Here is a 72,089-nt window from a genome sequence, read left to right as displayed (position 1 = left end):
GAGATGTGGTGTGGGAAAATGAGTAATCCTAAAATTTCAACGGTCACGTGACCATTCTTTCCCCTCTTTTACAAAGCTCTGGAACTGCAGTCTAATAAGTTCTGTTTGCCTTTGCTTAAAGGTCAACCCTTGATATTCTAATATCTTGTTTCTTATTCTTGATTTTTTTGGGATTGGGTTTTGGTTTGGTCATAGCACCTAACTCATTCATTCTCTTCATGATTAGAAAGCACCAGTACTTAGGTCTAACAGAATTTAATGTTGCCCTTGACGTGGTAGCCAAAAGGCTTCAACAAATGATTAACCTGTTAATTAATTTTGAGTAAATTTGATTTGACTGGCATTTCACCAAGCTTAATTTTCCTTTCGAAGCAATGAAATCCGTTACAACTTATTATATATGTTTATAAGGTGCAGATAAAGCTTTCTGACAGTTCAGGATATAATTAAGCGATGAAAATGTTTTTGACAGTAAAGCAACAGGATGCACAAACTTTTTGTTCCTTCTTTTGGTGCTTTTCCTGTCAATCGTGAATATCTTAAGTAGGTCAATGCCAACCAAACCTACATATGAGAAGTGAAAGACGTTTTACATACACACACTGCACTGAAAGTAGTGTAGAGACCACGGGGCTGGATTGTTCTGACCTTATAGCCTAGGCCTATGTCTCACATCGGAATACCATGACTGAAACTGACATAGTCTCTTTGTCTTCAGCCCTCGAAAATTTAGGCCGAGGCCATAATTTATATAATGTATGTCATTGGTTTCGATACTAAATAGCCAGATTCTTCTGACCTTGGCCTAGGCCTACATCTTGAGCAAGACATTCATTGAATGACTCATTAACTTAGTCTAGGGTTCTATGTCCTCGATGATTTAATCTGAAGCCACAATATATTTGATGTGTTTTAATAGAGACTAAACACTTCTATGCATTGAAGTCTCCAGGTATATAGATAACTACTTACTGAAGAGCAAGCAGCATTGAAGTCTCTAGAAATATGGACAACTACGTAACCCTTATGAGACGCGTAAATATATCAATATGCAGCTAATCAAGCTGGGTAAACTTTGAGGTGGGCCAGACGAAACAGTGCATCAATGGAAACAGGAAGATATGCAGGAATATGGATAACTACTCACTAGGAGGTAGCATTCAAGTCTCCATGAATATAAATAACTACTTACTGGATAGAAGCATTGAAGTCTCCAGGAATATAGATAACTGCTTACTGGAGGGAAGCATTGAAGTCTCCATGAATATGGATAACTACTTACTGGAGAGCTGCATTGAAGTCTCCATGAATGTAGATAGCTACTTACGAGAGAAAAGCATTGAAGTCTCCATTATTGTAAATAACTACTTACAGGAGAGAAGCACTGAAGTCTCCAAAAATATGGATAACTACTTACTGGAGAGAAGCATTGTAGCCTCCCAAGGATATGGATAACTATTTACCAGAGGCACCATTGAAGGCTCCAGGAATATGGATAACTACTTACTGGAGACAGCATTGAAGTCTCCAGGGATATAGATAACTACTTACTGGAGACAGCATTGTAGTCTCCAGGAACACATAACTACTTACTGGAGGCGACATCGAAGTATCCAGGGATATAGATAACTACCTAGGCCCCATTGAAGTGTCCAGGAACACAGATAACTACTTACTGGAGACAGCATTGCATTCTCCAGGAATAGGGATAACTACTTACTGGAGACAGCATTGAAGTCCCCAGGGATGTAGATAACTACTTACTGGAGGAAGCATTGGAGTCTCCAGGAATATAGATAACTAATTACTGGAGGCAGCATTGAAGTCCCCAGAGATGTAGATAACTACTTACTGGAAGCAGCGTTGGAGTCTACATGGATGTAGAGAGCTACTTACTGGAGAGAAGCATTGAAGTCTCTAGGAATAAGGATAGCTACTTACTGGAGGCAGCATTGAAGTCTCCAGGAACATAGATAACTACTTACTGGAGACAGGATTGAATTCTCCAGGAACACAGACAACTACTTACTGGAGGCAGCATTGAAGTCTCCAGAAATTTGGATAAGTACTTACTGGAGGCAACATTGAAGTCTCCAGAAATTTGGATAAGTACTTACTGGAGGCAACATTGAAGTCTCCAGGATTATGGATAACTACTTACTGGAGACAGCATTAAAGTCTCCAGGACACAGGTAACTACTTAGTGGAGTCAGCATTGGAGTCTCCAGGAATATGGATAACTACTTACTGGAGACAGCATTTGAGTCTCCAGGAATAAGGATAACTACTTCCTGGAGGCAGCATTGGAGTCTCCAGAAATATGGATAACTACTTACTGGAGGCAGCATTGAAGTCTCCAGGAATATAAATAACTACTTACTGGAGGCCGCATTGAAGTCTCTGGGACTTAGATAACTACTTAGTGGAGTCAGCATTGGAGTCTCCAGGAATATGATGGATAACTACTTACTGGAGGCAGCATTGGAGTCTCCAGGACACAGATAACTACTTAGTGGAGTCAGCATTGGAGTCTCCAGGAATATGGCTAACTACTTACTGGAGGCAGCATTGGAGTCTCCAGGAATATGAATAACTACTTCTGGAGGCAGCATTAAAGTCTCCAGGAATATGGATAACTACTTCTGGAGGCAGCATTAAAGTCTCCAGGAATATGGATAACTACTTCTGGAGGCAGCTTTAAAGTCTCCAGGAATATTGATAACTACTTCTGGAGGCAGCATTAAAGTCTCCAGGAATATGTATAACTACCTCTGGAGGCAGCATTAAAGTCTCCAGGAATATGGATAACTACTTCTGGAAGCAGCATTGAAGTCTCCAGGAATATGGATAACTATTTACTGGAGGCTGCAATGGAGTCTCCAGGACACAGATAACTACTTACTGGAGTCGGCATTGGAGCCTCCAGGAATATGGATAACTACTTCTGGAGGCAGCTTTAAAGTCTCCAGGAATATTGATAACTACTTCTGGAGGCAGCATTAAAGTCTCCAGGAATATGTATAACTACCTCTGGAGGCAGCATTAAAGTCTCCAGGAATATGGATAACTACTTCTGGAAGCAGCATTGAAGTCTCCAGGAATATGGATAACTATTTACTGGAGGCTGCAATGGAGTCTCCAGGACACAGATAACTACTTACTGGAGTCGGCATTGGAGTCTCCAGGAATATGGATAACTACTTACTTTGAGACAGCATTGAAGTCTCCAGGGATGTAGATAACTACTTACTGGAGGCAGCACTGGAATCTCCAGGTCACAGATAACTACTTACTGGAGGCAGTATTGAAGTCTCCAGGGATGTAGATAATTACTTACTGGAGGCAGCATTGGAATCTCCAGGTCACAGATAACTACTTAGTGGAGGCAGCATTGGAGTCTCCAGGGATGTAGATAACTACTTACTGGAGGCAGTATTGAAGTCTCCAGGGATGTAGATAACTACTTACTGGAGGCAGCATTAAATTCTCCAGGTCTCAGATAACTACTTAGTGGAGGCAGCATTGAAGTCTCCAGGGATGTAGATAACTACTTAGTGGAGGCAGCATTGGAGTCTCCAGGTCACAGATAACTACCTACTAGAGGCAGCATTGAAGTCTCCAGGGATGTAGATAACTACTTACTGGAGTCAGCATTGGAGTCTCCATGGATAAAGATAACTACTTACTGAAGGAAGCATTAGAGTTTTGAGGGATATAGATAACTACTTACTGGATGCAGCATTGGAGTCTCCAGGTTACAGATAACTACTTACTAGAGGCAGCATTGGAGTCTCCAGGAATATGGATAACTACTTAGTGGAGGCAGCATTGGAGTCTCCAAGGATATAGATAACTACTTACTGAAGGCAGCATTGGAGTCTCCAGGATGTAGATAACTACGCACTAGAGGGAGAATTTGAGTCTCCAGATCACAGATAACTACTTAGTGGAGGCAGCATTGAAGTCTCCAGGTCACAGATAACTACTTACTGGATGCAGCATTGGAGTCTCCAGGTTACTGATAACTACTTAGTGGAGGCAGCATTTAATATGTCTCCAGGGATGTAGATAACTGCATACTAGAGGCAGAATTGCAGTCCCCAGGTCACAGATAACTACATAGTGGAGGCAGCATTGAAGTCTCCAGGGATGTAGATAACTACTTACTGGAAGCAGCATTAGAGTTTCGAGGGATATAGATAACTACTTACTGGATGCAGCATTGAAGTCTCCAGGGATGTAGATAACTACTTAGTGCAGGCAGCATTGGAGTCTCCAGGAATATGGATAACTACTTACTGGATGCAGCATTGAAGTCTCCAGGGATGTAGATAACTACTTAGTGGAGGCAGCATTGAAGTCTCCAGGGATGTAGATAACTACTTAGTGGAGCCAACATTGAAGTCTCCAGGGATGTAGATACCTACTTACTCGAGGCAGCATTGAATTCTCCAGGTCACAGATAACTACTTAGTGGAGGCAGCATTGAATTCTCCAGGTCACGGATAACTACTTAGTAGAAGCAGCATTGAAGTCTCCAGGGATGTAGATAACTACTTACTGGAGGCAGCATTGAATTCTCCAGGTCACAGATAACTACTTAGTGGAGGCAGCATTGAAGTCTCCAGGGATGTAGATAAACTACTTATGGAGGCAGCATTGAAGGTCTCCAGGGATTTGGATACCTACTTCCTCGAATGCAGCATTGAATTCTCCGGTCACAGATTAACTCCTTAGTGGAGGCAGCATTGGAATTCTCCAGGTCCACGGATAACTACTTTAGTAGAGAACAGGCATTGAAGTCTCCAGTGATGTAGATAACTACTTACTGGAAGGGCAGCCACTTGGGAAAATTCGCCAGTCACAGATAACTAAACTTAGTGGAGGCAGCATTGAAGTCTCCAGGGATGTAGAGGAACTACTTACCTGGAGGCGCATTTGGAAGTCTTTCCAGGTCACAGATAACTAACTTAGTGGAGGCAGGCTTGAAGTCCCATTGGGAAGATATATAACTACTTACTAGAGGCAGGAGCCATTGGGAATCTCTCAGGTTTCACAGGATAACTACTTAGGGAGGCAAGCATTGAAGTCTCCAGGAAGATTAGGATACCTACTTACTAGGAGGCAGCATTGGAATCCTCCAGGTCACAGATAAATACTTAGTGGAGGCTAATCATTGAATCTTCCAGGGATGTTAGATAACTCCTTGGTGGAGGCAGCATTGGAATCTCCAAGGTCACATATAACTATTATGGGAAGCCATTGGGAATCTCCAGGGATTAGATAACTACTTGGGTGGGAGGCAGCATTGGAATCTCCATGGTCACAGAATAACTACTTATGGGAGGCAAGCATTGAATGTTTCCAGTGGGATGTAGATAACTACTTGGTGGAAGGGCGCCATTGGAATCTCCAGGTTCCACCAGATAACTACCTTAGTGTAGGCAAGCATTGAAGTCTCCCAGGAGATGTGATAACTTACTTGGTGGAGGCAGCCTTGGAATCTTCCAGGTCACAATATAACTATTAGGGAGCAGCCATTGAAGGGTCGCCAGGGATGTAGATAACCTAACTTGGTGGAGGCAGCATTGGAATCTCCAGGTCATCAGATAACTGACTTAGTGGAGGCAGGAGGCATTGAATTTCCAGGATGTTAGATAACTAACTTGTGGAGGCATCCATTGGGAATCTCCAGGTCACCAGAATAACACTTAGGTTGGGAGGCAGCATTGAAGGTCTCCTTGTATTAGATAACTACTTGGTTGGAGGCAGGCATTGGAATCTCCAGGTCACAGATAAATCTACTTAGTGGAGGCAGCATTGTAAGTCTTTCCAAGGGTATTGTAGAGAACTACTTGTGGAAGGCCCAGCATTGGAAATCTCCAGGTCACAGATAACTACTTAGTGGAGGCCACATTGATTCTCCAAGTTGAGATAGATAACTACCTTACTAGAGGCAGCCATTGGAATTCTCCAGGTCCACAGATCAAACTACTTAGTGGAGGCAGCATTGGAAGTCTCCCAGGGATCACAGATAACTAACTTAGGTGGGTGCAGCATTGGGAATCTCCATCACAAGATAACTACTTAGTGGAGGCAGCCATTGGGAATTTCCAGTCACAGATAACTACTTTAGTGGAGGCAGCAATTTGGAATCGTCCAGGTCCAGATAACTACTTAGGGAGGAGCAATTGAGTTCCAGGCAAACCAGATAAAACTACTTAGTGGAGCAGCATTGAAGTCTCCATCAACAGATAACTACTAGTGGAGGCAGGCATGAAGTCTCCAGGGATGTAGATAACTACTTACTGGAGCAGCACTGGAATCTCCAGGATCACAGATAACTACTTAAGTTGGGAGGTTAGCATTTGAAGTCTCCAGGGATTTGTAAGATAACAACCTTACTGGAGCAGCAATTGGAATCTCCAGCGTCACAGATAACTACTTAGTGGAGGCAGGCATTGAAGTTTCCAGGGATGTAGATAACTTACTGTGGAGGCAGCATTGGAATCTTCCAGGTCACAAGATAACTACTTAGTGGAGCCAGGGCATTGAAGTCTCCAGGGATTGTAGGAAAATAAACTACTCTTGGTGGAGGCAGCCCATTGGAATCTTCCAGGTCACAGATAAACTACTTTAGTGGAAGGCAGCATTGAAGTTCTCCAGGGATGCCTAGATAACTACTTGGTGGGAGGCAGCATTGGAATCTGCCACGGTCCCACAGAAAGATAAACTACTTAGTGGAGGCAGCATTGAAGTCTCCAGGGAGATAGATAAACCTACTTTACTAGAGGTCAGGCCATTGGAATCTCCAGGTCACCAGAATAACTACTTAGTGGAGGCAGCATTGAAGTCTTCCAGGGATGCCTAGATTAACTACTTTGGTTGGGGAGGCAGCATTGGAATCCTCCAGGTCACAGATAACTACTTAGTGGAGGCCAGCCATTGAAGTTTGCCAGGTCACAGATAACTACCTTAGTTGGAGGTCAGCATTGGAATCTTTCCAGGTCACAGATAACGAACTTAGTGGAGGCAGCATTGATAAGTCACCAGGGATGTTAGATAAACTACTTACCTAGAGGCAGCCATTGAGGTCTCCAGGTCACAGAATTAACTTACTTAACTGGACGGCAGCCATTGAAGTCTCCAGGGATGTAGATAACTAACTAGTTGGAGGCCAGCATTGAAAGTCTCCGCCGGGGTCACAGATAACTACTTAGTGGAGGCAGCATTAAAGTCTCCAGGGATATAGATAACTACTTAGTGGAGGCAGCATTGAAGTCTCCAGGGATGTAGATAACTACTAGTGGATGGCAGCATTGAATCTCCAGGTCACAGTCACAGTAACTACTTAGTGGAGGCAGCATGAATCTCCAGGTCACAGATAACTACTTAGTGGAGGCAGCATTGAAGTCTCCAGGGATGTAGATAACTACTTACTGGAGGCAGCATTGGAATCTCCAGGTCACAGATAACTACTTACTAGAGGCAGCATTGGAGTCTCCAGGTCACAGATAACTACTTAGTGGAGGCAGCATTGGAGTCTCCTGTTGGAGACTCCAATGCTGCCTGCAGTAAGTAGTTATCTACGTTTGTGTAGACACTAATTTTTCTCTCTAGTAAGGTGTTATCCACATTCCTTAAGTGTGGGCCACAATTAAGGCCTGAAAGTTCTTAAGTTTGAGTAAAATACTATATTAATACTCACAAGTAAACAATTTATACTCAGTAATATTGTGGGTTTCTTTTTTTCAATGTAAGGAATTTTACGAGAATGGAAATTTGACCAAAAAAAAGGACATATAGCTTCAATTAATCTGTATTTCTTGAGTCCGATAACAAAGGCTAATACGAAATTATGGTTGTGAAAAACACTGAAACTGACAATTGTGTATTACTACTTAGTTTTTAGATAGGTGCTATAAGTTCATTTATGAAACCACCTGGTTTTAATAAAGAAAGCTCATAATTATATAATTACAAAAAGCCTGGGTGTTTTACTTTTTAGCAATGATTATGACCAAGGACCAGCTCAAGTGAGGGGAGAAATTGAGTCATTTAAGTTAAATGTAAAGAAATGAAATAAAAACCTGACGAATACTGAAAGCAAAAGCAATTCAATCCAGCTCTTATTTCTATGTATCTACCCATTTAAGGTGCATCTGGTTGCAAGGTCAAATTGCTAATTGTATACATATAAATATTCAGTATTAAAAGTGAAATGCCTTACAAAGCACTTAATTACATTACACGGTAATTCCATTGTCAAGTGGGTCTTTAACAACCGATGAATTCTCGAACTACCACCATAGTTGTCATGAACTCGTATGAACCTCACTCTTCTGCGAATGATCATCGTGGAGTTTACTTTCATAAAAATGAAAATGCAATTGATGATTTCTTCTTGATGCTTTGTTAGGTCACATGTGGAGGGAAATTTTAAATATTGAACGAGATATTTGAAACAATTAGTTTGACTTCAATAACTTTTTTTCACACCCTCACTAATATCGCTGTGTCGCCGTCCATGAAGACAGCAATATTGGTGAGGGTGTGAAATTAGCACTAAATAATGATCTACCATGAACAAAAGTAGGATCCCAGCAAATGCCTGCAGCAGCCACACCTGAATGGAACAAAGGTTGACGATTATGGTTAGTAAGCACTGAATATGATTTTCACCATTGCTATTTTTATTATTCTGTTATTATACGATTTTTCTATATATTTTAACAACTTAATTCACTGGTAATGTAAACTATTATTCTTATATCATTAATATCATTAACACATTGTCTACAGTAGTGATTAGAAAATATGAGCATTGGCATCCAATATCTCGACCATTCACATCCATCGTTACAAGACAAACAGGTTTCATTGCTGTGTTACCAGACCCTTTTCATGAAACATAAGGGGATGGGGTAAAGGAACACTTTAAGGCAACTGTATGTAGTACATACGCTCACAATGGTCCAGTTAGAGAGTTAATAAAGAGGAATGGAGTGATCTTCGGACAGCTTATAAACTTTCTGAAAAACATATCAATGTTATTATAGGTATGCAACGAATGAAAGTTAAACTTGCCGTGCAACTGCTGTCCAAAAGTACTTATAAATCTTTTGATCACTTCGACAACCAAGGATACTTGAAGAGAAGGGCTGGAAAATTACAAGCCATTTCATTTGGCTTGTTGATAGATAGTTTGATCCGTTTTATTCTCGACTGCCAACGGGTAGAAAATCATCAAGAAATGCTTACGTGACTAAACCTGTAAATGCAAGACAAAATCTTTCAAGACATGAATAGAACCGCTAGAGAACTGAAAGTAAAGAAAAGTACAATGCTCTATTCTTTGTCTAACTTGCTGAAAATGGCAAAATAAAAACTTGGCATGTCGGATACTCTAAATTACAGACTAAATCAGGCTGAGTTGGGGCACTTTTTTGGTTACAAAAGTCAAATGGGAGCGTACGGTCAGTACCCATCACCAGTTGCATTTAAACATCGTCTCAGAGCCCACTTTTTAGGAAAAGACAGCACACACTCAAAGAACAACGTTTAAAACTGCAACAGTGAAAATGTAACATCCGTCTCAGTTTCCCACGTCCCTGACAAGCAAGACGCATCATTCGAAGACGAAGGAAATTCCCTTCAGAAAGAACCCAGTATATCAGCAATTTTATTTTGCGTACCAGTATTTAATAAGGATGATCAAAGTGATGACTTCAAAGACCAGGAATCTGAAGAACAAACATGGGAAGATCCCATATGTTGGCGGGTTCATTGCTCGCAAGTTTCCACAACGGAACATTTAGGAGCAAAAGTAACAAAGGAAGATGACAAAGATTGGTGCCATAAACTTTAGTGAAGGGAAACTAATGAAACCTAGTGTTTCTTGGTCATTTGAAATGTATGGATAGAATGTTTGATTCTCACCAGGGGTAGAAAATGTTTTAACAGCCTTAAAAGAAAGCGATAATTGAATTAGCGGATATATTTAGCAGTCACATCCAAATAACTTCAGAAGTCGAAATATTTTGTCCCATGCCATACAGTTATTAGAATTCGAAATTTGAACAGACACATTAGTAGTTCCAGAAAAGCGGTGCATAGATTGAAAAAGTGCTAAATGTGATTTTATGGAGATCTGTTAAATGTGTAATTTAGGCATATTTATATTATTGTTTAGAATGTTCTTTAGAACTCGCTGATGATTATTTAATATATTAAAATATAGTTTTCATTCTGACTATTATTTTCCTTCAGAAACATAATAGTATTTAATAACGGATAAAAAGAAGAAAGCAAAGGTAGGTTTTCTATAATTTCAATGTTATTTGGCGAAAATGTTCCAATGATCTCTCATGATTATTCTTCTTAACATAGTAGAATGAAGAACCTACATCTGACTATTAAATTAATTATCGAATAGCTTAAGAGTATTTAGAAAAATAAAAAAAGAGAAAGTGAAGGCAGGATTGCTATAGGTTAAGGGGCCTGACTGCGGTTATTGTGACGTCACGTACCTAGTCGTTTAATCCTGTACCCCAGTTTAAGCTGCACATGACAAGACCTCATATTCTCTAGACCTTGGTTCAACTAGACCGTCTCACTCGGCACGCCGAGCACTGGCTCAATTAAGACTTTTTTTTTCCCTTTTTCTGTATTGCATTTGTTTTCATATTTTATCATTACCTTCAATTTATTGTGAAAAACATTTTATTTTTATGTGAATTGGTACTGCTTTTACGTCCTATCACGCACAATAGTTCGTTCCCTCCGTTGATCCAGAGTGAACACCAATCCGCGACTCTGAAACCCCGAAGCATTTGAACAAGTAACCAATTAAGCACCCAACAGATGTCGCACCGTCAGGCCAAGGAAGGAAGAGTGGGAAGCAGGTATTTTTCTTAAACAAAGAGTAAAGTCTCCATAATCTAATATCGTTAATTAAGGTGGTGAGCGTAAAGTTTTTGTTGTTGACGATACTGGGTATGCGTGCAAAATATGCAATTAAGGAAATATGCGAAATGAATATGATAAAAATGCCTAGGAAGCGAGTATTCATGATTTTTGAAAATATCTCCTATTGATCAGGGGTTCCCAAACTATGGGTCGCGAAAATTCTTTTGGGTCGCAAGAAGACAAGGTGATTGTAAGGTATATTATCTTTATGAATTCCACTCATATATATATATATATATATATATATATATATATATATATATATATATATTTACAGGTCATTTGAGTAAGCATAAAATAAATACATATACACACACAAACACAAATATATATATATATATATATCACCTATGTATAATGATGATGATAAAAAAAAAACTTATGAACTGTTGCCTCTCATTCATATTTCATAAATCTACCAAGCTATAAACTCAACCTGAACTTATTCAAAAATAAATATAATTACTATTAACTAAAGTGCGGTTTGTATTGGATTTTGCCAAAGTCTACGTCGACCTGGGAAAAAGGAAATATTAATCCTTCCTTGTATAGGTTCTTGAAACATTATATATACATACTGAACACTGAAGTACCTGATACAATGTCATTATTCCTTATGACAACAGTAGGCTTGAGCGATAGATTTCACGAGCTGAAGAGGGTAACATTGAAATGTTTCCTGAACTTGAAGAGTTTGGAGAGGAAAATGAATTATGTCTGGATAATTTGAAAGCAATAATAGTTAATCATCTTCGAAATCTTCTTAATCACTTCAAGAAATACTTTATAGAAGAGTCAGATCTAGTATGATTGGATGCGAATGCCATTCACTGCTCCTGGAAATCATTTATCATCTGACCTCGAGGAAGCTTGAATTATCTTCTGATAGAACCTTACGACTCAAGTTTGGGACAACAACATTGAATGAGGTTTGGATATCAATATCGGAGTAATATCCTGGTTTATCAAAGGCAGCACTGAATATCTTAACACCATTTGGATCGACTTATCTCTGTGAAACTACCTTCTCTGCATTAACGTACATCAAGAATAAATACCGATCTCGATTGAATGTAGAAGATGATCTGCGAGTTGCAGTCTCCGATATCACCCCGAGATTCGAGATGTTATGTTCAAAGAAACAAGCCCATTCATCCCATTAAATTAAACAAGGGTAGATTGTATTGTACTTTAAAACTGTTTTAAAACAAAGCAAACAAACAATATCTCTCTCTCTCTCTCTCTCTCTCACACACACACACACACACACACACACACACACACACATATATATATATATATATATATATAATATATATATATATATATATAGATATATATATATATATATATATATATGTATGTATATATGGATGGTATTTATATAGTTTGTATGTGTTCAGGTTATATAGGTACTTATTTTGTTTTATACGCAGTTATAAAAGCAAGATGTATATATAAGTAAAATCTATATCCCACCAAGGAAAATATTTTTTGCCTGGAGGGGTCGCAAAATGTTTGAAGTAAGTTTTATGGGTCGCCAAGTAAAAAAGTTTGGGAACTCCTGCTATAGATCATCGTATCTTATCAACAGACACGACATATGAGGTGGGTTGCAGATTACAGAACACCACCGCACTGTTAACACTGTTGGTGAAAGCTTTGTATCGATCTTGTGGACAGTCGCGTCTGTTGATAGGATACGATAATCTATAGGAAATGCTAATTCTGAATACTGACTTCCTAAGCACTTTTATTCTCATATTCTTTTCTTATATTTCCTTAGCTGCACATTTGACACTCAAACCCAGTATCTATGGCAGCAAATTACCAAAATTTGCGTTTCACTTGCAAATTACTGTTATATGGGATTTTCTTGAAATACCAACACAATATGAAATTCTAAGATATTTTCACCAATGTAACAAGTTCGTATTTAGTAGAAATATAGGAAGACAGAAGCAGAGAAAAAATATTAATAATAGGACGGAGATAAAGACATATCAACGCTCCCTCGTTCAGTCTCAAGTAAGCTGGGCGTGACGTCACCGCGGTTACGTACGATTTTATACATCTTTGATGCTAAATGTTATATTGAAAGCTAAATTTTATATTAAATGCTTTATACTTTAATGTATTTTGTCGAATAATGTTATCATTAAACTATATATTGTAAATGAAAAAATAAATTAATACAGTTTAACTTGTAAGATGCAGTAGGCCGTTGAATACAAGTAGAAACTACATAGATAATCAGTCAGTTCGAAGTACGAGCATTTGTTCGACAAACGATACAAAATTTTCTTGAAAATTTTGTTCGAAAAATGGAAAGTTTGACATATGAAACGTTCGACAAACGAGGCACCACTGTATATATATATAATATATATATATATATATATAATATATATATATATATATATATCTATATATATATATATATATATATACACACAGCAGAATCATAGATGGCTAACCTACACAGAATAATTCCATAATTACCCAATGCATTCATTGACACACTCATTGGCTATACACCTTGCCACCTTCAGCGTTAAAGCCTATCTTTTCCAATATTTCTTGCTCTACATCGATCCAGCTCCCTTTATAGTACCTTCCTCTCTCCTCTCTCTGCCAGTCATAGGGTGTTAGAGCATCCAAGCCTAATAGGTAGAAGATGAATACTATACTCGGTTTTTCTCCATCTGTCCACCCGCCTGTGGTTTTTGCGTATAGTAACACTGTGTCCCGGGCTTTAGATAGTTACATTCAGCTAACATTCAACAATAATAACAATATCCTATTTCGAATATTAACGGTGTAATTCGCATACAGTTCATTATTAAAACACTTTTCAGTTGCAAATGTACACCCAGATATCCTTTTATTTACCTAAAACTTATCGAACCTATCTAAAGCAGTGTTACCATATGCAAACACCACAGGCGGGTGGACAGATGGAAAAAAACAGAGTATAGTTACCTGGTTTAGGCACTTGGAAGCAGACACTTTTGCTAGCAAATATGGCCAAACGAATATTTTTTACATTTTTAGTTTTCTGAAAAGAAAACTATTGTGCCGGCTTTGTCTGTCCATCCGCACTTTTTTTCTCTCCAAACTTTTTCTACTCCATCCTGAGTAGTTTTTGTTTTATTTAAGGTTGAAATAGCAGTAATCGTGCGTCCGACAGCAATATAGGCTAGGCACCCACTGGGCCTTCGTATGTTTCATGGGCCACGGCTCATTATAGCGAGGTCACCAAAAGATAGCTCTATTTTCGGTGACCTTGATTATACTTATATTTTTTTCAGCAATTGTATGTAAGTGAACAATTGAACTTCTCTGCTGCAGCTTTAATATTGCCATATAAAGTTTTGTTATTATGACATAAATTGTTTGTTCATTGCTGAAAAAAAAGTTGTCATTATTAATGAGGGAACTTGCGATGACAAGAACGGAGTAATTATGAAATAAAAGAGAGGACGACGGCGGAGAAGAATTTAGATTCCACATTATTATTATTATCATTATTATCATTTTTATTATTATTATTGAGCATAACCATATTGAATGAAATAAGATACATTCACTTGCCAAGCAACTTTTCTCAAAGCAGAATACCCTTCCATGGAAACAATATGTGAAGAAAAGAGAAAAAATGTCTAGTGAAATTAAAATTAAAATACGAAATGAATAAAAAACACTGAACCAAGGGGCAAACTGTCATTCATTCAAAATACCAAAAGAGAAAAATGTATTACGAGGAAATTATTCTGCGTTGAATGTCTTAATGTTAATTTCAAATACACACGCTTTCAGAAGTTATCTTTTCCATGAAGGTAAGAATAATAATGCCTTGTTGGTGTTCTTGTGTTTATTTGTTTATATATCTATATTCCTTACTTACCTGCCATTTGGACACCTAGTTTGACATCTATTATAATGTGAATATGTATGAACTTAACTTTGTTGCGTAAGGCTAATATATTCAACATTTTCTTTTGTGTTCAAGTTTTTATGTAATGTTTGCCTTTGACTTAACGAGTATCTGCGACATAAAGTGAAGTATTTCTTAATTAGAGGATGTCAAGGTAATTGCTTTATAGCAAAGGAAGATAAAGGAAAGGAAAACGCATCTTTGAGAAGCTCTGCCGCACGGAGGTTTTCGCACGTGTGTTGGAGGCGCCTGTTCTCGTGATGGTTCTAGAATCGGCAGGAGTGTTGGGGAACTTGACAGGCGCTGACGTGATGTGAGAAACGCCGCGATTTTTTATGCAATATTCTATCGAAATTCTTCTAAATCATTCCCGTAATCTCGGGAGTCTGTGACGCTCGCCGTAGGCTCCGCCCCCAGAGTGCCGTATAAATACGACGGACGAAGTAGGAGAGAGCAGAAATCATCAGTTAATCACAGAGATCATTAGTAAGAGAGACATATCAGATCATCAGTGTGAGATCAGCAGCAGAGATCATCCGAGAGAGATAAGAGAAAAAGGGACCGACGAAGGATCAGAGGAAAAGTTGCTCGAGAGTTGGTTGGATTCTGGTCTAGTCGTCTTCAGGAGTGGACGACCGAGTCATCTCGACGTTGAGCAGTCTTCAGAGAAGAAAATGTCCTGCTAGAGGTTTTGGGGAGTTCCTGCCTTTCAAGTATCAAGAGTAGACATTATTTTCTGCTATACGGAGTCAAGAAGACGTCTGCAATTGTAGTTCTCCTTTTGTGAAGCCATCGCTTCGAGTCGCAAAACCGGCCAAGAAGTATTTGAATTACCTCACTATTCCCCCAGTTCACGCAGTGTAAGACTTTGCCTTTTTATGTAAATAGGAGATACCATTCTGCATTTATCTTTGTTAGTAAGCTTGTAAATAAACCTTTGTTGTGTTAGTGTTTCTTTCTATATTCGTATCCCCAGTTTCAACTGTTGGTGTTGAATTTTTTTTTCTTTATTTCATATCGAACCTGAAGCGGACCTCTCTCTCAGAGGCCGTAACAGAGGAAATGTAAGAAAGTGGCTTGGTTGCAATGTCTTCTCATTTGAAAGAAATATATTAGCCTTATGCAATTGCACGAAGCCACCCACTTGTCAAGCCCTGCCTGAACTCTCGTTTCCTTCATAGGATCTGTAGCATTGTTTCTTAAACTTTCTTGTGCAGCGGACCCCTTTTATTAAAATTACTCTATGTAGCGGACCCCTTAATCCCTCTTCGGTTTAAAGTGTTTTCAGGGTATAATATATAGTACTGAAATTCCAACTGAATTATTTATTAATGGCTTATCTTCAACGTCAATGTTTACATTTTACTTAAAATAAATTTGCCATCATACTGCAATTTTGCTCACAAATTTTAATGAACTTAACAACAACGCTTCTTTCTCACATTGTCCTGAGGACCCCTTGGAACATTCCACGGACCCCTGGGGCTCCGCGAACCACACTTTAAGAAACACTGATCTATAGAATGTCCCGCCTGAACACTTCTCATTGCCTGCTGGCGGAATGTAGAACACATAGAATGCGAAAGAAACGTTTTTTCATAAACATCCAGCATACTTCGAGGACCCGGTTTCGACATCTGTTCTCCACTTCCACCGGATCAACTTTCCTGCATGACGCATGTTTGTATCTTCGGATACTTCTGGTGGCGGAGCCCAAATACGTATCATGGCCTATACAAAGAGGTCAGACGGACAGAACTGTTATCTCTCGCTGTGACGTCACGCCGGCCACAACCGGTGATTCACTGGTGGGCCGTGTCATTGTAGATTAAGACATTATTGTTATTTCTTTTTGAGTAATTCTTGCTTTTGACTACTTAATCTGATACTTTCGTTATCAGAAAATTCCAAGAATGCCCAAACAATTTTATTAATAAAATAATAATACTGTAGCCTTAGTACAGCAGTGTGAATTGAGAAGCAAGTATTGAAGGAAACACGGTTGTAGTTGTAACTTTTATTAATGATAAGAATTTCTAAACACTTGAATACAAACAGAAATACCCTTCATTTATTTTACAACAATTTCTTGATTGAAGGCCTTCAAATGTTTAAAGTATTTATACACAAATCTAAATATTTAACTTTAATTTTTTTTCTTGTGTCTCCCCGATCATTTTCAATTTTCATCTTTCTCTTCTTCGTTTTAATAGTATTATTTAGGTGCCTTAGTCTAAAATATATAGAGATCTTTGCGAAGAATTCAGTAATCTCTTCAGGGACCTTTACTTCTGATCGTTGCAATTCAGCAACAAGAGTTTTTCTGCATGCTTTCCCTTCTAAAAGTGATGAACCGTGAATTGTGTTGAAGACTTCTCGTAGGACATTAATTGAGAAGAAAATTCTTCTGATGGTATATACAGCTCACCTCCGTTTACCATTTCAATCCACGATTCATTTGCATTTTTACACTCATCTTTTTTCCTAATTGTGGATATTTTGTAGAAAACTTGTTGACAATATAACCACCTATATATTTAAGAACTTCATCTTCAATTACAGTGGCAGCCGTTTTTTCGTTTTCTTTATCCAGAATCTGATTGTCTACATCTTCTGTGGGGCATTCAAAATCTAAATCTTTAAACAATGAGCTGGTCAAGTATATTTCTGATGCCAATTTTCTATCTTCACTGTATTTTGAATTGCATGCAGACTCATTTGTCAACATGTCATAATTGTTGCTCTTTGCAATGATGTTTGTTTTTTCACTAATTATTTTTACATCTTTTTCCCAGAATCAATGACCTAAGCCTAAACTTGAATTCAACAGCATTAGGGTGATCATATGTGCCCTTCATTTGCCCTATGCAACCGAACAGATGCTCTAGGCAGTCTTGATTTAACTTATGCGTCATGATGTAATCTACATTTAAGACATCTTTAACCATATTAGAGAGACCAATAACTGACTTGCTAGAAAGATTATGCCTTTTTGAAATTTGTACAGACATCTTGTTTTCTGTGATTTTACTTTTAAAGTGATTTTACTTTATGACCTTTTCCAAATTATTTATTTGAAATTCTTTATCAATCCCAAAACCATTTCTCGCTGGTATATCGCCATACATATTGTTTGAATTCATTATATCAAACCAGTCGTTTATCAATGAGATAAAATCAGAGGTAGCTTGCCAGTTATTGGATTCCAACAGACCTCTACTTCCGAAATACTTTAATGCACTTGCACAAGATGACGATAATAATTGCACAGCATACTTGACGCGCTGCCTGTGCAGAGAGATGGAGTTCATTGATTTTATAGGCCAGCACATATTCTGTACTAGATTTTGCCAACATTTCACGGATACTTATGTCAGAAATGAAATCACTGCCTAAATAAAAGCCTGAATCAATTAAGTTATTCCTGACTAATTTTATCAAATGGGGAACGTCGGCAAAAACGTACTTATATCTCCCTGTCAGCACTTGGGTTCTTGAATGAAATCCTATTGACAAGAAAATCAATGCCAAATTCTTTCCACATGCGAAGATTGGCTGATCCCATGTCAGAAACAATAGCATGCTTTGGATTGATTTCATCAGATCGGCAACACACGTTTATCCACTTATCACAGAAAATTTTGTCTCTAGGAAACGTAAAATACCTAATGCCATTGCCTTTTGATTTTCTCTTGGTATTCAGGCATCCATAAACAGAACAGTTATTTGGCATTGTCGGTTAATAGTACAGTACAATTAGGGTTTAACCTCAAAATTTAGAATGACAAACTGAAACTTTGGGAATATGTAAAGGTGAATTGTGTTATCTTCATCCAAAAAGTCCCAAAAAATCCAGTGACGGGTTTTTGAGTTATGGCTACATAATGGCGGCCATTTTGGAATTTTCTGTTTTTCTCATTTATTGCTCCTAAAGGGTAAAATATTGAATTTGTAAATGAAATACACATCAGGTTTTTATTATATGATACTTTTAGAAGCTATTTACATAAATCTCTTGAGTACTAACAGCATCAGTGTGAAGTTAAGTGCCTTTATTTTTAAAAATCTCCGTTACTAGCAGTTGACAGGAATATTCCCGTTCCTGCTATTGGAAAAATAATTGGTATATCACAATTATTATCTAAATAAACCATCTCCAGAACTTTCTTGTCTTTTAAATGACACCAAAAGGACATTTTTATGACATGCCGCTGCCGTAGTATCTTTGTTTGAATATATATATATACATATATATATATATATATATATATATATATATATATATATATATATATATATATATATATATATATATATATTATATATATACTTACATTTGCAGGCGTACTATTTCCGTGTATGTGACAAATCAGTATAATATATAATACGTACATACTATAAAATGTTTAGTACTGTATGATCATTAATGTTTCTCTTTTTTTTCAGGTAGAGTGAAACACAGCGAATTCAGCTATTGAAAAGGCACAGAAATGGAAGACAAATCGAAATTTTGCATTTTGCCCACTGGCAATAACTGTTTTGGTGAAACTGTGCGCGTCATTAGAGGTTTGGATAAAATAATTGAGAATAGTACTTCAAAAAAGGGACAATGTAAAAGAATTACTGAAAAACGAGAGCTCCGTTGTTGTCCATGTGAAATGTAGAAAAGACTACACACGTCGCTTGGAGTCCGCACCTCGAAAAGTTTACACGACCCATGAAATCAGGCAAGAGTTCGATTTTAAATCCCAGTGTATATTTTGAGAGAAGAAAATTGCTGTGGATGTGAGAAAATTTAGGAAGACAACTTCTTATGAGTTTAGTGTCGTGGAAACACTAGAATTTGCACAAATGCTGATAAACGAAATGATAACTGAGGGGGGAGAGAGGTTCTTCTCCGAGTGTCCAATGTCATTGACCTTGTCGCAGCTGAGGGACATGCTACAAATACTTCTTGAGGCCAGGCAGTGCAAAGTCGGGAACAGCTACACTACTGGGACGAAAAATGGATAAGGAAAAGTCAACAGCATTTATCAAACTGTGCGAGTATTTGGAAGAAAATGATGAATGCCAGTATTCTATTGATGAATTAACGTCAATTATGAGTACCTATGAAAACGCTGGTATTAATTACGGTAATCAATACTTGAAGAAGAAACTCAAGAACTATTATGGAAATCAAATAACAATAGTTGATAAGATAGGTAAGAGTGGAGTGGCGTGTTTCACTGAATGTATGAAAGATATTTTAACGGATGAATGGTATGATGCACGAAAAAGTGATCCTGCTGAAGATGCTAGAAGACTGATAGAAACTGCTGCTCTGATAATTCGAAATGACACTCGTTCAAAAGCTTACAATTGTGAGGTATTCCCTTCAGCAGAGCAAGTAATTTCTGGAAATTGTGAGCTTGTTCCAGATTATCTTCGTATGGTAATTGATGGAATCTTGAAACCAAAAAAAAAATGATAATCATATACAAAGAAAGTCAATCAGTATACAGCATGCTATCATTGCTGCTGTTCGTCCTAGATCATTTGTCTCGCACATACAAACTGGTCTGGGTGTTCATCTACACAGAAAGTATGGATCAAGAGTACTGATTGACATCGTTTCTAACCTAGGATTCTGTGCCCCATATAGAGAAGTATTGCTGAATGAAGCATCAGCTACAATGAACCCATCAACTGCAGTAGATCCACGGTCATATATCCAATTTGTATATGATAATGCTGACTATAATGTTGCAACTTTAGATGGTCATAATACATTCCACTCAATGGGAGGAATCAAGTGTGTGACACCGGCAGATCAGGTTCATGAAAACACGCCCATTCCCAGGGCTGAGAGAATTGACAGTGAGGCATTAGCAACTCAGGGACTTAGCAAATTTAATTGTGTACCATATGCCTATGACAAAGGGCTATTTACTTTTGACTGCTGAAGACATAGAAACGCTTGTACAAGAACCTGCAAGTGTAAAACTAGCCCAACAACTTGACACATTGTGGATATGTAGCACATGGCTCCAAGGTCTCCCATGCCCGAATTGGAGTGGATTTATGAGCAAGATATACAGTAAAAGCTCATCTTACAAGACATCAGCTGTACTACCTGTACCATTTGTTAATCTTGATCCTACCAACCCTTCTACGATTTACAATTGCCTCCTGAATGCTGCAGAAGGTCTAAAGAGTGGACAGTCTACAGTTATGGTAACCTTTGACCAACCACTTTACTCTAAAGCTTGTGATATGGTTCTTGCTGCTGGTCCCAGTAGCCCTCTTTTCCGTGTCACTGTACGCCTTGGAGGGTTTCATCTTCTTATGTCCTTTTTAGGAGCTATAGGGACCATGATGGCTGGAAGTGGCCTTGAAGAACTTTGGGAGACAGTGTATGCAAAGAACAGTGTTGTTCATATGATGACTGGATGTGCTTATGCCAGGAGTCTTCGAGCTCATTTCCTTACTCAACTTGTATTCGCAGTACTATTGTTTGAGTCATCTTCGGTTAATGAGACCCTTAAGAAAGACTTACAAACCTACTGCATGTCTTTGTTTGACAACACTGAAACACTGGAGGTAACAGCAAATTCAAGTGCTGACAAGTCCATCTTGAATCAACTTGAAATGAAGCTTACAGATGTTGAATCATGTGGAAGAACCGAAAAGCTATGGGTACAGTATTTTAGGCGTATTACAATTGTGAAACTCTTTATAAGGGCAGAGCGTTGTGGTGATTGGAATCTTCACCTCTACTGTGTAAAACTCATGCTACCATACTTGCATGCAGCAGGACATCTGAATTATGCAAAGTCTGCTCAAGTCTATCTAAAGCAAATGCATAAACTGGAAAAAGTCATGAAACCAGAGGAGTTTGAAAAGTTTGCAGCAGAGGGATATTTCACAATTAGAAGATGTGACAAGTTCTGGTCAGGGATCTTGACCAATATGACAATTGAGCAAGTCCTCTTGCGTTCCATCAAAACATCTGGAGGTCTCAACTGAGGACGTGGAATAACACCATCAGTTATCGCTAAATGGGTAAGTCAATGCCCGCAACAGCCAGTATCATTAATGCTGTTGAGTCTGTTAGTGGAGTTACTGTTACCACTTCAAAACAGCATATTGACCTTCGTGAATCTCGGCAGACTTGTGATCTTACTGACATGAATACCTTTAAAAATTGGCTGGCTGTACACAAGCCATACAACCGACCAACATCTATCCTAATCTCCATATTGAGTGGTATTGTTGCCAATGAAAAAGTGAATTGTGATGAAGCCTATACAGTTGGAAGAGCATCAATGAAAACAATGGAAGGAAAAGCATTCAGAGATATTCACCTACAGCGAAGAAACAACATCTGGTCGTCATCTGTAACAAAATCAATTATGATTAATGATACACAAATTACTGTCAATGCAAACCAGTTATTCCATTGAATTATATGCATTGCTAGAAGTGATTCTGAACTTTGGTGATTTTTCAATGAGAAAAGCATAAAAATCTGCTCTTGTACCAGTCATAGGCATTGGCACCCTGTGAAAATGTTCCTCCAGCTGGAGCAGTGTATATTTTAGATGGTGGGTACCTTCATCATGTTGTGTGGCAACGTCCTGCTACATTCAGTCAGATATGTTCTCAGTATACATTGTTCATTAAACAGAAGTACAGGAATGCTCACACAATATTTGATGGCTATGCCACTCACAGTACACAGGATGAAAAACACTTTCGTCGAGGAAGGACACAATCATCTAGAGTTATAGCTGTAGAGAGCCACATACAAGTCCCAGTGTCTCAGCAGGAGTTCTTAGGAAATATTAAAAACAATATAGGATTGATCAAACTCCTATCTACCCATCTGGAAGCTGCTGGCTGTAAGGTCCATCAGGCAGAGGCAGATGCTGACAGATTGATAGTAACAACAGCAACTCATTTACGAGATTCAGGACAGGAATCAGTTATTGTGGGGGAGGACACTGATCTTCTTGTCCTCGTAATTGCACTTGCCAAACCTCAGACTGATATCAAAATGATGATCCCAGCAAACAAAGCGCATCCTGCTAAAATATTCAGCAGTGAAAGAATTCAGAGCAAAATGGGGGACATGACTGACAGCTTGCTCTTCCTGCATGCAATAGCAGGTTGCGATACAACCTCTGCTCTGTATCGCAAGGGTAAAAGGGTTCCTTATAAAAGATTACAGGAGGATTCTGTACTAAGTCACAAGATGCAAATTTTTAATGACCCCCAGGCCTCTGCAGATGATATAGCTGCTGCTGGAGAAGCATTTCTTCTTGTCCTGTATGGAGGAAAGCCAGAAGGTAGTCTTGATAAACAAAGGTACTTTAATTACTTAAGGACGATAGCTAAACAGCCTGTACATGCCAAATTTGATCTAGCTACACTTCCTCCAACATCAGCAGCAGCACGCCAACATTCTTATCGTACCTTCCATCAAGTACAACAGTGACAAGGGATTACTCTAGACCCCACTGACTGGGGTTGGAAGTTAGAAAATGACCGACTAAAACCAGTAACATCGCTTAAAGAGCCCGTACCACATTCCCTACTTCATCTTATAACTTGTAATAATAGAAAAGGTTGTGAACTGAACTGGGAGTGCAGGAGAAGTGGACTCCCTTGTACACATATGTGTGGGTATTGTGCTGGGCATGGGTGCAATAATCAATGTTCATTTGATGAAGATAAAGAAGGAGATATAGATAGATATGTAGAAGAACATAGCGAAACTGAAAATGAAGACTATTCTCAACCCTTACAGAAAAAGAAAAGGAAATAATTTACGAGAAATAATAATGATTCATATTTTTGTTTTAGCGTAATTAATGCATAAACCCTTGTGCGTAAAAATGGAGTATCATCAAGTTGAAGGTAATTTTTGTCTGTACAGCTGTATAGTTGAAAACTAATTTTAATAATTTTTTTCCACATTGTATTGTATTGCAAGTAGTTACCGGTTATATGCTCAGTTCGCTACATAATTTATATGGTAATTGTGGTTATGTGACCTAGAATTTATCCTCAACTAATTATAATGTCATAAGTATGTGATCTATGAATGTCTTCAACAGCAAAATGTTGACGATTGTATGGTAGGAACTAGGTAATTGTTAATGGCACCAATTGAAGTACATGTATTCAAACAAAGATATTGCCGCAATGGTGCATCTTAGAAGTGTCATTTTGGTGTCATTTGAAAGACAAGAAGATTCTGCAGATTGTTTATTTAGGTAAAAATTTTGATATATCAATTATTTTTCCAATAGCAGGAATGGGAATATTCCTGTCACCTACGTGTAACATAATTTTTTTTAAATAAAGGCCCATAATTTCACACTGATGTATTTAGTACTGATGAAATTTATTCAAATAGCTTCTAAAACTACCATATTATACAAGATAATGTATATTTCATCTACCAATTTTACTTTTTTACCCTTTAGGAGCAAGAAATGAGAAAAACTGAAAAAACCAAAATGGCCGCCATTTTGTGGCCATAACTCGAAAACCCGTCACTGGATTTTTTGGGACTTTTTGGTTGAAGATAACACAAATCACCCCTACATTTTCCCAAAGTTTCAGTTTGTCATTCTAAATTTTGAGGTTTGAGCTAAAATTGAGCTAATTGTACTGTACTATAAGTGACTGCTCTCGTTGTAAGCATAGGCCTTGGTTGTAAGAAGATAACTGACCGGGCTGGGGCGAGCTGTGGCGAGCTGTGGCGAGCGTGACCAGCCCAGAAAGGTGACTCAGGGATGATCCTCTGTCCGACCAATGGGAGGAGACGCCTTGCTGCGGGATAAGTGATGCCACTCAGGTCGCTGGCCGCCATATTGGGACTGGCAACTGAATCCCTGGGTCGACCACAGGTACGCGACCTTGCGATGACTATAGGTGTCATACTTTTTATTTTTGATACGCTAGGTTATTTTCATTCGTTCTTTCAGTTTTCTTGTGTGTGTACTCTTCTGCTCATTATGGTACACATAATTTCGTACTCCATTTTATCCGCAGACAGTTAACACGTTTTCTGAAACTATAATGCCTTGATGAAAAAATTAAGTGAATTTGAGGGAAGTGAAGCTACTATTGAAATCATTATGGTATTCATCACCTTATTTGACATATCAAATTCTCGAAATCTAAATACCAAAGGATTTAAAAGCCCAAGTCAGAAGAATAATGCAAGTGATATTAAAGATTTTCTGATAAAACCAGAAACATATATCAGATCTTTGAGACTTCAGGATGGTAAAGACATCTTAGAATAAGGTCGAAAAACTGGTTTCATTGGCTTTCTCTATTGCATACGAAGTCTTCAGATTCTGTACGAAACCTGTATTGCATCAGATGGTGGGTCTTTACAATTTTTCATGACCTACAAATTCAGTCAGGATCATATTGAACTATTCGTTGGTCAAGTAAGAAGTATGGGAGGCCATAACGATAATCCAACAGCGAGACAATTCTCTGCTGCTTACAAAAGGCTACTTGTACATAATGACTTGATGGATATCATTTGTGGCAACTGCTTGCCATCAGAGTCGGTGCCCATATTAACTGCTTCAAGCAGCATAAAAGAGCGGGTTGCAGTAAGGAATATAAATGCTTTTGTTTCAAGACATCGAATTTAAGAAATTCAAGAAGCATATTCAGATGACAAGGAAGATGATTATGATTATATTCCAAACCATTACCACTTTTCAAAATGTTCAAATAAGATAGTAGCTTATATTGTAGGCTTTGTTGTTTTTAAGTTAAAAAAAAGTCTACAGTGTGAGGTCTGCATTGATGCATTAACGTTAACAGACGCTAATTTTCGTCACTTCCTCATCAAATTAAAAACCAAAGGAAAATTGGTGTATCCATCAAATGATGTTATTGATATATGCAATACATGCGGAAAAAATATGAGGGAAATGTTGTCATGCAACAAAACACTGGGGAGAGTTAACTTCCATAAATTAGTTAGTTCAGTATTGGCAGCTTACAGAGGCAAAACAATATTTTCAGAGTTCGATTATCACATGTATGATACTCAACCATTGGACAATCACTTGCACTTATTGATTAAAACAATAACAGAAAAATAGTTGCAAGTGAGATATAATGATGCTGGTAAGCGGATTACTGCTAAACTTCAATCGCAGGTCGCAGGAAAGAGTCGCCAGATATATACTAAGTTCATTCATTTTAGCTGTCAATAATTCCTAATAGTAGGCGATAACAAACAGTAAGGACTAAAGAATTAGCAGACATAAAGAGAATATCTTTAATTTTGTGCCAGTAATAGGTTATATGTATATAAGATCATGACAAATTTGTATTGTATTTCTGAGTAATAAAGTAAGGTATTATATATGCTGAAATAATTAACTATGTTCTTTAAAAGAATGATAAAATGTCTAACACTTTTTGCCTCCATTTATACCATGAAAAGACGCATTATGAAAATAAAAGATGGGAAAAGTAACGGAAGCGTTTCTATTAATCCTTATGGTGTGGTCTCTCTTTTGCCAGTCCTGGGCATGGCTGCCACGCAGTAAACTGGCTTCAATTGACCGAGTATACGTATTTTATTGTGGCGAGGGGGGTAAGACGGGGGACCGGTATTGTGCGACGTTAAAGGACTAATTTCCGTTAGAGATAAAGAAATCCGGGGCTTTGAGGCGTTAACTGAGGACAGTGTGCACCATCTAAGACAGCTGGGATATAGATCACTGTAAAAGAATTTACTCCTCGGTCACCGCTGTACGATTCACTATTCGAGCGACGTTTTCTGTAAATCTGGCAGTTGCTTTGAGATTCTGAATCCCGACCATGTCTTGGCTCGCTCACGCTGAGTGGATCTTCTTCTTTTTCGTGTTTTGCCTTGTACACGAGGACAGGACTTCGCGGGCCAGTCTCCCTGATGTCATCATAGGAGACCCGAATTCGGTAAGAGAACAAATTTCCAATGTGCATTACCCATTTTTATCTGCTTAGAGCTGAAAAATGTTCGTGTGGGTTAATAGTATCTGTGAGAAATGTTTTGGCATTTGAGGATGTAGAAAAAATCAGAAGTCTATCTGAGATAAGTCGGTGATTAACAGAAGTGACCGGTTTGTTACTTGACGAGTTTTAAGTAAAATGTAAGTAAGGGTACTGGGAATGAGAATGTTTTTTAATATGTCAGAAAGCTGACAGTGCTCTGAAAATTTCAAAGTGCATCCAGATTCACAGGAAAGTTATTTTCTCTGTAACCGAAAAAAATGAGAAATGAGTAAAAGTTATAAAAATAAATGTTCAGAACACTTAAGAAATTAACATGGAGCAAGTTACTATTGTTTATTATATTTTCTACAACAAACTACCTCCTCAAAGTGGGAGAAAAGTAATTATAATTATTATTATTATTATTATTATTATTATTATTATTATTATTATTATTATTATTATTATTATTATTGAGAGATATTGCTGCATCAGCTGCATTCAACTTATAAATAGTCTTCTCTATTTTTCTAATAATAGCTTTCTCTCTGCTATTACAACTGGCGAGTATTGCGCCGATATTACTCATCAGGAGGAGTCAATTTCAGGGATAATGGTTACAAATTTATTTATTTGTCACAGTAAATGAACAAATAGGTCGAAATATAAGTTAATCTAGTGGCCAACGTTTCGCTCGGTATCATCCGAGCATGATCACGGCAGTGGATCGGAGCAGACTGTTGGTGCTGTTGTTTGTTGTTGAAGACTAAGCCAGCCTTGTGCTGGCACGGGCTCTTGCTCCTAGAGCAGCCCGTAACTGGATTACCTGTAAAGATACAAAACAGTGCTTTGGCGGTTAGTTTTAGAAAGGAGATATGGTGACAGGCTGGATTGAACCTTATGGTACCCATCAGTAGGAGAGTTTTATAGTAGTGAGACTCAGCCTAGCTGGAGAGTGCTGAGTAGGAAGAAGGAAGCAAGTTTTAGTTTGAGGGAAAGGTGGTAAAAAAAAAAGGGGGGGGGGGGCGAGTTACCTATGAACATTTTAGGCACAATATATATACATGTGTGTAGCATCTGAAAATATTGCAATATATATCAAACCAACATTAAGAAAGTATTATAGTATATATACATGTTCATGCATACTCACACTTATATATATGTTCCCAAAGATGTGTATGGCTCCCATTGCAAACAATGAAGTAGAGGGTTTGTGCATTGTGTAGCTTTCTTTGGTTTTATGTTTGTAAGACAATAAGAGATTCCCATGTATCTATGGAGAAATGCCGTGTGATTCATCTTTTTATCTGGGAGGTGGGTGAGACATTAGGAGATTCCCATGTGTCCCTATGTTATTTAGGATGTGTCTTGTGGTCTGTGCCGGTGTCAGCTCATTTTCAGTTAGGTTTGACCTGAGAGACTGTGTCTCTGGGCAGTCTAGTAGGTATTGTTCGAGGAGATGGATTGCCTCTCGGTCACAGTACTGACATAACCTGCCCTCATTACCTATCATTTGCCAGGTGCACAGGTATCCTAGCCTTAATCTGTGTGTGATGACTGAGAGTTTTCTAGTGGTTTGTTTTGTGATGTCATGCGGCGTTAGATTTGTGACATCCACATACCACTTGGACGTTCGTGAATCTTGTAGATAGTGACGTCGTACTTCACTCTCTTCTTGGAGTTTGGCATAGCTTTTACCCATTTCCTTTAGGTGTGTTATGGATGGTTGCACTTTTATGCTTACTGTACTGCAGCTGAGGGCACTTTTGGCAAGGATGTCAGCTTCTTCATTTCCCTGGATTCCCACATGGCTGGGTATCCAGTTAGTGTGACTCTCCTGCCAGCAGCTTGATGTGACTTGGCCACTGATTTTATGGCTGTTATCAGTGTCACATTTTCTTTTGGATTTGTCGCTTTGATTGCGAGTATTGCTCCTTTGGAGTTGATATGCACTGTTGTGTGTCCTTCTTTTAAATTGGAATTTTCTAAGGCTTTTAAGATTGCCATTAGTTCCGCTTGTAGTATGGAGGCATTGTTAGATAGCCTCCAGCTTCCTTTGAAGTCTTGGGCAGCTACAGCTGCTGCAGTTGCTGGAGCTTCTGGATCAACTGAGCCATCTGTGAAATATATGTTTTCAGCTGCTGTATTCCTGATTGCTTCTTCTGCTGCAGTTTTCATCTGTGCTGCTGTGCACAGTGCTTTGTTTGCCGGTAGTATTGTGAAGTTATACCAGATTGGGCCTTCGACCTAGGGAGGTTGTTTTTGGTATCCCTCAGGTGGGTCATCCTTTGTTATGTGTTTCACTGTGTCCTGCATACCCAGTTCTCTCAGTATCTGGAGTATACTGCTCGCATAGGTTTTGGGCGGGTCTAGCTCTTCATGCAGGTTTATACACGCTTGCATTTTGTTTTTGTGTGGTCTATTTCTGTCGTTTCTGGTGGTTTTGCACAGAATGGCAATATTTCTTTGGCCTATCCTGTGCTTGAGAGACTGTAGTTGTGTCTGTGCCCTCAAGAGACAAATTCTTGTCCACATTGGGGCTCCAAGTATAAGTCTCATTGCATTATCATGGATGACTTGTCAGGACTGGTGCTGCATATTCTACTTGTGCTCTGATGGTTTGTATGTAGAACCTCCTGAGCAGATGGTATGTTGCACCTTCTTGTAGTGATGTGATTCTCTTTAGGGCATTAAGCCCTATTTTTGTTTTGGCCTGGAGGAGCTGTAATTCCTTCTCAGGAGATAGTGAATCTGCAATGCAGACTCCCAGATATGTGTAGCTAACCACCCAGTCTATGACATCTCCTTTCAGTAGAAGGTTGGGTGGATTTCGATCATGTTTTATTGCCATGGCTTTTGTCTTGTTTCTGTTGATTTTGAGTCCCAGTTGTGTTCACTTGTCCTCAAGTTTTTGCAAGGCTTCTTGCATCTTTTGTAGTTGTCTTTGAGGGCTGGAGCTGACGATGCAAACATCGTCAGTATATATGAAGACCTCTACTCCTTGTGGTAGCTCGAGACAGGCTACATTTTCCATAAAGACATTGAATAAGAAGGGGCTTAGAATGCCCCCTGTGGAGTGCCGTTTTCAAGAGAGTAGTATTCTGACATTCTGCCTTGGAACACTACTCTTGCTTCTCTGTCTTGCATGTATCCTTTTGTCCATGTAAGCAGGTTGCCTTTGATCCTCTTTCGGACTACGGAGGAGAGGATGGTTGCTGCATTGGCCAGTTCATATACTTTTTCTAGATCTAAGAAGACCACTATGGATTTTCTGCCATTTATGGCACTTAGCACATCTGTGAGGCACTCACAGATGCCTACTCCTTCCCTATAGGCATAGAGCCTATGGTGTAGGGGCCCTGCTTTCCATAGTAGTCTGTTTAGAACCATTCTTTCTGCAACCTTTTCAGTGCAGCTAATGAGGGATATCGGCCTATATGCGCCTTCCTCTTTTGGCTTTGGTATTGGTTACGTGTCTTGCTGTTGCCATTTCTTTGGCCTGGTGTGCTCTGCATATGTCCTGTTTACCAGGAGTAGATATACCTGTTTGGCAGGGTCTCCCATGTGTCTCAGCATGCTGTAAGTGATTGCATCTGCTCCAGGGGCTGTCTCTCTTTTCCCCTTGCTGAGTGCACTGTTTAGTTCTTCCATAGTGAAGGGTGTGTCTGTGTCATCAGGTGTGTTGCAGGCAGTATTGATTTCTCTCCACCTTGCTGGAGAAATTTCATTTATTTTTTCCCGTGTTGTTTGGGGAAGGTTGTGGGATTTTGTCCTTTCTGCGAAGTTTCTGGGTATATTTTCAGCTTCTTGTGGGTTGGGATGGATGCTTTGCCCTGTTCTTCCTTTCCCTGCAATTTTTGCAAGGAATCTCCAGATATGGGTTACTGGAGTTTGTCTGCTGATGTTTGCACACCAATCATACCATGCCTGTTGTTTGATTTCTTTTGTCTCTTCAGTTGCGTGGGTTATTACCTCTCTGAGAAGTCTGTGCATCTCGTCAGATGGTTCCCATCTGAAGAGTTTCCGGGCTCTGTTGACTCTGGCATTGAGTTCTTTGACTCTTTCACAGTAGTACCATGCATCTTTGTGATCGATCTTGGATTGTTTGATCTTTGGCATGAACATGTTTGCTGCCTCTCTGAGTTTACTGATGAAATCTTCATAGAAGAGTTCTATGACGTTTGCTGGGTTTTCAAGGTAGTCCCTCACCCATCTCGTCATTGTTGCTTCGAATGTAGCCCAGTTTGCAAACTTGGGGTTCCATCTCTCTGGTGGCGGTGGTATGGGGGGCAGCTTTTTGAGCTGTAGGCCAATGTCAATGGCTATGTGGTCGCTTGTGAGGGTCTCGTGCAGCTTCCATGTTGCTTGCTCCTTTAGGGCTGAGTTTGTGAAGGTAAGATCTAGTCTTCCTCCTTTTGGGTGAGTTGGCTCTCCACTGTTTAGTAGGCACACCTCTGGGAATTCACATGATAACTGGTGTAGATGTCTCCCAGTTGTGTTTGTTTGTTGTGTAGAGTTCAGGCTTGGGTGATGTGCGTTGAAGTCTCCCCCAATTGGTGTGTTTTCTTGTGTCGCTCCGGGCCCTGTATATATTGTGTACTGTCAGTGGTGTGTTTGCAAGTGTGAGTTTTACACTGAATGATTCTACATCATCTCCGCAAGAGATGTTGTCTATTTTCTTTGACGGGATTGTGTTTTTAACCAGAGTGATTAGCCCTCTTTTAGTGTCTGCGTTTGGTGTTTTGTATACTTTGTACCCTTTAAATGAGAATTTGGCGTTTTCTCTTACTAGTGTTTCTCGTAACATTATGATGTCTCAGTTATTTGTTTGTGTGTGTGCTTGCAGGAATGCATATATATTGTTTGCACTTAGTATGTTCCACTGGAGGATTTTTATAGTGTCTGTGTCTCTGCAATCATTTGTTCTGATTGTGTTGTTGTTGTTTCCTAACTCGTCATTTACACTTGATGTGCCTTGACTACCAACACTGTGGTTGGCCCTGGCACTGGAGATGTACCTGGTACTGTTACTTGGTATGAAACTGAAACCGAGTGTATTTGTAGTGCTATTTGCACTGTTGTTATTTAGTTGTGTAGGCATGGTGATGCAAAAAGTCCTCTGGACGTTCTTATGCACTTATCAACCACTTCTTTAGCTATTTCCTCTGAGAAGTTTGATCCTGTTAATTCTGCAAACTTGAATAACATTTGCACTAGGAGGTTTGTGAGGTCTTGAGTCTGTGAAATGTATTTATCGTGTTTTAGTTCTGGGCGAACTTCAAACCTGTTGATTTGTGGGGTAGGAGGAGGAGGGGAGACTGGGTTATATGGCTTTGGGGAGCCAGGAACAGTGGAGCTTGTTTTGGGATTTGGAGTGAGGAGGATAGGTCGGGTTTTGGGAACAGGAGAGGTTAAGATGTATGTGTTTGTCGGCTTGGCCGATTCTGAGAAACTGATTTTTCTTCTTGTGTTGGTTATTTGTTTCTTTGGTGTGTGTTGGTCTGGGTGTGGTTTGGGGTGTGTTTTGTTTTCTTTTTTCTGAGGTTGAGACTGGTTTTGTGTACTGTTGGGTCTAAGCCCTCCAGCTGCAGCAGCATAGGACTGTGTCTTATGCTGGGGGTGTGTCTGTGTGTTTTTGGGGGCTTGTTGAGGCCCCCTAACTGCAGCAGCATAGGACCTTGATCCCTGCTGGGTAGTGGGAGCTGCTGTTGTCTGTTGGGGTCTGGTGTTTTGTGTGTGTGTGTGTGTGTCCAGGGAGGCTCCGAGGTGCAATTCCTTTTAGTGTGTCAATTTTTTGTAGCCTTATCGGGCATTTTCTGTTCCATGCATGGTGGTTTCCCTTGCATGCGGGGCATCTGGCATTTGTTTCTTGTCCAGCTTTGAACTTATCTTTGCAGAGTTTTGTGGGATGTCTCCCACTACATACACCACAAATGGCTTTGGCGGTGCAGGCACTGCTATGGTGTCTGTACCTCTGACAGTTAAAACATCTCAGAGGTTCTGGTGTGAAGTCCATGGTGGGGAAGGAGCCCCACATGCCAAGATTCAGTGACTTTGGCTGAGTTCCTTTCCACTCAACTAGAACTTTGCAGGTTGGCTGGGGGCTGGGTCCTTTTGTGTGGCATCTCTCTGCTTTGACCACTCTAGGATTTTCCAGAATAACCCTGGTGTCAAATTGCAGAGGGTAGTGGCCTAAAATAAATTTGCAGGGTTTGTCCTCAGGATTGAGGTATTTGAAGCTAGCAGGGTTGTTTTTCATATATTCATTGGTATTTTCATTTGAGGGTATTACAAACAGTCCTCCCCTGGTAGTGGGTCTTACCTTGAACAACTTACCTTTCCTTTCAAGGTCCTTGACAAACTCATAGGCACTGGTTCCTGTTGGAGGAGTTATCAGGTACTTTCCATGTGAGGGTGAAGGTGCTGCTGGTGGTCCTTGCTGCTTCCTTTTGCTTCTGGTGACGACCTGGAAACCATCATTCGTGTCCATGGCAGGGGGGTTTACCGTGTCTTCTTGAGTGGCCGTGGTGGTTTTTTCTTCTTCGGAGGTGGAGGAGTCTAACCTTGGTCTAACTGCTTCAGGTGCATCTGAAAAGGAGGAGGAAGAAGACGTTGTCCGTTTCTGGTTCTCAGGTGCCTCTCCAGTGGTGGGTGTGGCCTGGGTTACAGGGTCCATGGCTGCATTCGTCTATCTGTGAGGGCAGAGAGAGAGAGAGAGAGAGAGAGAGAGAGTGTGTGTGTGTGTGTGTGTGTGTGTGTATGTTATATTTTTTTAACTTTTGCTTGAAGGGCCTAAACTTGGTTTATGAGAGACACCAGCCTATCGTCCCTGTGCTACTTGCAAAAAAGGATTGCGACAGTAGAAAGTTTTTGCCCCTTTGTCCCTGCTTCAATCGGAGTTTTCAGACCCCAACGGCTACCGAATTTTAGGCAGGAGAGACTGTTAGTAAATGAAGATTAATTGAGAGAACAGAGATGTCATGTGAAATTTTCTTATAATATGTGAGAGAGCTCTCTCAGAATTATAATTCTCAGTGTCGTCGTCATCAATCGCAGAAAGTTCTGCTGAAAATCGCTGGAAAAATCGCCGCTATCATCGACTGGGATGGCGCTATCGCTCGCTGCTGCTCGCATTTGCCAGAGAAGGTCTCGGAAGAGATGTTACTGCTACGGAGGCCGAGCAGCAACTGGGTGTTGGTGCTGTTGTTGTTGTTGTTTGTTGTTTGAGTGTTAAGCTGGCTTTATGCCAGCACGGGCTTTAGCTAATGAGCAGCCCGTAGGTCATTTGAATTATTTTTAGGTGCATTGGTGATTTAAGGATATGTGGCGAGCTTTTTATTTATGATCTCTATGGAATATGCAGGTGGAATGTTATGAATTCAAAGGTGAAAGGAAGGGTGAATAGCCGAGGTTACAAACCCCTTTAAACCCTAGAGTACCCATTAGTAGAAGATAAAGATCGATAGTAGCTAATCCTGGCGAGTCAGAGATGGCCAGTAAGGAAATCAAAAAATTTATAGTCGTAGAAAAACGGAAAAAAGCACATAAATCTATAGAGTTCAAGTACCATATTTCATTAATCGATAATAGAAAAAAAAGCGCCGATCGTTAGTGCTAGGGATCGACGAAAGAAGAACGAAATTTTTTTAAGTTTTAGAAACAGTACACCTAAGGAAGTAACAGCTTAAGCGGTAGTTAGAGTGACAGTTGAAATATTCAGTCGTTAGACGTGAGGCGGCCGAAAAACGGAGGGGAAATGAGGATTGTTTAGTAATAGAAAAAGCAGTTAATGCTACAAACAGCACTTTTCATGAAGCGGCGATCTTTAAGTTGGAGATCTGAATCTAAATTCTTCTGTGAGGAGGTCATCTGGAAGACTGATCTCTAGGTCCAACAGATCGTGGACGAGCTCAGAGAACAGTTGATGATCATTTCTATTGTCCTTATTGCAGATAGCTCTTTGTAAAAATGCTTGAAGCTCCTCGTAGGTCAGCAGGAACTTTCTGATTTGGTATTTTCCTACGAGGATGTAGTCACTACCGACGTTCGCAGTTCTATGTTCTGGTTTGCAGGTCTGAGTTTCGCTGTTATTCTTAGCTATGACTCCTCTGTTTGTGTTCCCACTTCTTTATGCAAAACGGGAGCTACAGTCGGTGTCTCGATCTGCATTTCTTCTTCAACTGTGTCTTCTGTCTGGGTTCCTGCTTCGACACGAGCAGGAATCGACTTCTTCGGCGATGCAGAGGTTCGGGGGGTGACCTGAGGGGTTGGGGGAATATCCGTAGGGGAGGAGGTAGAGGGGCGGGAATTTGGCGGCAAGGAGAAGGTGAGTGGGTGGGGATGTGGTGCCGGGATTGAGGAAGTTGGGAGGAAGGTTGAATGGTTTGTGGTGCAGGAGGCAGATTCGTTCTTGGATCGAACCTGGGGTTGCTTGGAGGTTTCCTGGGTGGTGACGGTTGCCAAGGCCTTGCAGGTGGGGGAGGGATGCCCTTCGTCCTCCAGATCCTTTGAAGTCTGACGGGATATCCTTTGAACCACGCATGATGTTGCTGGCTGCAATTGGGGCATTGGGTAACGGTGTGGCCCTTTTCCTTATATTTCTTCAAACACACTCACTTGAAGCATCTCAGAGGCTCTGGCACGAAAGCTTCGGTCTCATAGGTGCCTAGAATCCCAAGGCTGACCCTGGCCAGAATTTGGCCCTTGAAAGTTGCTTAAATTTTCAATGTTTCCTGACCATCTTTGGCAGTACATCTCTTGGCGTCCATGATGTTGGGCACCTTGAGGACTCGATCGATGGTGATGTATTTGGGGACTTTGCATATCATCCCCTTGCTGATTTTTGAAGCAGGATCGAGTAACAGGCACAGGTTGTCTTTCTTCAGTAGTTCCGCAGATTTCTGATCCTTGGGATTAATTATGAATTCTCCCCTTAGGTTCGGTCTGGCTGTGAGGTTGGCATCTGGATACTTTTTCTCGAGGGCCCTGACTGCAGCATATGAAGTCTGGCCTTCGTTTACGACAGCTCTGAACTTGGGAAGTGCCGGGAATTCTACGAAACTCGCCCTATTCGGTGCCGATGTCGTTGGGAGCTGGTTGTTCCGAGTGGAATTTGGTAGGAAGGTCTTCTTCTGTTTCTTCTTCTTCTTCTTTCTCACTGTTGTGAAGCCTTGCTCGTCCTCCAAGGGCGGGTCCTTCCTGGGATTGCCGGGCGAAAGGGGTCTATCCGAGGCCATACTTTGTCAAAAATAAAGGTCTGTTTATGGCGAGACTGATGTCGCAAGGATGACGTAACGTGTTATGTTGGTGCAAGCAAGCAAGCAAGCAGGGGGGGTGATAGGATGGAGTGGGGTTATCCCCTGGGGGGCCCCAGAAGGAAGGTAAGGTTTTGGAAGGGTTGTAAGGTTTGGTTGTAAGGTTGAAAGGAAGGTATTAGTGCTAGTGAGTAAGAATAGGACAGTCCTATTAGTCTTTTGTTGTTTAGTGTAGTGATTGTCTTGGGATTTGTAATGAGCTTTATAGTTCTAGTGACGTATGAATTTGCTAGGAAGGCAGGTGGGCAAGGGTGTTAGTCAGAGTTAGTTGCACAATCAGGCTCTTTATTGGTATCGTCCTCTCTCCTACCCTCCCTTGGTGGGGGTGGGTGGGAATGAGAACTCAAACCACGTTGTAATGCTACATTTGTATTATGTCCACTTGTTAGTAACTTATGCTATTTCGGGCTTCCGTCCCATGTAGGGTTAGAGGTTAGTAGTTTTTTTTTTTTTTTTTTTTTGTGGGGGGTGGGCTAGCTAAGCAAGTGTTCCAGACTCCTTGCCCTTCTAGGACTGCCTTTCCCCTTTATCTTATAATTAGAGTTAGTGGGTTAGTACTTCGTTCTTGCTGATTACCTACTTATTTAGAGATTTGCTTTACTTAATTAAGCTATTTTAGTTCCCTACATTTTACCTAATATCTAAACCAATTTACCTTAATCCTAAGTACTTAATTCTAATTATTGGTTCTCAGGGAACTTGGGATTTGATTCCCATTTTTAATTAACTTAACTTAGTTCCTTACTTCTTACTTTTTGACTTCTAAAACTAGTTCACCTTAATTCTAAGTACTTTATGCTATTCTTAAATTCTAATTATTATTACCTTCCAGGTCTAACCCGGTTTGTTCCGATATTCCAGGGGTTATCCTAGTTTTCGTTGTTACTGTCACTGTCACTGTCCGTGTCCACAAAGATGGGGTCGGGTAACCCGTCTTGGGTGAACCTGGAAAGTCGTTGCCACCAGAGGTGGGGTCTATAGTCTTCGTCGTCCAGGGAGATCAGGCTGTTGGTCGTTAGTTCTTCATCCTGGTCAGATAGCTTCTGCCATACCTTGTCTGCCAGACGGTAGAAACAGAAATTGATAGCTTCAATGCTGTATCTTGCATGAAGTCTTTCTGTTCCCCCTTCCCCCAGGTCTCGGTTGTTGCAGCCATCTATCCAACTCAGGACTCCGTTTTGGAATCTCTGTAGTCTTTGTCTATCGCTGGTACTGAGTAAGCATGTCGGTATTATTGGGTATTCTAGGGCAGGTCTAATGAGCGCCTTATATAGGTGGGCTTTAGTCTTGGGTCTAAGCTGTCCGAATCGTGCTAATTTAGCTTTGGTTACTCTAGCATCCCTGATCTTTTGCTTGATATGTGAGAACATCCCGCATCGGGTCAGGGTGAGTCCGAGTACCTTAGCCTTATTAGCAAACGGTATTCGTCTGTTGCCTACAATTACGTCTTCTGGTCTCAATGCTGATATTAAGAGCAGTTTGAACTTGTCCTGGTTGGTTTTTATTTTCCACCTTCTTTCATACTCATTGAGTTCTTTAATATGCTGTCCCGTCCGTAAGGCTAGCCTATGTCTACTTCTGTCATTCGTCATTATGATCTGTGTCACGTCGTCCGCAAAGATAAGGTTGACACATCCTTCTCTCCCTTGTGGCATGTCATGTGTATAGAATATGTACAGCATTGGGGAGAGAACGGATCCTTGCGGAACTCCGCTTCTCAGCTCAAAGGTCTCTGATATCTCTCCTTCAAAGGAAATGTCATTCTGTCTGTCGCCTAAAAAGTTAGACAGTATTTTTGTCATTATGTCTGGTAGTTCTGAGTTGAGCAGCTTGTACTTCAGTCCATCACGCCAGACTTTGTCAAAAGCCTTTGAGACATCCCGACAAACAATGTTGGCTCTGCCTCGCCGACTCTGATTTAATGCTAGCAGTTCGTGCATCGTAGCTATCGCTGTCTGCGTCCCTCGTTCTTGCCTGAATCCGAACTGATATTTTGGGAGGATTTCATTGTCTTCCAGATACATATTTAGTCGGTCCTTCAACAAGGTCTCCAGGATTTTCCCAGGTACTTCCAAGAGAGTGATTGGTCGGTATTTCAGTGGGTCATGGGTATTTTTTAGGTCCTTGGGTGAAAGAATCATCCGTCCTCTCTTGAATTTAACTGGGAAATAGCCTAGACTAAGCGACATGTTATTAATATTATTCAGATCTAATAGTAAAATATCAGGTAATTTACTAAGAATTAGTTTGTTAATGCCAGAGATACCTGGAGCTTTGTTTTTGAACCTTTTGATGGTGTTCTTTATGTCCTGAATGTCAAATTTACTAGTTAGATAGCTATCTTCATTCAGGCGAGTTAGGTCTGTCCGTTCATACAATGTTAGTCGGTCCCCTTCTGTTAGTAGGTGCTCAAGTACCTGTCTCTCATTGTCAGCGTCGAAGTGTCGGTTGTCCTCTGGGGATATCTGGAAAATTTTTTCCCATACTCCCTTCATGAGTCTAATTTTCCCAGGACTGTCTACCACCTTGTCCCCATTTTCGTCCAGTAAATAGTCGCACGGTCTTTTCATCATACCCATAAGTCTTTTAATTTCCCTCCAGAATTTCATTACATTTGTATGGTCATCATACTTGAGGTCTACTTTACGTATAGTCCTGTCCCAGAATTCTTTCTGTAGTCTTTTGAACTCTTCAAAGAGGAGATCTTGGATATATAATATTATGTCCTTCAGTTGTCTTGAGTACCCAAAGTGGTCTGTATGTCGCTTAATATCTGTGTAATACTTTGAAGAAAGTTTAATGCGTCACCACGTTTGGGCCCTGAGTTGAATTATATTACTTTTCTTGGTATGGTCGTAAACCAGTAGCCCAGTCTATTGTCTATGTCGTCTTCCGTCTTTCCGTCCACATCATTTATGTCCACTTGGTCGTTGTCATATTTCCCTTCTATGTCAGACTTGAAGTCGTCCCAATTTGCTTATCTATGATCAAAGATCGTCCGGGGTTCTATTTTTATTGGTGTTGTCGAGAGGGTAACATGCAGGGGTAGATGGTCAGAAGTCGTTACGTTCCCTCTCCTAGACGTAATATTGAGGCAAGCATTCCTGTTGCCCAGTATTACGCCTGGTCTTCCTTTGTTGCTGACCATAGTTGAAAAATCTGGCCCTAAAAACTTGAGCCTGTTATTGTTAATTAATCTGCTTAATTGTATACCCCTTTGGTTAGTGTCATGTGTTGCAATAGTCGTATGTTTTGCATTTAAATCACCTATTAAGTAGGTGGGCATCGGTCTTCGTGCTAGGGAGAGGTAGCCTTGTAGGTAGATGTAGTCACGTCTACACGGTATATATGTCGTTGCAATACTGACTGGTCCCAGTTCAGTCTCTATGGTTATACCTAGTGTGTCCTCAGTAAAGTCAAGCAGTGGTTTATGTCTGATGTTGTATTTGACTGCAACAGCAACACCAGCATGGTCCTCCCCAGCACTATTCTTCTGATACACTCGGTATCCGAAGAACTTGATGGGGGAATCATCCTGGATCCCTGTTGCATTCAATAGCAAGATGTCTGGGTCGAGATGTCTAAATTCATTATAAAGCTCTCTATGTCTATCTTTAGTTAGCTTTAATACATTTAGCTGAATTATTTTTATTGTGTTTAACATGAAGATGAATTTGAAGGAAAGGGAAGGATGGACGAATTTTGCTTATTTGCTTGCGCTACCGAATCGGCAGCAGTCATAAAAGTGGCTTGAAGCCTTTTGTCCGTTGGTGCTGTCAAGATCTACTCAATATATAGAGGCAGGTCAGCAGGGGGTCAACCGCTAGCTGCGTTTTCATTGGCCGGTGGCGCAATGTGCTCCCGCCATTGGTTGAAGGAAGTTTTCTTCAAGACGCTTCTCATCGTTGAAGGTCGCGAAGTTGCAGCCTAGCAGACCGTCCAGGCTTGGGCAAGGCTTCCCTGGGCGTTGTGTCACGACGGCTCGCGATGTCATTGGCTCCTGGGCTGCTAGTCTCATCTGGTATTCTTTGATCGGGGGTGTCGCTCGGTCTGGTATTACTTGTATTATTTATACACATGGGTCTCCTTAAGTTGGTGGGGAGGAAGAGCACTTCCTGCGTCGTATTCAATGAGGGCTTCTCTTGCTGTATGAGGAGTGCCTCGAGGAGTCGCAAGCATCGCTGGTCAGGAGCCCTCCCTATTATCTTTATATTCTTGATAATACCGTCGCGGGAGATAGCTTCCTGGTGTGCTGTCATGATATGGTTTTTAATTGCTCCTTCTTGTATGTGGCAGGAAATCCTCTTGGACAGTTTCATAGAAGTCATACCAACGTAAGAGCCGGGACATCCACGGACGAGGCATAAGAATTGGTAGACTACATTCGACTGTTTCAAGAGGTCTTTTGCTGGGGGGGTCGGGTTATACTTCATAATAAGGTCCCGGGTACGTCGATTTAGGTAATAAATTACAAGTTCGAGTTCTTTGTCGGCTTCGGTAGGGGTCGCATTCTCTTTGATTATTTTTTTTTCTCAAAGCATCTTCGTCCTCACAAAAACGCAGCTAGCGGTTGACCCCCTGCTGACCTGCCGCTATATATTGAGTAGATCTTGACAGCTCCGATCCACTGCCGTGATCATGCTCGGATGATACCGAGAGAAACGTTGGCCACTAGATTAACTTATATTTTGACCTATTTGTTCATTTACTGTGACAAATAAATAAATTTGTAACCATTATCCCCGAAATTAACTCCTCCTGATGAGTAATATCGGCGCAATACTCGCCAGTTGTAATAGCAGAGAGAAAGCTATTATTAGAAAAATAGAGAAGACTGTTTACAAGTTGAATGCAGCTGATGCAGCAATATCTTTCAATAAGACTTGTTTGAAAGAGGGGCTCTTTTTAATATATTATTATTATTATTATTGGAAAAGTAAATCCACAGTAATATGTCTGATCTTGTTATTAAAAATACAAAGCAGAAAGCTTTCGAAGACCTGCACGGTTCTCCTTGTCAATCTGAATACAATTACTAACAGTGATCATGGTCACTGTTAGTAATTGTATTCAGATTGACAAGGAGGACCGTGCAGGTCTTCGAAAGCTTTCTGCTTTGTATTTTTAATAACAAGATCAGACATATTACTGTGGATTTACTTTTCCATTTTATTTTATTAACTCATGTGATTATGAGGTTTCTTTGGATTATTATTATTATTATTATTATTATTATTATTATTATTATTATTATTATTATTATTATTATTAATTATTATTATTATTTAGTGCTGAATGTTTTACTGCTACATCAACTGCATTCAATTCATATAGTTATCTCTATCTTTCTAATAACTGATTTTTCGGGGTTACTTCATTCTGCCATTAACTATTATTATTATTATTATTATTATTAGGGAAAATATGACATCCTGGGGCCCCCCATATCCGAGAAGGAGCTGCAGGAGAGCTTGAGCCTCAACATCACTGCAGAGGACTTCGACTTCAAGTGGGACCCGACCTGCACCTCGGGATTCTACCAGGGGGACATCATGGTCGAGGATGAGGATCACCTCATCCAGATAGTCAACGTAATAAGTCTCACTTAATCTTTGCTTGAAATTATTTTTTTTATTTTTCTTTGCATTTCTAACTATATTGCTTTTTTTTAATTGCCAGTTTTATTGTGATTTTTTTTATTTTATTTGAGTTGTTAACTTTTTTACAATTTTGTATTAATTCTAATTTATATTATTATTATTGTTAATATTATTTGTGGTAATATTAGTTTGCAATCATCAGTGCTGTATTATTATTATTATTATTATTATTCGTAGTAATAGTAGTTTGCAATCATCAGTACTGTAGTGCTATTATTATTATTAGTTTTTAATCAACACATTGCGATTGTATGGTTTTCAAGATTACTATTTCTGTTACTTGTATTAGTTAACCTTTTGTTATATAAGGAACATAATTACTCTATATACGTATTTATAGTTTAAATATATTCTGTAGATTTTATAATAATCCATAGATCATGTTATTATTTTAGTCATGCAAATGCTGAGTTTGACGAAATTCTTTCAAAGAGAATTAATCCAGCAGATCCACGCTGTCATTCCAGTTACATCTAGACATTGCCAATGTTCATTCCGTTCTCTCTCCAGAGGGACACAGTATCAGCGTCATTCATTAAGTTATTTTAAGAGCTAATGTGCCTTTAAGGAAACCTAAGGAAACCTACGGTTTTGTTGTTTTGGTTATCTAAGTTAGCCTACTGTAACCAAATATAGTTACGTGACAAACTCATCCTGTCAGTAGCTAATCTGAATACGGTCGTTTTTCAAGGTGTACTTGATAAGCTGTAGTAAAATAATTGGCTTTTTGATGTCCTTACCTGATTGGTCCTTGTCATTCATTGTGTACAAATAGGTTTTTATTGAACATTTTTTGCTTTTGATTTTTATTTTTTATACATTGTGTACAAACAAATAAAAAGTGATAATATAATTCAGTATTGTATATTTTTAGCAAGCCCTTGCGTGATTTTTGCTTAAAATTCATTGTGTACAAAGAAAACACTGATTATTTAATTTATTTAATATCCTTAGCAAACCTTTCATACTTGTCATTCATTGTGTGCAAAGAATCAAAATGAGTATTTCATTAGTATGTAATACTTTTAGCAACTATAGGAGTACAGAATACTACCTATTTACGGAGTAACAGTAGACTTTTTACTAAGCTGAACTAGAGCAGAATTGATGCGTAAATTTATGAGAACTTCGATATGCTTTAGAGTAAATATGGATGACACTTTTTTATCTAACTCTCTCAACATAAAATTTTATGCAAATATCCAAGATGTATTAATTAAAGCCAGGGATAACGGTAGTAAATGAGTATACTACTATTTTCATCCAAGCTCACACTCAATGGCCACATGTATGCCTTAAATTAAGAGCATAATTTTTTTCATACATATAGATTTTTGGCATTATGCCAAACACTGGGGCAACTAAGGCCATTCAGCGCTGAAACGGAAATTGACAGTAAAAAGTTTGAAAGGTGTTACAGGAGGAAAACCTCAAAGCAGTTGCACTATGAAGCAATTGTTAGTGGAGGGTGGACAATAAGATGGAAGAAGGAGAATATGAACAGAGGTAACAGTAAAATGAATGGGAGTAGTTGCAGATAGGCGCCGAAGGGGTGCTGCAAGAAGCTTTTGTAATACATTGCACCTAATGAGGTGTACTGTCGGCGCTATCCCCCTACGGGGTGCATAAATTTGTTACCAAAACTGTATCCTCCACATTTCTTTTAAGCATAAGGCAATTATTCATTTAATTCTGTACATAATACCTTTTTATAGCCTGAAACAACAGGCAGTGACGCCTGAAAAACGTTCCATGCTCCATGCTTTTAAAATCGTCACCTTCACAGTCCAAGATTCTTGATGGGAGTCGAAGTGCAGCGAAGTTCTTGGACTCCTGTCTGTAGCAGAGTCAAAATATACAGGGTCTGCTCACGAGGCGGTACTAAAACCTATCCCCGCCCCTTGTGAAACGTCATCAGTTACAAAAGGACCATATCTTTATGAAACTATTTACGATAACATTTTCATAGAACTATTTTTGCTATAGTGTTTTTTATATAAATTTTCCTTTTATTGCATGTTGCCGTATACTACGTTAAAGTACAAATAATGCTCTTTCAAATTATATATAGCACATTACAATTACGATTACTTTCAAACTCACAAGCGCGGACAGAAAAAATTATCTACACACAAAAATGTACAATTACTTCATCCGTCAACCTACATACATTCACGTTTCGTAGCGTAACTGACTAAGGGTTGATGATAGAAAGAAACTGAAAAATGGATTGGAAAGCTGATAAAATTTACTATATAATGCATAAATAAAATTGATAGGTGTCCTCAGAAATTTTCGAGGAATTCTAGGTCAAAGACGGACCAAAATTTTTAAATTTTATGTAAATAATTACCACATTTTTCTTACTCAATTTTCATCTTATTACGTTTTGCCATATACCATGTAAAAGTACAAAGAATACCCTTTCAATTGATATATGACACATTACAATTACAATTATTTTCAAACCCATAATCGCACACAGAAAATATTATCTACGCAAGCAAAAATTATAAAAAAAATTAAGCGTTCGTGGGAGATCTGAAATCTAGCCCCGCCCCTTGTGAAACGTCATCAGATACATCCAGCCAGACTGAAGAATAGCTTTTTGTAATTTTTTCGAAAATATTATAATCGTTTGAGGCATGCATAATTAATACCTTTATGTATACAGTTTGTGTTATATGTAAACTTATGTGTTTGGAAGTATATTTATGTGATATGAAGTGCTAATGAGAAATTTGCTGGAAATGTGTTCCCTGTATCATTTTCATCATTTATTTCTTTTGATACCTTTTATCGTATATGATGTAATTCTTATACTTTTGATATTGTTTTCTTTTTTGTGGCCAAGTCGTGCAAATGCAACTGCCATTTTTTACACTGCCTGCATCCACATTTTTTTTTATTTATTGTATAACAATAAGTATTCACAATAAGATTTGGAAAATATAATTAACCTATCATTCTAACCTTTAGCTTAAAAAAAGTTGCTTTTCAAAGTGAGGTATGGACACAGTGACAGAACTAAATGCATTTCTTAAGAATTATTTAAAATCTTGATAATATTAATACCTGAAAGAGAGAGAGAGAGAGAGAGAGAGAGAGAGAGAGAGAGAGAGAGAGAGTTGTCATGTTAAAAGAAATGGACTTGAAGAGAATACAGCAAACCAGTATATAGGTAAGTAAATAAATAAGTAAAGAATAAACATATGAAGGAAGCTGGAGTAGCTATGTGTGTTCAAACTGGTATATTTTCTGCAATAAAACAAGGTTTGGTGACTAAATGAGACCTCTACAGATTTTATCATCAAGAGTTTATGAAAAACACCGCGCGATATGGATTAAATGTATAAAAACTAAGGGTTCTTTAAGTAATTCAGTGGGGAAACGCGGGTGTGTTACTCTTGTGACGTCACAGTATTAGCTCCTCCCCACTGCCGAGTTCAGCAGACCCTATATACTTTGAATGGTTATTAAAAAACATCAAGCATGTGACCTCTTTACAGGTTTTATCATAGATTTTTATAAAAAAAAAAACATGCGATATGGATTAAATGTATAAAAACTAAAGCTTCTTGCTCCGCCCCCACTGCCGAGTTGAGCAGACCCTATTACTTTGACTCTGGTCTGTAGTCTGTAGTGCTAATTACAGGTCATATACAATCATTTTCACCATACCATCAATTTTATCATCTTGTATATCTTTTATTCATACCATACGTTATCGCAACTCTTTCTATGTGGTATTAAACACGCATTTTCAAGTATATAACTTAGTAACTTTATGAAAATGTTATTTATGCAGTTAATATCGACTTTGCGAGCAGGAATTAAGAGGCACTGAGCACTATTACCAAGAGGGAGAAGCCAATAACGCTTAATACATTTCACGGTGTATCTCATTTGAAGAATATATTGTTTATTGAATTAGTTTTGCAATATGTTTATATATCTCTGACTAAAATGCATAGGTCATACAAGCCATAAATTGTGAAATGTGGAAAATTTCTTCGCCATTGTGACTGGCAGTAATGGCTATGAGACCGAGTGCAGCTGAAAGGCGTGGCTTGTGACGTCATGGCCAGCTCCACGCACTTTGATTGGTCCTAATTTTCCCCATCCCTAAACTCTTCCAGACTTGGAAATATGCGGCCGGGAGGATCGATTCCTTACGTCATATCCTCCTCTTTCTGTGAGTTTCCGAGTAGTCTGGTAATTGCGAGGTAGAAACCTTGTTTCTGGCCCAGCTAGTGTCTATTGTAGCTTTTTGTTTTTACCTGTTTGAGAAAGGGAGGAACATATCGCTAGCTTATTTGGTTCTTAGTATGTGCATTAGTACATGCATAGCCTATTTCTTGAATATTACACACACACATACATTATATATATAGTATATATATATATATATATATATATATATATATATATACATATATATATATATATATATATATATATATATATATATATATATATATATAGTCTGCGTATGTGTTACAATTTATAGTCGCAATCTATTTTCATTGTAAGAGCGCAAAATGAATTTCTTAAATAAAGTAACCATATTTCATGCACGTAGTACAATAACAACTGATAAACAACAGAATCGAAATTGTTCATAATGATAAGTTGATAAAAAGCTTGACAGCAAAATGAAGATTAGGTTACAAACAGGATAATGAGCTCAGTAACTATTCGTATTTATTATTTAAAAGAATAAAAAAAAAAATAAGTAAAGTATCACATTCCTTTACAGCAAGCCAGGAGAGGGCGCCGATAGTCAGGGCAATGGCCGAGTATCATCGGAAGACGTGCATCCGCTTTGTGCCGAGGTCGTCCGTGCCCACCAAGAGTACAAGGCCATTTCACCCTCTGGCCGCGTCGTCCTAAGTAGGCTGACCTGGCTATCAAACACTGGGACGGGCTGGTGACATTGTAGTTCTGTGAGGAACTCATTACCTGAAGTTTTTATGCATTCTTACATACATACATAACCATACATTACATACATACTACATACATACATACATACACATTATATATTTCACTAGCTAACGTTTCCTCACCACCTGATAGGTTAGTTAGCATGGCGCGTTTTTTTATATTTATACTGCAGTTCCCCTATAGGCCTAGTCTGCAGTGATTATATATATATATATATATATATATATATATATATATATATATATATATATATATATGTGTGTGTGTGTGTGTGTGTGTGTGTGTGTGTGTAGGGCCTGACCTCTAACAGAAACATGTATACATACACACACACACACACACACACACATATATATATATATATCTATATCTATATATATATATATAGATATATATATATTATTATATATATATATATATATATATATATATATATAGATAATATATATATATATATGTGAGTGTGTGTGTACTAAAACCATGCAATGAAATAATAATTATGCGCTTACTTTGCTAAAGTCTGCAGTTTTCTCTTCTTTTCTTGAGATACTTGTGTTTTTTGTGCTTGAATAGAGTCATTTTCCTTCTGACAGTAGTTACTTAAGAGAGAATTCGTTGATGCCCAGACAATCATCTTTTCTATTTTCTCTAATGGATGACCATTCTCACATTCTTCCAAATGGAAATGAGCATCCTCTTCCTTCAGAATATCGAGAGTGATATTCATAACAAGCTGCCTCTGGTTTCTTGAAGATTTGAAAGTGTCATTCTGAGTGAGTTTATTCACAATTATGTAGTTGTATCTCACTATATTTATTGTTGCGCTGTCAGGGAAAAATTAGGACCCTCTGCTGACACCCTTTGTATAATCTAAACTCAAATCTTGGTCTTTCTCTTCATTGGTAACTTCAGCTCTTGTTAAGATCTCTAAGCATGGTTTGCATTTCATTTTTTTATTTACACTGTAACAACAGTAACCTGCTAAATAAGTTATAACAGGAAGAACGCCATTACATCCTTCAATATCATGCTGTGTTACCTTAATATCAGTATCAGAAGATTCATCTATTTCAGAGTTACTCATGTTCGTCCAATTTATCTCAATAAAATTTTTTAGTGTGATACCTTTTCCCTGGAATGGTAAAACCATTTTCATTAATGACATTTTCCTAATTTTCTTCTCGCATTCAAACATTTGCCTAACTGATATGTTATCATTTCCCCCAGCAAGTTGTCGATATTCCCCAAACCTGGATTCCAAATGATCTGTTTGAAATTTTCCTGGAAGAATATAACTCAGATTAAGCTCATCTTTACAATATTTGGTCAATTCTACAATTGCAGACGTTGTGTGCTTTAATGCTGTGAATGTTTCCCTCGTTAATTTCCCTCCTGGAATTTTCTCCCAATTATCTAACCAGCCTAAAAATCTTAACAGAAAATTGTATTTTCTATCATTTTCATCACACGTAAGTGGGGTACAGTATTCATTATTTATTCTTTTCCCTTTGAATATTGACTTTACATTAACTATTGACCACCAAATCCAAAATATCTCTCTAAAATTTACTGTATCATTGAAATTAGGCAATTTTTTCTCTTTTCCAATGTTTCGCATTGCTTGAATAATATATTCATTAAACATTTTTAGGACTAAATTCACGTTTTGTTTTTCAAATGTCGATGGCCGCAATGCTTTTATTGTTAACTTATAAGATTGTCTTAACAATAATTCTGACTCTACTAAATACAAATCCTCTAATGATTTCCAGGGAACAAAGGATACATTTGCTTCGCTACAAATTTCGCTGAATGGAAATTTTGGAAATACCATTGTTTTGGATTCATCTTTGAGACCCAACCAGTTATTTCTGACACACTTCAGTATGTGTACACTATCAAACAAGAAAAACAAAGGTCTGCATTTTGCAGCTGGATGGGGGTAGGCAATTGACAGCTTTGGTGGGGTTGCAAAATGCGACATCGCTTTTCCATTTATCGCATTATTATCAGTAATGACACTGATTACTTTCAATCCAATTTTTTCCAACCCTAGTATTACTTTTTTTATAACTTGGAATAGCATTTCTGCTTTTATAGTTTTTACCGGAATAATGTGTACCACATCTCGAAATTTTGATAGAACAGCACCTATCATGAAAGCATATGCAGTGGTTGCTGCTCCATTGCTGTTAAATGCAGATCCTATTACAGCACCTCCCTGATAATCAAAAAAAGGCTTTAAATGGATCTCGTCAATCATTAATGTTACTGTTTTGTCTGTGGATTGTAATGATTTTGATTTTTGCCTGATATACGAAAGAAAATGATCATCATACTGCTCTGTTTCTGGACTAAGTTGCTTAGTTATAAAAACCCGCCTTATCGTTGACATACTGGGTAAAATTAACCATCTTCTATCCCTAAAGTACCTGTAAGCTCGAGGTGAAATATTGCATAGCAAAGATGAAGAAACCAAAAGATCTGTGAAATACTGAATGCTCTTTTGAGTCTTCAAGTTTAGTTGCTCAAAGATAAATTTCAAAGTCATTGAATGCTTGAATGGTTGGTGTATTATGGTGATTAGAAAAGTTAAAATTAATTGAATAATAGCAACTGGGTTTATGGAAGAGCTATTTTGTCTGTCATACTTTCTTATTTCTTGTAACATGACTTCGATGGTATTTGTATCTTGCACATGAGAAGGAATGATATAGTCATGCAACTCACGTACGGGCACATTATCGATATACGCCTGGACAGATTTATCAGGATGTATTAGTACAGACATCATCATATTAGGAGAAGGTGAAAGCGATATGTGACTGATCAAGAGATAAGGTTCTTTATGAATTATGTCCCAGTACTTATCCAGCTTAAGTTTCCTCGAAAGTTCTTGCAAATCCCTAAATCCAATTTGCGTTTCGTATGCCTTTGCATCTGCTATAATACTTTCAATTGCTACTTTGACTGATGTCTCTTCTATTCTTTGTCTTTTAGAATCGGGTGACTCTCTTCGATGTTCAGTTAGGTTCAAATATTGAGGATAGTTTGGAAACACTGTGGGAACAGCATTTTCTTTAATATATGGATGCTTTAATTTTGCAGTTATTTTCCTCCCAGTTTTTTCATCCACAATAGAAGTTTCCCTCACAATATCATCAGGATGAAAATGCTGTTCACAAACCTGCAAGTACAATGATATGCGACAGTCAGGAAACGTATCAACTATTTCATGAAAAAAAATTGTTAATTTCTAAGACCATCTTTTTTACCGAAGGAAACCGTCATATTTCCAAAAAACGGACGCATTAGTTTTCATCATTCTAAAAAATAATTGAAATAAAGTTTTATTCTAGCTTGTTACCCATATACTGCAATTAATTGTATTTGTATAGCTACATATTTTTGCGATTCAAGTACATATTGCTAACAAAATTAATATCATCTGACAAATAATATCATTGGATTATACATACATATATACACATAGTGCAAACATACACACACACATACATACATACATATATATACATATATATAATATATCTATATATATAATATATATATATATATATATATTAAATGTTTTAACTATGCCTACCATAAAAATAGTAAAAGTGCTGTCCGTCTCTTTCTTTCACACACACACTCACACACACACACACATATATATATATATATATATATATATATATATATATAGATATATATATATATATATATATATAGATACGCTAGTTTATAGAACGCCTCGCCTTCCCAGCAGTTTTTTTATTAATTGTATTTATAAAAAAAGCAGCCATGCCTTCTCCTAAAGCAACTGATGTTGGGAGAGAGCATGTCGTAGGAAGGCTAGGGAGGAATTTCCGGTCTGACGGAAGCTTAGGGTAAGAGAGGCAAGTCACAAGAGTAGCTAGGCTTCGAGATGGATCTTAGGGACCTCTACAATAAGACCTCCTTTTCCTTCCCAATTTGCTGGTTGTTGTGATCACTTTCAGGCAGTGCCCGAGGCGGTATTTGGATTCCCCGTGATTCCAAGACAACCAGTATCTCCCTCAGTCGACTGCAGTTCGTGACCTCGGACGGATGTCAGGCCAGTCAGCCTCCCACACTTAAGCCTAACGGCGTTATTGGCGCGCCCAAATCTGAGACCAAGCCGGACGCGGCACTTTTCCACAAAGGGTCCACACTGAACATTGCATCCAGGTACGTCTAAAAGTGTAACCTCCAAACCAGCACCTTTTACTACCATACGACTCTTGCTAATTTCATTTTCAAGTCTCATTTTTATCCCTCCTACATCAAAAGCCCTTTGTCCTCATCGGGCCATGTGCTCCCCCTTGTGACTTGTTAAAGACTAAGCCTTCAGTGCATACCTCAGTGAAACATTAGAGTTCCTTTGCCCCAGTGTTAGAGAACTAATTATCCTTAACCAAAGCAAGAAGTCATTTTTTCTTTTATCTTGTGTAATCTGGGATCTTTTTCCAGATTCCCTGAGTCACGTGTGAAGTCTGTCTGCCCGCAAGTGTTGCATTCCCGCAAGATTATGAAACCAGCTTTTACAAATTCCATTTTGAGCCATCTATTATCCATTTGTGAGAGATTATAAGTCCACGTGGGGACCAGTAGCATTTACTTTTCTCCAGGCCAGTACGAGCCTCTTGTAAATAAATAGCTGTAAAGTATTTAGCTGAGTTTCTGGCGACCTCTTCCTCTAGAGTAAATTATCACTATAAATCCGTTTTACGGTAAGTTCAAGTAAATTCACCTTGTTCTCTCTTAACTTTTCCTGTTTACGTATCAGAGCCTCTCTCAAGGCCAGGCTCATACGTATATATATATATATATATATATATATATATATGAAAAAGACAGATACATGGACAGGCAGAGAGAGAGAGAGAGAGAGAGAGAGAGAAAGAGAGAGAGAGAGATGCTTAACAAATTATCAGCATACCGATGATTCTCCGTAGGACGAAAATTTTCTCTCTTGATGTTTCTTAGCCATTTCTCTTTCACTTGTTCATTTTCAGGAAACCTGAATATATTAACTTTTGGTCCGTTATCGTAATTACCCTTACATTTAGGTGCAGCACTTGTAAGGCATCTTCTTCCAGGAGCAAGCACGTGTGGTACTGTACACAATACTTCTATCAGCCTTTTTCTTCTTTAAATCTTATTTTTCAAATTCAATAATTGTTCGTCCACATAAACTCATATAGAGCCACTTATCTCCTAAATTTCACTTTAGAATTTGACTTCAAGCAGCGTGACCTCACTCGACCAGTACCCCGGAAGGACTAATTATCTTAGCCCAGGTCAGCCTATATACGAAACGTATTAGGGATTTAAATGCCCGGGTGAAAGGCCTTCTTCTCTCGGTGGCCACGGGTCGTCGCACCGCGATTACATCCACATCTTACGAGGTCAAGGGTATGCATCCGTTCTTTAGTCATGCTATAAATCAAAGGCTTTGTTCTGGGATATTCTCTATCTCCTCCCCCTCCTCCCTTTGTCTGTCAGTCTTCATGCCTCTGTTGATTTCAGTCTCTTTGTTTACTTTGTCGTCACGCCTTTGTTTACTGGATATGTAGTAATCTTGCTTTCTTTAATATATCTCTATTGTCTCAACCAATACACCGGTTTCTCTTTTTTCTGGTAACTTCATTTATTTTCTCTCTCTGGATACATCACCTGAATAGATTTTATTTTAATCGTCTCATATAAGATAGAGTTTATCAACGTCTGGAAAATTCATTTGACCCATACCTCTTCAATGTTTTATAGTAAATGGCTATAATCAGACTGCTGATAAAATGATTAGCTGTATAGGTTTCCAGTGATTTAAGTATTTTATGATTTTTCTCTTTGTCTTCCGTGCCCTTTGATTGATCGACTTATCTATTCTTTCCCTGGATAGGTGCTCCAGTTCAGTTGGACGAAATGGCGGCTCGCAGGTCGTATCTCTGGGCAGCGGCTGCGTTCATTTCGGTGTCATCATCCACGAGCTCATGCACACAGCCGGTTTCTGGCACGAGCAGTCTCGTTACGACAGAAACAATTAAGTCACTATCCACTGGGCTAATATTCTCCCTGGTCTCCAATATAATTTTGATAAGGTTTATTGCGACATGGTTTCCATGAAGTCTTGTTAACTCATGCACATTAAATTATATTTGTTTATTTATTTACCGTGGTTGAAAACAGGAGCTCCCTCCTTTTAACAAGCTCTTTATTTGTACAGTTTTTTTTTTTTTTGACGTTACATTCAAGTTTTTTATATATACAACTGCCGCTTTTAAAGCGTTCGCACTAGGCCTATGAAATGTCTGCTTGAGCTAGACAATGGGCCTTTCTCTCCTCCAGAACTCCGACGCCTTTACAACCAACTTAGGCCTACCTTACGACTACGCGTCCATCATGCACTACGGTACATACGCTTTCACCAGGTGCGACGGATCCCCAACCATTGTTCCCAAGAGACAGGAGTCACCATCGGACAGAGAAATGGGGTTTCTCAGGTAAGGCCTCCTTTTGTCTGTCCTTATAAATTATCCATTCTTAGGTGTGTGTGTATGTGTAGAGAGTCTTAATTAGAAACGATCTTAATTTTAACAAAACCTTAAATTCTGCCATGATGCAACAGATAATGAATTTGTTATGACTTTGTAAAAGTGTCTAGGGGAAGTGATATATGTAAAAGTTGCAAATATTGTAAATATTATAATCCATAAAGCTAACCACCAACCATGTAGTCCATAGGGGGCTAGCACTGTTAGTGCACTGCATGCGGTACATTGTAGGCATTACCAAAGGTTGTTTGCACCCAATCGTTAGCCTTAAATTTGACCTCCATTCCAGCTTTCTTCCTTCCTCGTTTTCACTGCCATGAGCATCGAGTGCTGAATGTGCCCCAGTGCTGTATAACCAGTTCAAATAAATCCCTTCATGTTTCTAATTATCGCTATCATTTCAGCTGGATGTACAAAGCCTCAACTTGCTGTACAAGTGTTCTGGTGTCAAACCAACCCCTGGTCCAGAACCAAAGCCAGAAGGATGCACAGATAATCATCACTACTGCTCATCTTCCGCATCTTTTGGGTACTGTAGGAGCAATCCAGGCTACATGCACATCAACTGCAGAAAGTCATGCAATACATGCAGTAAGTTCATCATTAGTGTTACACAAAAATCAGATTTAGCAAAGAAAACTGTTCTTGGTAAAGTGATTTTCCTGAAGAGGTACAACCAATTACCTCAAAACTCTTCACAATACTTTGCAAAGTAGTACCCTAAACATTTCCTGAAATTCCTAAATTTCCTGCAGTTGAGAGAATAAGTACAGTATATAAAAAAATCAGCAAGTATGAACTGGATAAACGTAAATTATATTACATGTTTATTTGTAGATGAAGGTACTAGCACGGACATCGGAAAATACTGCGTTAGCTGGGCTGCACAGGGAGAATGCCAGAAAAATCCTGCGTATATGCAGCAGTACTGCAAGCAGTCTTGCAAGCTCTGTGGGAGTAAGTATGGGTAAATTAGTAATGGAAAATGGAAAATTTGTATTTATGATATTTTGATGCACTTTGATTTATATAGCCATAATCAATCTTCAATTTATGACAAGAAGACAAGAATCTCAGTAATTGAATTTTATCAGTGAAGATAACTAAACAAGCTTAATTGATTCTCTGAAGGCGCTAAGAGCAGCTGTTACGATTACAACCAATACTGCGGAGATTGGGCCAAGAAAGGAGAATGCAAGAGGAATCCTGCTTACATGCCACTGAGCTGCAAGAAGTCCTGGGGAATGTGCTGACGTGTTGGTACAATATCTAGAAATGATAATTTGTAGTTCATTTGTTTGTTGTTAATGTAGTATCGTTGATTTTCATAATTTTTGTATGAAATAAAAGTATTGATTTCTTGTAAATGATTTTTTTTATATGCCAGGCATCTCTAGGAAACGTTTTAGCTTGAATATTGGATTTGGCTAATGTAAAGTAAGTTCATCTTCATGGTGCGAATTCATTTAGTGCAGAAACAAAAGTACACCAGTATAGTTGTGTAGTGTGACACTTATTCGGCACATTTTATGAAATCGAACATGTTCCCATCAGATGAACCTTTTTTTTTTTTTTTTTTTTAAGTAAAATTTCCTATGATTTTGGTGGGTGAGACATGCCCTATGGTCTGTTACCCGTTATTTGTAGCAAACAAAATTGTTCAAGTTAGTTTTCAGAGTAAAATCATCGAAAAACTCGTATTTATTTCGACGTTTTACGTTGGTCAGGTTGGTGGGGTTTCCGACTGGGTTTGTTTTGTTTTCCCCCAGTGCATTGCGGTTAAGATGTATTTTAAAGCAGTAATTATAATGTCTTGCCATATTTTCTTATTTTTCATCAGGAAATTACGTGAATTATCACGTAATATTATTAGTTCGTCAGTTTTAAGTTAAATGCAGTTATAAGTCTCACCAAGAAAGTGGGATCGTGAATTGATCTTAAGAAAACTGGAATCTGGATTCAGTAATTTCAGCTCAGCCATGTAGCCTAGTTAGTTTGTTTAGTGTACATCCGCTGCTCTTAGCTCCTTGGATTATTTTTTTTATTTTTTTTTTTTTTTCTTATTTAGGTAAGTTTAATTTTTTGGGTGGTTAGATGGAACATTCCTGGCGTTTGTTACCATGTTTTTATAAAAGTTACTGAAATCCGTTATATCCTTTAATTAGGCCCCTATTGGGGATTTGGATTTTGGCAAAATCAGAGATTGAAGTAGGTATAGCCTAGGAAGCACACAACATTGTCTCCTTGTGATACCTTTGTAAATTTTGATTCTGATTAAGGTGAGGTGAGTGAACCTATTTATGGTAAGTTTAATGAATTTAGGCTGAGGTTAATGGACATTTCAAAAGTGACACATTGCCATAGTTAATTATGGACACAGTAGCCTAGTTTATGTTCAGAGGGGGTTGGGACTGGGTATGGGTGTTAAGGCCTCCCTTGGCTACGTTGAGACTGACGTCCTAGGATGAGTTAGGTTACTTTATTAATTTTAAATACAATGAACTAGGTCAGGTTAACCTCGGGGGATTCCTCCTCCCCTACCCACCCTGGCCCATTTGGTAATGACACAATACCCTAGATCAGGTTAGAGACAAAGTTATTTTAATTTACATTGCCCTAGGTTAGGGTAAGTCAGGGTCCAAGCAGCCAAAAGGCTTCCTCTTCTTCCTTCGGGTATGAACTCGATGTCCTAGGTTTGGTTAGGTTAAATACAACCTTGTACTAGCGGGAAACACCGCCTTGAATCCATCGTCATTGGGTGGATCAGCCTTATTCACTAGATATTCAATTGGTGAAACAAGAATACAGTTACATCTTTAAGCATACCATTTAAAGGATTGAAGTTTTGTCAACATAATGTGATGTGAAAGCGATATACAAACTAAAATAAGCATGTGAGGTCTTAGTGAAATATGTTTTCAAGGCAGTTTTTAAATTCAATATGGCGTCAACCGACTGAGGTGCCGTTCGTAACCGGCATTGATGCCACGTCCTTCCCAGCGCTCATTTGAACAATAATAGTGCATATATATATTGTTACGTATCGGGGCCTCGTATAAACCGAATACGTAAATGGGAAATATTATATGGAAATGCAAAGTAACTGGATTTTAAGTTACCTTAAAAAAGGTGGGGTTTGGTATTATTATTTTAGATCGCCAGGAAACTCGGCTAATTACTTTACATACATTTATTTACAAGAGGCCATTGAATGGGCTGGGAAAAGTAAGTGCAACTTGTCCACACATGGGCCAAATCTATCTCACAATAAGGAAAAGCTGGCCATAAACAGATGTGTAACAATGGTGGTTTCCGAAAGGGATCATTGTGATCTTGGTTACAGGATGGAAGCACTTGCGAGTGAGACAGGACACGGACTCAGCGAATCTGGAAAATGGGTTCTAGATTAACACAGTGTAAAATAAAGACTTCTTGCCCAATTTTACCGTTATTCACATTGTCTAACACACTGGGGAGGAACTCTTAGTGTTAAATGAAATATTCAATGACTTAATTTGTCTGAGACGATCACAAAAGGGAGACATGCGGCCGTGAGGTAGTGAAAGGAACAAAGGGATGTTCATTTGAGAATTGGGAGTTCGAATTAGGAAATGAAATTCAGTTTACTGGACTCGGAGGAAAAGGACTGGCAATATGACTGTATCATAAGATGTACCTGGAAGCATTATTGGAAGTGGGACCTTTGTAGAAAACTGGCATCCGCTTTGTCTGAGGTCTGGGCGCACCAGTAGCGCTGTGGTAGGCCTAATGGGAAGGCTGGTTGGGCAGGACGTCTGTCCTGGGTCACAGACTCGAGTGGACTGAGGCCGAATGCAGGTGTGATTCATGGGGGATGGGTTCAGCTTATCCCCCCAATAACAGGGCATCCTGGAAACAGAACATACAGCCAGCGAAGGGTTCACATGAAAAAGGAGCTTAGAAGTAGGCCTAATAAGTACCTACACACTTCCCTTTGGGATACCTCCCTAAGGAGTAAGAATTTTATTCCCCCGCTTTAACAGGAAATTCCTATCTCTGGCTTGCATTTTCATCTTTGAAGTCAGCTGATTAGGGGAAAATGGCAGCTTTTCTAGCAATCCGGCGTCAATAACCTCGTCGTTGCGATGCCAGTAAGAATTAATAAATCAATCAGTTTTCCAGCAATCAAAATATTTAACTAAATGCTGGGTAGACGAGGCGATCAATAAACGTAATAATATGTAACGCTTATAGATCTTACTCAAGATTGCAGTTGTAATCAGCTCAATAAAACATTTTGTTGCCCATTGGTGAAAGTACGAAACTTTTTATTCCCGCGGTCATGGTGTAAGGACAACACTTTTTCCCTATTTTCTTTGTATCCAATCATCAAGTCGCGTTGTTCTTACTTCCATCCGATAGAGCGTTCTGCGGCCTTTCCACCGATGTATAACATGTAATTCCATTATTTGTACGCCTTATTATCTTTAGATGTATGTTTGTAGGAAAACACAAATCTACTGTCTTGGAATCATTTCTGCTCTTGGTGCGAGTCTGTACTACTTATCCGTCCGCACCTGTCTATATCAACCCAGTTCGTCTGTAAATAAATCATCAGTACCTGGCTACCATTCTTAATCTCGGGTCCTCACAACTGGTGTCCTCCCCGAGTTGGTGACATAGCGGTTTAGGCCCATCCTTTAACGGACTAATTACGGCCGCTCACCTTCAGAGAACCTTTAGCGGACTCAATATGGCACCACAGTTTAGGTCTCTGAAAACTCCATTGCAATGACGACACCAACGCCATTAACGGACTAATCACGGCACAGCTTCCTAGCGTGTTTTGGCGTTTATTTTCGAGGACGGGTAGCTAGGTGCTGGTCAGCCAACACAAAATTCAGGCGGCGGTCCTGAAACATCCATCCAACGTCGTGGCCTCCTTTGCCTCACCCGGGGAACGCCAGATATCTTCTTGACCCGCCGAACCTGCAGGCCTCCTCGGTTCTTCCCCTGGCGCCATTGCCGCACCTGTGAGTCCCCAGGCAACCTTCAGACGCCGCTGCTTCACCCAGGGTCCTGCTTTACCCACCCAACATCGCTGCCGCACATGTGGGCCTGCTCAGCCCCCTGACGTCGCCTGTGGGCCTCCTCAAACCCCCGACGCTGCCGTCGCTCCTGGGGCTTGCTCGGCCTGCCTGACGTGTCTGCCACACCTGTGGACCTGTTTACCCTTCAAACGCCGTTGCCTGTAGTCCTCCTTGGCCCACCGACACTGCTGCCATACCTGTGGGCCTCCCCTGCCTGCCAACGCCGCTACCTGTGGGTTTCTTCAGCCCAACTTACGCCACTGCCGCACCTGGGGATCCCCACGGCCCCTCCCACTCCACCACCACACACAATGCAGCTCTCTCTGCAGTCTTGGTCGCCCCAGCCCACAGTAGAACCCCCCAGGCAACTGCCAAAGGACTCTGCACTCATTGACGCCCCACAAGAAGTGTCACAAGGACACGGGGTCACCTCCTGCCTCCAAGATATTTTAATCCAATAATTATTCCATAATCATTGTCTTGTGGGGGGGGGGGGGGGGTTTAGTATTTGTAAGGACAACGCTTTTACCTGGTTTTTGTTGTATCCAATCATAAAATTGCATTGTTCTTACTTCCATCCAATAGAGCGTTCCGCAGCCTTTCCGCCAATGTATAATACATGTAATTCCATTATTTGTACCCCTTATTAGCTTTAAACGTATCTTTGTAAGAAAACTCAAATTTACTGTCTCGGAGTCATTTCTGCTCTCGGTACGAGTCTGCACTACTTATCCGTCCGCACCTGTCTATGTCAACCCAGTTCGTCTGTAAATAAATCATCAGTACCTGGCTACCTGTCTTAATCTCTGGTCCTCACAATGGTTTGAACTGAAATTCATTTTTACTTTGTAATCAGTGGTTTTATCCTTACTGCCATCACAACTGAAACTCTGCAGTGCTTATTTGATTGTAATTAGGCCTATTTTGATCTTAATTCACTTCAAATTGCACTTGAACTACGTTGCTGTTCCTGGTTCCTAAGCGCTTACTCCACAAACACAGTTGCAGACAGCACACAACTACACGTTTATGAGGTGCAAAGCTTTATTCCCTTAATTGTTTACCTTACTCATTATTTAGTTTAACTTTACTTTGTTACTTCAAAATTATTATTTTAATTCATGTCTGTTATCACTTTTTTTGCAACCAAATTAACCCCGAAAAATACAGATATTTATAAAGTAGATACGAGCAGATGACGGCAAAATTTCATTGTTGCCAATTTAGTCGAGCTTCACACATACGCCGCTGCATTTACAAACTGTTTCCATGAATTCTAGTTGTCATAGTAATGCAATAATGATAAAATTGCCATATATATATATATATATATATATATATATTATAGATAGATATAGTCTATATATATTATATATATATATACACTACAAATAGATACGGTAATTTCACTTATTTCCCCGGTTTTCTGTAAGTCTTATACCCTGTTTGGAGGGTAAACTCATACCAATTGGCAACACTGAATTAAACAATAGAAGAGCACGAACAACCGCTGTAGGTACTGTTCACAGCAAAACTGTTGACATGTGAGTCAGGAATCGTTACATTTTCAACAACGAATATTTTCAAATTATGAATATGTAAAAAAATTATGCATTCATGACCTTATACTGCTATTTAACTCTCTCTCTCTCTCTCTCTCTCTCTCTCTCTCTCTCTCTCTCTCTCTCTCTCAAGAACTAGGACAGGATACAGCACTGCATCCTCTCGGCCGGCTGAAGATTGATATAATACTGATAATGGAGAGAAATGTGGAAAAATAAAACTATCAGATGAGATGAGCCTACCTACTCATCTTTCTGTCTTAAAAGCGAACATTTTACCTCCAAAAAACGATCGCATATAAATAAGAATAATAAGCAAGAGGATTCTGCAAATTATTATGAATTCATTTGTGACTAGGCCGAGCGTAATTGTAGTAAGCAATGACAGGCTAGGTAACAATACAGCCTCTATCAGTATGTTGATTAACTGTGCCACGTTTGGGCTTCGGTAGTGATATTCTCTGCGGCTTGGCTACAGTTCCCAGGGGCTGGAGTTTTCCTTTTGAAATGCTTCTAATGGGACCGGATTTCGCTTGTTTTAATCATTCATTTCCTGAGGTCTGACGTTTGTGTATGATGCAGTCACCATCAGTCTGCCAGGCAAGTTCTCCTATGTCGTCATTAACGAAACGAACTACGCGTCACCTACCTCGGCTTTTTTTTTTTTTTTTTTTTTTTTTTTTTTTTTTTTTTTTTTTTGTTTTTTTTTTTTTTTTTTTTTTTTTATCATCACATCTTCAGGATTCCTGGTCGAGTTTTTCCGACAAACTCTCACTTTGAAAAGTCAACTTAAACGTTTGTCCTTTCGCTTTTTAATTTTTTTTCAGATGAAATATGTTTTTTCTCCGCCATTTTATTTTGGGTTCTTATTCATCTCTGCTTTTTTCTTTTTTTTTCTCATGTATCCGTCAGGTGTAAGCTTAATTGTTTCCAATGATTATTAATTCTATTGTTATTTATTTTAAATTGCTATTTGCATTCTTCATAATATTGGTTCTTATTGTTCTCTGCTTTTTCACATGTATCCGTCAGATGTAACTTTTATTACATCGAATAAGTATTAATTTTGTTGAAATATATTTTAGATTTTTATTTGCATTCTACATTATATCTGAAAAAGTGTTTAGACGATGTAAGATTAACGCAAGACGACTAGTTGCTATTTTCCTTTGCAAAAATATCAACAAAAGAGATTATATCCTCTACGCACTGTAAGTTTCAACCAGACAACCCACATATATAGTAGTGCTAATAATGATGAATATTAAAATGTTTGGACTGTATAATGAGAGTTATTTACTTTGCCCAGTGTAAATATTCAAAATTCATTTCCCATAACTTGTTCCTTATGCTGTACAATATATATATTCTAATCATAGCAGTCGTAAGCCTTATATCAGCTAAATTGTTGGTGAAGTAAAAATGTCCATTTTTTAAAAAGTAATTTACGGTTTTATAATTTTATTTGTTATATGAAGTTTGCAAAAGGGGTCGTAAAAGTAAAGAATTAAGATGTTCCCTCCACATTCCCATCAAAGGTAATTTTACTAGTCATTTGTAAGGTAATTCTGGAAGGTAAAACCTAGACATTGATTTTTCGTTCGATGTATACATATTAATTCATTTTTAAACGTCTGATTGGCATGTCTTATTATATCCACCAATGCTGTAATCCCGTAATGCGTATAGGAATGTGAATTCACACGAGCTTATGGAAAAAGTTCAGAGAAATGGGCAGGATCTTGCAAAAGTCTCATTTTGATGACCACCGAATCTTGCAAAAATCTCCTTTTGATGACTTCCGAATCTTGCAAAAGTCTCGTTTTGATGACCTCCGAATCTTGAAAAAATCTCCTTTTGATGACCTCCGAATCTTGCAAGACCTCGTTTTGATGACATCCGAATCTTACAAATGTCTCGTTTTGATGACCGAATCTTGCAAAAATCTCGTGTTGATGACCTCCGAATCTTGCAAAAGTCTCGTTTTGATGACCTCCGAATCTTGCAAAAGTCTCGTTTTGATGACCTCCGAATCTTGCAAAAGCTCGTTTGAATGAAAAAACCTCCGATCCTTGTTCGTGTTTTGATGGACTCCGAATCCTTTTTGGCAAAAAGTTATCGTTTTGATGAACCTCCGAATCTGCAAAAGTTCTCTTTTTTGATGACCTCCCCCGGAATCTGCAAAAAAGTTCTCGTTTTGGATGACCTCGATCTTGCATCGCTTTTTGATGAACTTTTCCGATCTTGCAAGACATCGTTTTGATGACCTCCGATCTTAGAAAAATCTCGTTTTGATGACCTCCGATTCTTGGAAAAGTCTCGTTTTGATGACCTCCGAATCTTACAAAAATCTCCTTTTGATGACCTCCGAATCTTGCAAGACCTCGTTTTGATGACCTCCGATCTTGGAAAAGTCTCGTTTTGATGTCCTCCGATCTTGGAAAAGTCTCGTTTTGATGACCTCCGAATCTTGCAAAAATCTCGTTTTGATGACCTCCGATCTTGGAAAAGTCTCGTTTTGATGACATCCGAATCTTACAAATGTCTCGTTTTGATGACCGAATCTTGCAAAAATCTCGATTTGATGACCTCCGAATCTTGCAAAAGTCTCGTTTTGATGACCTCCGAATCTTGCAAAAATCTCCTTTTGATAACCTCCGAATCTTGCAAAAGTCTCGTTTTGATGACCTCCGAATCTTGCAAAAATCTCGTTTTGATGACCTCCGAATCTTACAAAAATCTCGTTTTGATGACCTCCGAATATTGCAAAAGTCTCGTTTTGATGACCTGCGAATCTTGCAAAAATCTCGTTTTGATGACCTCCGAATCTTGAAAAAATCTCGTTTTGATGACCTTCGAATCTTGAAAAAATCTTGTTTTGATGATCTCCGAATCTTGCAAAAATCTTGTTTTGATGACCTCCGAATCTTGTAAAAATCTCGTTTTGATGACCTCCGAATCATGCAAAGATATCCTTTTGATGACCTCCGAATTTTGCAAAAATCTCGTTTTATGACCACCGAACCTTGCAAGAGTCTCATTTTGATGACCTCCGAATCTTGCAAAAATCTCATTTTGATGACCTCCGATCTTGCAAAAGTCTCGTTTTGATGACCTACGAATCTTGCAAAAATCTCGTTTTGATGACCTCCGAATCTTGCGAAATTCTCGTTATGATGACCTCTGTATCTTGCAAAAATCTCGTTTTGATGACCTCCAAATCTTCCAAATGTCTCGTTTTGATGACCTCCGAATCTTGCGAAAATCTCGTTTTGATGACCTCCGAATCTTACAAAAATCTCCTTTTGATGACCTCCGAATCTTGCAAAAATCTCGTTTTGATGACCTCCAAATCTTACAAATGTCTCGTTTTGATGACCTCCGAATCTTGCAAAAGTCTCGTTTTGATGACCTCCGAATCTTGCAAATGTCTCGTTTTGATGACCTCCGAATCTTGCAAAAATCTCATTTTGATCACCTCCGAATCTTACAAATGTCTCGTTTTGATGACCTCCGAATCTTGCAAAAATCTTGTTTTGATGACCTCCAAATCTTACAAAAATCTCGTTTTGATGACCTCCGAATCTTGCAAAAGTCTCGTTTTGATGACCTCCAAATCTTGCAAATGTCTCGTTTTGATGACCTCCGAATCTTGCAAAAGTCTCGTTTGGTTGACCTCCGAATCTTGAAATAATCTCGTTTTGATGACCTCCGAATATTGCAAAAATCTCGTTTTGATGACCTCCGAATCTTGCAAAAATCTCGTTTTGATGACCTCCGAATCTTGAAAAAAATCTCGTTTTGATGACCTCCGAATATTGCAAAAATCTCCTTTTGATGACCTCCGAATATTGCAAAAATCTCGTTTTGATGATCGAATCTTGCAAAAGTCTCGTTTTGATGACCTCCGAATCTTGCAAATGTCTCGTTTAGATGACCTCCGAATCTTGCAAAAATCTCGTTTTGATGACCTCCGAATCTTACAAAAATCTCCTTTTCATGACCTCCGAATCTTGAAAAAATCTCTTTTAGATGACCTTCGAATCTTGAAAAAATCTTGTTTTGATGACCTCCGAATCTTGCAAAAATCTCCTTTTGATGACCTCCGATCTTGCAAAAATCTCCTTTTGATGACCTCCGAATCTTGGAAAAGTCTCGTTTTGATGACCTCCGAATATTGCAAAAGTCTCGTTTTGATGACCTCCGAATCTTGCAAAAATCTTGTTTCGATGACCTCTGAATCTTGGAAAAGTCTCGTTTTGATGACCTCCGAATATTGCAAAAGTCTCGTTTTGATGACCTCTGAATCTTGCAAAAATCTCGTTTTGATGACCTCTGAATCTTGCAAAAATCTCGTTTTTATGACCTCCGAATCTTGCAAAAGTCTCGTTTTGATGACCTCCGAATCTTGCAAAAGTCTCCTTTTGATGACCTCCGAATCTTGCAAAAATCTCGTTTTGATGACCTCGGAATCTTGCAAAAATCTCGTTTTGATGACCTCCGAATCTTGCAAAAATCTTGTTTTGATGACCTCCGAATCTTGCAAAAGTCTTTTTTTGATGACCTCCGAATCTTACAAAAATCTCGTTTTGATGACCTCCGAATCATGCAAAAGTCTCGTTTTGATGACCTCCGAATCTTTCAAAAGTCTTTTTTTGATGACCTCGGAATCTTGCAAAAATCTCGTTTTGATGACCTCCGAATCTTGCAAAAATCTCGCTTTGATGACCTCCGAATCTTGCAAAAATCTCGTTTTGATGACCTCCGAAACTTACAAATGTCTCGTTTTGATGATCTCCGAATCTTACAAATGTCTCGTTTTGATGACCTCCGAATCTTGCAAAAATCTCATTTTGTTGACCTCCGAATCTTACAAATGTCTCGTTTTGATGATCTCCGAATTTTGCAAAAATCTCGTTTTGATGACCTCCGAATCTTGCAAAAGTCTCCTTTTGATGACCTCCGAATCTTGCAAAAATCTCATTGTGATGACCTCCGAATCTTGCAAGATCTCCTTTTGATGACCTCCGAATCTTGAAAAAATCTCGTTTTGATGACCTCCGAATCTTGGAAAAACCTCTTTTTGATGACCTTCGAATCTTGAAAAAATCTCGTTTTGATGACCTCCGAATCTTGCAAAAATCTCCTTTTGATGACCTCCGAATCATGCAAAAGTCTCGTTTTGATGACCTCCGATCTTGCAAAAATCTCCTTTTGATGACCTCCGAATCTTGGAAAAGTCTCGTTTTGATGGCCTCCGAATATTGCAAAAGTCTCGTTTTGATGACCTCTGAATCTTGCAAAAATCTCGTTTTGATGACCTCCGAATATTGCAAAAAACTCGTTTTGATGACCTCTGAATCTTGCAAAAGTCTCGTTTTGATGAAAACCCTCCGATCTCGTCTCGTTTGATGACCCTCCGAATCTTGCATCTCCGTTTTGATGACCTCCGAATCTTGCAAAAGTCTCTTTTTGATGACTCGAAACTTGCAAAAATTCTCGTTTTGATGACCTCCGAATCTTGCAAAAATCTTGTCATGACCCAAAAATCTGCAAAAATCGTTTTTGATGACCTCCGAATCTGCAGTCCTCGTTTTGATGAACCTCCGAACTTGCAAAAATCTCGTTTTGTGACCTCCGAATCTTGCAAAAATCCTGTGTTTTCATTTTGACCTCCAAATCTTGGCAAAATCTTGTTTTTGATTGAAAACTCCGAATCTTGCAAAAATCTCGTTTTGATGACCTCCGAAAAATTTCTTGCCAAAGTCTTTTTTTGAAAAATTTTGACCTCCGAAAATCTTGCCATTCTCGTTTTGAATTAAAAACCTCCTAATCTTGCAAAAAACTCGTTTTGATGACCTCCGAATCTTGCAAAAGTCTCTTTTTGATGACTTCTGAATCTTGATAAAATCTCGTTTTGATGACCTCCGACTCTTGCAAAAATCTCGTTTTGATGACCTCTGATCTTGCAAAAATCTCGTTTTGATGACCTCCGAATCTTGCAAAAATCTCGTTTTGATGACCTCCGAATCTTACAAATGTCTCGTTTTGATGACCTCAGGATCTTACAAATGTCTCGTTTTGATGATCTCCGAATTTTGCAAAAATCTCCTTTTGATGACCTCAGAATCTTACAAATGTCTCATTTTGATGACCTCCGAATCTTGCAAAAATCTCGTCTCATGACCGAATCTTGAAAAAATCTCCTTTTGATGAGATCCGAATCTTGCAAAAGTCTCGTTTTGATGACCTCCAAATCTTGCAAAAATTTCGTTTTGATGACTTACGAATCTTGTAAAAATCTCGTTTTGATGACCTCCGAATCTTGCAAAAATCTCGTTTTGATGACCTACGAATCTTGCAAAAATCTCGTTTTGATGACCTCCGAATCTTGCAAAAATCTTGTTTTATGACCACCGAATCTTGCAAAAGTCTCGTTTTTATGACCTCCGAATCTTGCAAAAATAACATTTTGATGACCTCCGAATCTTGCAAAAGTCTCCTTCTAATGACCTCTGAATCTTGCAAAAGTCTCGTTTTGATGACCTCCGAATCTTGCAAAAAACTCGTTTTGATGACCTCTGAATCTTGCAAAAATCTCGTTTTGATGACCTCCGAATCTTGCAAAAGTCTCGTTTTGATCAGCTCCGAATCTTGCAAAAGTCTCGTTTTGATGACGACCGAATCTTGCAAAAATCTTTTTTTGATGACCTCCGAATCTTGCAAAAATCTCGTTTTGATGACCCCCAAATCTTGCAAAAGTCTCGTTTTGATGACCTCCGAATCTTGCAAAAATCTCGTTTTGATAACCTCCGAATCTTGCAAAAGTCTCGTTTTGATGACCTCCGAATCTTTCAAAAGTCTTTTTTTGATGACCTCCGAATCTTGATTAAATCTCGATTTGATGACCTCCGAATCTTGCAAAAATCTCGTTTTGATGACAGTTTGTCTGTAAAGTTGCATCACTTTTTGAAGCTTCTAGAAAGAATTATTGCCCAAAACGTTTTGTGTCATCTCCACTGTCCAGCTTTCGTAAGGAAGAGTTTTCATCACATCTTAGAACCGCGTCCTGTTCAGACATCTCTCTCTCTCTCTCTCTCTCTCTCTCTCTCTCTCTCTCTCTCTCTCTCTCTCTCTCTCGCCATAATTGATATTAACGTAGCGTAAAACGGTCACTCGTAACTTGTCGATTTCAGATTTGATATTTCTTAGAGTTTATTTAGTGTTATTCAGTGTTTTGTGGAATCTGAATAAATATTATATTTGTGTGTAACTGCGCCTGTTTCTGTGAGTGTGAAATAAGCTGCAGCAAAGAAAGAAAATTGGTATACCAAGAAGTTAAAGTGTGTTATATTTTTATTAGTTGCAACTAATATCTAATGACTATGATGGTTTGGTAAAAACTAATAACTATTGGTTATGATGGTTTAGAGAACTAATAATTAATAGTTACAATGGTTTGAGTGAAACTATTTACATTTTTACACATTGCAAATTTTTGTGTTTTGTGTTTCTTTCATTTGAAGTGCATTTATCCATTTTCTTATTGAAGTGTTTATTTTTGGTGCTTCTATCCATTTTATTATTGAATTGTGTCTTTTTATTTCATATTCTGTGTGATTAATACTTTTTGCAATTTTGGTATTTTCCACATTTTTCTGTGTTTTCATTTGCATTCACAATTTAATTAACTTGGTTATTTTCATTACATAATCGTTGCACATTTAATTGAATTTAACACTTGCGAATTAATTTGGACTTAGAATTCTTTTCAAGTTTTATTGTTGTTTAGCCCTTGTGAATTAATTTCTAAATTTTAAGTATTGCCTAACACTTGAATTTTGATTGAATTAATTTTCTTGAATTTTGTGATAAATTAATTTTGATTTAATTTTACTTAATTGATTCAAGAATTAATTAAACTTTGCTTTGTTTTCAAGTAACAGTAATTTTCCCTGATATTGTGAATTTCACTTATAAATTTTGAGTTTAATAATAAATTTTTGTATTTAAAATGTTTATAAGCATTTTATTTCTAACCAGTATATTTGCATATAATTATATTTAGCTTAGGTAGAAACATAGAGTGGTAATTGATCTGTTTTCCTTCAATTTACTTGAAGTGACTTACAACCAGGGAAGTACTTAGACTTCTGAAATCAGAGAAATACTTAAACTTTTAAAGTTGTTGATGGAGTGATGCCCTCTGATTATTTGATTATTTACAAGATTACCTCTCACCTGTTTTGATGAACTTAGTCTGATTTTCTGCAATACTGGTAAGTTGTTTAAGGGATCACTGTTGTCTTTAGAGTATTCAGTCGTTTAGTACCTGTGATGAGGGTTCAGGTGTCTGGCTGTTGTAAGGTAACATTTAATGAATGGTAAGTGTAGTAACCAGATACTTGGCACTTCGTCACAATATATACATATATATATATATCGAGTTTTTTATGTATATGTATATAATAACCTGTAAACACACACACGCACACACACACATACACGCACACACACACACATATATATATATATATATATATATATATATAGATAGATAGATAGATAGATGGACAGATACCAATTGTAAAGTCGTTAGAGTTGATCTGAAGATAAGAAAGGTAAAGATGGTTGGTTTGAGTCTACGTAGTTCTGCGAATGCAACACATACCATCAAAAGGTTTCAAAAGCAAACTTGCAAAACTACACTATACATGCTTAATGAACCATGAATCATTTAAACATAAAAAATCTGTTTGAAGTCTGCTGATCAGTATTCATGTCATCATTTACAAACCACTGATCAACGAATCTGTATAGTGGTGGTGGCCTGGCGGTAAGAGAGGACATTCGGGGAGCTGGTGAAACGGCGTCAGGTCGTACGCCTTGTAACCCAAACCAGTAGAACTGACTTCGGTGTCCCCCGTCATGAGAAGTTATGTAACACGGAGAAAATGGTCTGTTTAGCGGTAACTCGAGAGGAATTGTTTTCAAACAATCTCTCACGTGACTTTAAGTTTCTGCAAACACGTTCTTGTGCGACTGATTTCAACCGAAGCTGTCATGAGAATCCAGGCAGGTTCATGTCCGTAAGAGCTCTTAAATTTATAGTTGCGCGTAACTGTAGGAAAACTTGTACGTTCATGAATTATCAAGTATGTAAAGGTTTCTATTATACTTGTAATGTTTTATTGTCGCTCAGATACCAAATTTGTATGCTACAAACAGATTATTAAGTTGTTAAAATAATCTCCTTGTCTCCATGCCGTGTTTTTTCTTATGTAAAATGGGTCTGAAAGCACTTTGACACAGCCAAAGGGAGGCTGTTACGTTGGGGTTTTCAATGAACGTGGGAGATTCTTTCAATATGTTGGAAAGAATTTTCATCCCATTGTGTTAAGGAGTACAAGATTAGTTGGTCGATATATGTATATGTATCTATATATATATATATATATATATATATATATATATATATATATATATATATATATATATATATATATATATATATATATATATATATATATTATATTTATTTATTTATATATATATATATATATATATATATATATATATGAATAACTTGATCACGAGATTTATAAAACGTGATACTACGTATAACTAAAGGTGATGCCATGCAGGAAAATGAAAAGACGAGATTACCAAGATCTTTCGGTCTACACGACCCTTTACTTGTGCCTCAAGTAAAGAGTCGTGTAGACCGAAAGATCTTGGCAATCTCGTCTTTTCATTTTCCTCCGTGGCATCATCTTTATATAGGTATGTGTATGTATATATATATATATATATATATATATATATATATATATATATATATATATATATATGTATGTATATATATATATATATACAGCAGAATCGTAGATGGCTAACCTACGCAGAATAATTCCATGATTACCCAATGCATTCATTGACACACTCATTGGCAACACACATTGCCACCTTCAGTGTTAAAGCCTATCTTTTCCACTATTTCTTGCTCTACACCGATCCAGCTCCCTTTATAGTACCTTCCTCTCTCTCCTCTCTCTGCCAGGCATAAGGTATTAGAGCATCTAAGGCTAAAAGGTAGAAGATGAATACTATACTCGATTTTTTCCATCTGTCCACACGCCTGTGGTGTTTGCGTATGGTAACACTGTGTCCCGGGCTTTAGATAGTTACATTCAGCTTACATTCAATAATAATAACGATATCTTACTTCGAATATTAACGGTGTAATTCGCATACAGTTCATTATTAAAACACTTTTCAGTTGCAAATGTGCACCCAGATATCCTTTTATTTACCTAAAACTTACACATATCGAACCTATCTAAACCCCGGGACGCAGTGTTACCATATGCAAACACCACAGGCGGATGGACAGATGGAAAAGTACAGAGTATAGTTACCTAGTTTAGGCACTTGGAAGCAGACACTTTTGCTAGCAAATATGGCCAAACGAATATTTTTTACATTTTTAGTTTTCTGAAAAGAAAACTATTGTGCCGGCTTTGTCTGTCCATCCGCACTTTTTTCTGTCCAAACTTTTTCTGTCCGCCCTCGGATCTTAAAAACCAATGAGGCTAGAGGGCTGCAAATTGATATGTTGATCATCCACCCTCCAATCATCAAACATACCAAATTGCAGCCCTCTAGCCTGAGTAGTTTTTGTTTTATTTAAGGCTGAAATAGCCGTAATCGTGCGTCTGACAGCAATATAGGCCAGGCCACCACTGGGCCTTGGTATGTTTCATGGGCCACGGCTCATTATACCGAGGGCACCAAGAGATAGCTCTATTTTCTTTGGCCTTGATTATACTTATATTTTTTTTCAGCAATTGTATGTAAGTGAACAATTGAACTTCTCTGCTGCAGTTTTAATATTGCCATATAAAGAGTTTTGTTATTATGACATAAATTGTTTGTTCATTGCTGAAAAAAATAGGAATTTCATGATTAATGAGAGAACTTGCGATTACAAGAACGTACTATTAATTATGAAATAAAGGAGAGGGCGACGGCGGAGAAGAATTTAGATTCCACATTATTATTATTATTATTATTATTATTATTATTATTATTATTATTATTATTATTATTATTATTATTATTATTATTATTATTATTGAGCATATCCATATTGAATAAAATAAAATACATTCACTTGCCAAGCAACTTTTCACAAAGCAGAATACCTTTCCATGGAAACAATAAGCGAAGAAAAGAGAAAAAATGTTTAGTGAAATAAAAATTAAATTACGAAATGAATAAAAAAAATGAACCAAGGAACAAACTGCCGTTCATTCGAAATACCAAAAGAGAAAAATGTATTACGAGAAAATTATTCTGCGTTGAATGTCTTGAAGTTAATTTCAAATACACACGCTTTCAGAAGTTATCTTTTCCATGAAGGTAAGAATAATAATGCCTTGTTGGTGTTCTTGTGTTTATTTGTTTATATATCTATATTCCTTACTTACTTGCCATTGGACACCTAGTTTGACATCTATTATAATGTGAATATGTATGAACTTAACTTTGTTGCGTGAGGCTAATATATTCAACAGTTTCTTTTGTGATAAAGTTTTTATGTAATGTTTGTCTTTGACTTAACGAGTATTTGCGACATAAAGTGAAGTAGTTCTTAATTAGAGGAAATGTAAGAAAGTGGCTTGGTTGCAATGTCTTTTCATTAGAACGAAATATATTAGCCTTATGCAATTGCACGAAGCCACCCACCCGTTCAAGCCCTGGCTGAGTGAACTCTCGTTTCCTTCATAGGATCTGTAGCATTGTTTCTTAAACTTTCTTGTGCAACGGACTCCTTTTATTAAAATTACTCTATGTAGCGGACCCCTTGATATAATAATTTCCCTCCGGTTTAAAACTGTTTTCAGGGTATAATGTATAGTACTGAAATTCCTACTGAATTATTTATTAATGGCTTATCTTCAACATCAATGTTTACATTTTACTTAAAATAAATTTCCCATCATACTGCAATTTTGCACACAAATTTTAATGAACTTAACAACAACGCTT

At 38.4% G+C, this 72,089-nt stretch overlaps 1 pseudogene; it reads left to right on the top strand.

Annotated features, from left to right (window-relative positions):
* Window positions 1-26,483: 26,483 nt before the first annotated feature.
* Window positions 26,484-54,667, top strand: LOC135203957 (zinc metalloproteinase nas-15-like; annotated as a pseudogene).
* The last annotated feature ends 17,422 nt before the right edge of the window (window positions 54,668-72,089 follow it).

This window comes from Macrobrachium nipponense, chromosome 44 (genome assembly GCF_015104395.2).
Source record: "Macrobrachium nipponense isolate FS-2020 chromosome 44, ASM1510439v2, whole genome shotgun sequence".
NCBI classification, from domain to species: domain Eukaryota; kingdom Metazoa; phylum Arthropoda; class Malacostraca; order Decapoda; family Palaemonidae; genus Macrobrachium; species Macrobrachium nipponense.
Note: the sequence above shows the minus strand (reverse complement) of the source record. Positions and strands in the feature narration are given on the sequence as shown.